The sequence below is a fragment of the Lemur catta genome, chromosome 11 (assembly GCF_020740605.2).
Source record: "Lemur catta isolate mLemCat1 chromosome 11, mLemCat1.pri, whole genome shotgun sequence".
In the NCBI taxonomy this organism is placed as follows: domain Eukaryota; kingdom Metazoa; phylum Chordata; class Mammalia; order Primates; family Lemuridae; genus Lemur; species Lemur catta.
Window position 1 is genome coordinate 85,661,838 of NC_059138.1, and position 72,089 is coordinate 85,733,926.

The 72,089-nt window shown below is 40.0% G+C and overlaps 1 non-coding gene across 1 annotated transcript; it reads left to right on the forward strand.

Moving 5' to 3' along the window:
• Positions 1-36,678: 36,678 nt before the first annotated feature.
• LOC123647863 lies at positions 36,679-36,740 on the forward strand. Its single transcript, XR_006738394.1, has one exon. It is a non-coding gene; the product is annotated as a U7 small nuclear RNA (small nuclear RNA).
• The last annotated feature ends 35,349 nt before the right edge of the window (positions 36,741-72,089 follow it).

The window sequence follows — 72,089 nt, forward strand, 5'->3', positions numbered from 1 at the left end:
AGTTAAATACAACTCACAGAGCAGTTCCTGTGTTAATGTGTTAAAGACATTGGGTGTGAAGCAAAGTCCAGGCTTTGGCTTTGGTCCCCACCAGAACACCTAAGCCCTTTTTAACAGCACACGTCACAATACCACACACTGCTGAGAACAAGAGTTCTCATTCCCACCGTCCCATTGCCGGTGTTATCAAGAAGCAAAGTTCTAACGAGATGGCAGAGGCTGGAGAGACGCTCTTACTTATCAGCTGTTAAATTCTGCACAGGTTATGTCACAGTCACAAAACTGGAGCTGACCCCCCATGGGATGCGGGATCTCTGAGCAGCATGCCATTCCCTAGATGGGGAGATCATCACTGCAGCGCAAGACTGGCCCATCTGCAGCTCAGTCAGACAGGGCTTTCAAAGGAAAATCTTGGATAAGGCTATTCTGTAGATTATTACCGTGAGTGTGCATGGGAGTGTGATTATATAAATGCATGTGCACACATGCCTTGTACATATACGGATGAACAGGAGCCTTCCTTCCTAGACAGGGGTAACTAAGAGCCTAGGAATCAGGCCTTTCTTACCTTGCCATCCACGATTGCAAGATCCTGAGGATTTCTTCACACTCATACAGAATCTTGGACGAAATAATGCCTGACATTGGGAGGATGAAGGGCAGTGCAGACGCATGTTCAGATCCCTGCCTAACACCTTTCCGGTGTGTTCTCCTGGGTAACCATCTAGCCTCTCAGGCCAGAAACTCCCTGTCTGCTTAGAATAGGATGATAACACATACACCAAGATCTAGTGACAGTGAATTTATTATTATTTATTTATTTATTTTTGAGACAGGGTCAGGCTCTATTGCCCAGGCTGGACTGCAGTGGCATTGTCACAGCTCACTGTAACCTCAAACTCCTGGGCTAAAGCGAAATTCCTGCCTCATCCTCGCAAGTAGCTGGGACTGTAAGTGCAGGCCACCATGACTGACTAATTTTTCCATTTTTTGTAGAGACAGGGTCTTGCTTTGTTGCCCAGGCTGGTCTCCAACTCTTGGCCTCAAGCAATCATCCTGCCTTGGACTCCCGAAGTGCTGGGATTACAGGCATGAGGATTAATTTAGATAAACAAGGTGTTTCTCTTTTATTAAATGTGATTTTATTTGTACTTAATAAATGTTAGTTTCCCTAATATTCTTATACCTTTTAAGATTGTATCTTTCGCTTCAAGTGTTTCCATCTTGTCTTGCGAGTGGCATTGGCTAACAGTGGTGAGGAGTAGTTTGGGGATCTCGTCCAATGAGTGCCCCTAAAGGACAGGAGCTAGGCCTCATGGTGGCATCTGGTTAAATTCACGTTGTGATCAAGGACGTAGCTGCTGCTAGAAGTCAGGGTTTGGCTTTGTGTAATCGAGGTCTGGAGCCCTCTCCCCCTGTGAATCCCTTCACAATCTCTTAAATAGATGAAAAGAGCCACAGAAAATGCTGTGATCCTTTAGAGATTAACAGGAAAAATTTGTTGCCAGATTTCTAGTGAACACTTCCCCTTCAGAACCCTTCTTCCCAGAGAGGGTCCCTAACTTTACAAAGAAGAAGTCTACATGCCTCTGAAGTCCTAACTGGGCACTTCTTCCTGAAATCCCGAGCTCCTGAGGGCTTTTGGTGGCCACAGGCCGAGGGCTTGTGGGAGCGCTAGGCTCAGCAGCTCAGCCCTGACTCGTGCCACTGAGGAATGAAGGAAGGGAGGAAGCTAGGTAAGGAGGAGGAGAGGTGGGGCCAACAGGGGACAGAAGGGGAAGAAAGAAAAGCCAAGGAGAAGAAGAGAAGGAGGGGGGGAGGAAGGAAGGAAGGAAAGAAGGAAGAAAGGAAAGGAAGAAAGGGAGGGAGGGAGGGGAAGGGAAGGAGGGGAGAGAGAGAAGGAGGGACCTGCTTAAGGTCAGGCTGATGCTGAAACGAAGCGGCAGTAGCAGGAAAATTGACTAAATGCTATAATAAAGCTCCTTGAACTTCCCATAAAAACAAAATTTGTCCCAGGGCCTGAGTTTCTCAGTTTCAGAAGAAGGGGGATGTCAGAAAAAGAAGAAGTATTACAGCTTGATATTAGGAGGAAAGAGATGCCTCTTATAAACAATTTGAACTCATCAAGGTCAAAACTAGATTTTTTCACCCAAGAAAACATGTAATTCTTATTACATTCTCCATCTCAGCAAATGATCATTCCAGTACATCCATCACCATTCTCTGATTCCGTGCTTTAGTTTGTTCATATGCCTTTAATGTCTTAGCTGGGGCCTTTACACACACTCCTTTCCCTCCACAGTTTGGGGGATGGGGGGAAGACGGCACCGCAGCAGTCGCAGCAGTGGAGGATGCTCGGGGAAGGAGGCAATGTGCACAGAGAGGGTGTTGGGCCTTCCGGGAGCCCGGCTCCCTGGGCCTGGGCAGGCACCCCAAGCGCAATCCTGGCAGTGCCCTCTGCAGGGGTCGTGGCTATGGGGCCTTTTCATCTCTCCGCATAGTGCAAATGCACAGCCGGCGGAATGATCTAGATGATCTAGGATGGCGTTGAGAGGACAGCTGCGGTGTGATCGCTCTGGGAGGCGTGCTCCCAGCCGCGTCCGCTGTTTGCACACCGGCTCTTCAAGAGGGAAGTACGAGAGTGCCGCTAAGACGGAGCCTCAGTGTCCTATCCAGTCTGAACTTTGCCTTTGCAATCTGCCGGCTTCACGGTCTCCGGCAAGTTCTTACTTTCTTGAAGCTTCACGAACTTATCCATAAAATGGGCTGCTGAAGTGCCAGCTGCCCTCCCCTCGCGGGGCCTGCCACATGGAGCCTGGGGCACGCGGGCTGCTTGCTGGTTGCCTCTTCTGTTACCGCCATCCTCGCAGAGCCTGGCAAACCTCTCCCTCCCAGAAAGCCCTCCCGGCCGACAGCCCCACTTCCTGGGCATCACAGTTTGACTCGGTGCCAATCTTCCGTGTAATGTTTCCTGACACTGCACCGCAGGGGCGCAGTCACACGGGGCCTGGCTCACACTTCACGTTGCGCCCATGGCAGCGCCACTGCGGCTCTTGGAGGCTGGAACGGCTCGTGCAGCGCGAGTGGAACCTCCCAGCCGCCCGGCCCTCCTGCCCGCCTCTGCGCCCCTGCCGTGGCATCCTCCCCCACGGACACCGCTTTGACCAAAACCGAGATGTTTCCTATAAGAATTTTGGTGACAATCTTAGCTTCCACCCCCGCACTTTTTAAAATTATTGTCAAAATTGTGCAGGATTGAGTGGGCCACCCTGCTCTCCCCATTGTATTGTTCTAACCGTGGCATCATTTGAGGGCGGACCAATTTAAGAAAATTATTCTTTTTTCTACCCAAAGCCTCTGAAACAGTAATGTAAACAAGGGGTTTTATTTATATACAAAAATAACAACCTCACAAGAACAAAGGACGGTATAGAAACGCTAGGAGCACTGCATTCAGAACAATGTGCCGACAGGAAACATGACGCAAATATTATTTTTGCTCTAGCAGAACGTTAACCCTACACCTCCCTTCTGGCGGGAATAGAGCATTAAGTTTTCTTATAAGGTTGTTTCAGCTAATTTTTGCTTTTCCTATTTGTGGTTTCTGATACTCCATCCTTCCGCGGGCCTGGGTGTCTGTGCTTCGCTCCTCTCTCCAGATGTGGCAGGACCAGGAGCACCAGGCCCAGGGGCACCAGGCCCAGGCAGAGCATTGAACTTCACAGTCTACCTCCATACCTCCAAAAATGCTAGACTAAAATTTTGTAATTTATGTTTTCATCTAGAAGTGAAAACAACAGTTTCTAATATCATGTCTTGGTGTGCCGGCTTTGTAAGGCATCATTCTTGTGGGTAAAAGTGCAGCCTTACAGCTGGAAGAACTGAGGTCAACCCCCAAATTTTCACTCTCCAGCTGTGGATCCCTAGGAAGGAGGTTTACCTCTCTGAGTTTTTGTTTTCTCATCAAAACAAGGAGTATAACAATACCTATCTTAAAGAGTTTTATGGAAACTGGATACCATAATACTATATATATAAACCATTTAGCTTAGGTCCAGGCACATAAGCAGCATAGAGTTACTATTAGCTCTTATTTTTAATCTGGCCAGTGTAATTTTATCCAGAGAGTTTCCAGTGAAGGCCTTGGTAAATAAGAACAAGAAATGGCATAACTTACCCTGGGTTGATGAGTGTCCTTTTATATGGTGAAACTCATCTGCAGATTCAGTGGATTTATTCAGTCTGTCTTCGAAGTAAGGGTGCACATTCCATGAGGGAGAAGGAGGTTCTCTTTGGCTTTATTTACACCTATGTACCCATGAAAGCATTGGGCTCTGCTAATCTAGAACGTGCCTTAATGGCTGCTTCCTGTTGGGGCATCCTGTCATAGGTCCTTGCTCTCCGTACTGGGTTGGCCCACCTCTGGGTCATTTCTTACCTGCCTGCCCCTATAGTCTATAGCCAAAGCATTGTTGATGTCACCCTCCTGCAGTTTCACAGTTATGCTCCTTTCTAGGTGATGCTACCCCATACTCCATCTGAGACCTTGGCCTGCCTGGTCAGCCATAGTAGATGGGGAAGGACACAGTCCCTGGGGTTAGGTTGGTCCCAGAGCTGAAGCCAAAGCACAGATGCTGGGAGATGTCCTGTCTAGCAGGCAGAAGAGGCAGAGGAGAACATCTAAAGGGTATGGCCAGAGTAGACAAGCATGAGCAGGGTTAACAAGCCTGTTAGAAAAATGAGGTGTCCACGCAGGTGGAGTAGACACAAAGATTGGGGATCTGAGGGCAGGTGATACTCAGAAAAATAGGCAGCTCTGGAAGCTGTATGATCAGGGAATGTGGAATGGTGAGGCAGAGGCAGAACCCAACACTTAGGAAGAGGTATGACAAGGACTGTGGTGTTTCACACTTAGGAAGGATTGGGATAGTCATGAGGACCAAAGACAGAGATGGCCTTGACTGGGAAAATAAAAAGGATATTTATTTACAGCCAGGAATGGGAAAGAATGGCATGTCTGGGTCTCAAGACCAAGGCAAAAGACCAGTTACCAATATAGAAGCCATATATCAGGAGTTAGAGAAGTTTCCCTAAGTGCATTTTGCTGAAGATAAAATTTGATCTTAAGTATGTGAATGGGGTTGGACTTTCAAGCTGAAGGTCCTGGGTAGGCAGAGAGGAAGATGGCAGGCTGGGAGAAAAACAGGAATTGATAGGTAGGAACAGAATCTTTGGGCACTTAGCCACACTCTGTTGGAGTGCAACTAGTTCAACTAACAAAATAAGATCAATATCAATATAGCTATTCAATAATAAATGATTCTGTGCATTCTGTGTCTGTGAATATAAAGATATTTGTTAGGTTAACTGTAGACTAAATTCCTTCCCTCCCAGCTGGTATTTTGCAGGGCAATTGAGCTAGGGAGCCTGTTTCCTTTGGGAATTGTGTTCTGCCTACTCTCTACCCAAAACGTTATTTTCTCATGCTATAGACCAACCACAAAGTTAAAAGCACAAATATCTGTCCACACTGTGCAACTGCTAGGAGCCACATGGTTTGGTGACTGCTGGGAATTGCACCTAAAGGGAACCCCCCACAGCAGCAGCAGAAGTGCACAGGTGGCTGGTACTTTCACACAAAGGACAGCAGGATCCTCCAGCCTCCGGACAGCCCACCAAGCCACAGCCGCCACGACACCCAGAAACCTCAAGGCTTCATACCAAGCAGAAGCTTTCTGCAAAGGGCATTCCTGCCTGGCATTGTTTCGTGGGCTGTTTTTGTTGTTGTTGTTATTGTTTATTCTTTTGGCCACATTATGGAATTTAACCCATTTTGCTTGTGGAATCTTTCACAGAGTAAGGAAAGACCATGAAGTGAACCACCAACCGTGATAATTAAGTCCTTCCCTTTGGAATTTTGTTGTCACACACATTCACATTTTGTTGACCATAAGACCCCTTTGACAAATGGGTAGAAAAAGCATTTTCTGAGCAAGTGGCTAGCTGGACCACGCCCTGTTACCCTAGCTGGTACATCTGTGTGCTCATCTTTGGGGAGGTGGTGTGATGTTCTTACTCTCTGAGGTCAGGGTGGGGGAAAGGGGTTAGGGAGTGGCCTTTGGGGGCTAACTGCTATCCCTGGCCTCTGGCTCCTTGTGGCAGCACTGAATGCTTGCTGGTGTCCTATGTTGCACTCTTTCTGAAAAAATGAATGCCGTGCAATAAAAGAAGAAGAAGGAATAAAAGTATTAATAGCAGCAGCAGAAGAAGAAGAAACCAGGGACGATAGCAAATGAGGCAACTCTTTTGTCTATGGTGAATGCATTGAATAAGACATGAGCAATTAGTAAGTTGTGATCAGTAAAAATGCTTTTGAAAAGTTCCTGCAAAACTATATGTGAAAGAAAGCAACTTAACACTACTCAGCTAAACATGCCCATGTGAACTATAATTCGGCAATAAACGGCGTCACACAACATACTATTATGCTCAGTTTATAAGACACAGTGTCCACAAAAAGTAGCACAAATTACCATGATTTCTATTCTACTAGGCCCTTGGGTGGGTAAGTTATGAGGAGAACTTAATATATAGCACTACTAAGCAAAGCATTGAGAAAGGCTGATTGAATTTTACTCAAGGCTGCTAGGTTTGGGATAATTCTTTCCTTTAAGAGAAAATGAGTGGGTATGTTCTGGTTCTTTTGCCTGGAGCTGGAAAAGAGGACATTATTTGGGGATTTACCAACCCTCCAGCCCCTGGTCCTTATGCATCTGCCTTCTGCCGTCAGTCCCAAACCACAAGCTTTTAATTTTCCCTGAAGATTAAACCAATATTTACCAGTAAGCCTGCATTTATCCTAAAAACCCTTTACTGGAAACTATTGGTTTCAAGTAAATGTTAGATCTTGTTTAAGAATAGTTGCCCCTCCTTGGTGGAGCAGGCAGCAGGAAAAGAGCACTGCATTTCTGATAGGAGAACGAAGAAGACAATTTTCTATCACTTCTGTCAAATACAGCAGACTTCTTCAGTTTGTTTATTTGTCATTTGTTCTCTAGGATTTCTCATTAGCTGTCCAATCCAGTAACTCCTACATGTTGGCAAAGAAATGTTTCCTGTGGATAACTTTAATAAAATCAGGTGTAAAGATCCGGAGAATTCAATAAAAGAGTAAAAAGAAATCTAGTCTCGTATAGATAGGCTCATAAACATGAGATTTAGTAGAAAGTATTCACAGTGTCCAAAAGCACTTGCTGTCAACCCTGTGTTTGTCTTCCTACCACTTGTCATTGGACCAGATGAATGTTCATCTCTTAAGGCCACCGCACTTCAACTTCCAGTAACAGAAATACTGCAGAGTGTTCTTACAAATTTCTAATGAGGCTGTATCTTTTATTTGGTTTGAAATTTTGGCAATCAATGGAGTCTCCCACTGCAGAACTCAAATAATTTCAATAGGAATCAGGACAAATATGACCCGCATGTATGTATCATCAATGCAGATTGCTCTAAGAATGTCCAAAGGAGCACATATGAGGTTATCTGAAAGGTCTCCAGCATGTCTTAGAAGGGATGGAGCATGGCAGGCAAACCCCAAGTGAGCAGCTTACATGTGGCCCACCTAAGTTATTCTCATAATGAGGAAGGGAAGCGTTGGTCTTGTCTCATCTGCTGTGGGCTGGTGTTGGGCCTGCGTGAATCAGGTTCCATACCTTTCCCCTAAGGAAGTTGCAAAACAGTCCTTCAGAATAAGAAAGCTGGGAGAAGGCTCTGTTCTCCTTCCTGATAGCTTGGTCTGGTCCTAAAAGCTAGTTGAAATTAAAGATCATTTACAGGGCACAGAGAATCTCAGGTTGAAGTGTTCTTTGTTGGCAGGCTGCTCTACCAGTGAAGTAGGTAAGTCCACCCCACACTTCCAAAACAGCCTGGCTTAGGGCAATGAAAGAAAAGCCCTGCAGATTCCTCCCACAGACCTCATTTTCTGGGGAAGACACAGGTGAGCCTGAAATTGCAGCCTGGGCCAGAAATGCAGGCTTCAGGCGCCACCATGGCATTCTCCCTCTCAGCCAGATTAATGCTTCTTTATGGAAGGTTAACTAAGAGACAATTGTAAGATCTCTTCCTTTGACCCTGAGGCCCATTCCCTGAGGGCATGAATGGGGGAAAAAAAAGGCCTAGAACACTGCAGTGAGGGCTGGGAGTCCAGAGCCTGAGTTATAGTCCTGCAGGGATACGGTGTATGTCTTCATCTTTGAAATTGGGGATTGAGTATTTGGTTTTTATAATAGATTTTGTGTGATTGTGTTTTGTTTTTCAGGAGTTAAATCCTTTCCAAAATAAGATTTTAGGAAGCTCCACTGATAAAAAATAGATAAAATAATTACAGCTTTGGAAGAAATTGGGAGAAGAACCCAAAGTCCCAGAAGAGACTTCACATAAACCTCCATGCAGGACCCATTGATCTTCAAAGACCCTTTATGCTGCAATACTGTTTCCATCTTTGAATTTCTATGTTATGAATCATCTATCTGGACTTATTTCCTTGTGAGCAAAATGAGGTTACTAACTCCAACAGGAATAAATGATCAGAGAACTGAATATGGAATCAGAAGAGTTGTTCCAACCCTGAGACTTCCATTTAGTCAATGTCAGGCCTGGAGAAAGTCACTCTCTGTTAGTCTGAATTTATTCTTCCTACGATATGACCTTAGCAAGGAACCAGTGAAATCTATATGAGATAACACAGTTATCCTTCACTATCAAAATTCTCACTCTCCAAACCCCAGGAACCAAATAGATTTGGAGAAATATTCGGAATATAAAGATTCCTTGTAAATTCTGAACATATAATTTTATTATTTTATCACAAAAAATTATTGCTTTATCTGAAAGGATTTCTTGATGGCTTAACGAACAAAAAGATGTGAAAGTGCTTGAGAAATTGAATTCTACCCAAATACTAATTATGTTTTAAACCAATTATTGAAGGAAGCTGATATTAAGTCACAAATATGGCCAACCTCTGTTATTAATCCACACCACTTTATGAGATGCCTGACTCCAAGTATTAGCATTTTTATAGCCTATTCCACTAGCAATCACTATCACAAAAACTGATTTTGATTTCAGAGAACAATTCGTAAAAGCCAATTGTCTGCAATCAAACATTTAATGAATTATCAAGCATTTAAAACAAAAACAAAAAAAACTTTGAGTAAACCCAAGAAAATGTGGAGAAGAATAAAAACGTGACCCTTTATAGACAAGGAACTCAAATTCCTGTTGAGAAACAGCATTAATATAGCATGAATCTATGAGGTACCACAGCAGGAGGCTAATACACACTGCTATGAGATGTGATTTTGAATGTCAGAGCGGAGAAGTTCAGAGACAAAGCTTGGAGAAGGTCATTGGAATTGTTTTATGGAAAACGTGAGAATAGAATAGGGTCTTATAGGGCAGGTGAGTGGGATGGTTGAGGCAGGATGGACAACCTGCATATAACAGAAGGACCATGGCCAGTATTGAATTATTGAAATATTCCCATCACCCCTCCCCCAACTCAATACCTTTCCAGGGATCTCCCCGTAGCCTCTCTCATCTCTCTACAGTCCCACAACTAAGGAGGTGATATTCAACATAGTAGGGGTCTCCATGATCCTGCTGCCCCCTACAACAGCATTTATTCTCTTGGATAAATGCCCAGGATATACTGTTAATTAAATATTTTGACTATCACTGCTGTTAGGAGTGCTGGGTAGAGGTGATTTTCTAGCCAGAGCGCTAGCCTAACCCAAAGCTCTGAGCTAAGTTATTGGTTTACTGGAGGCTGTTTAGAGCATTTGAGCTTCTGGAGTAAGGAAGAATCATCTCTACTTCCTTCAAGATGGAGGCCTGCGTGGCCATCTACCCAGTTGGCATAGGTTACCCTTGATCTCAGATATGTCTACATGGAGCTAAGAATTAGCCATCTAATTGGTCTGTCAGTCCCAGGTGTCCTGTGATATGCTGGGTTCAGCAGTGAGTAGGTGTAGTTCTTGCTTCTGGATTTTACAGCCTAGCAGGAAGATATACTCTTTCTTGCTGTATTAGCTTCCCAGGGCTGCTGTAACAGATCATTACTCATTGGCTTAAGACAACAGAAATTTATCCTCTCACAGTTTTGGAGGCTAGAGGTATGAAATCAAGTTGCCTTCAGGGCTGCACTCTCTCCCAGGGCTCCAGAGAAGAATCCTTTCTCACCTCTTCCAGCTTTTAGTGTTTCTTGGCTTGGAGCTGCCTAACTCTAATCTCTGCGTCTGCCTTCACATGACCTTCTTCTCTGCCTTTGTGGCTCAAATCTGCCTCTGCCTTTCTCTTATAATGACAGCTGTCATTGGACTTATGGACTCCCTAATTCCAGGGTGATCTCAAGATTTTTATCTTAAGTGGATGTGCAAAAACTCTTATTCCAGATAAGGTTATATTCTCAGCTTCTATTCTGGAGGTTAGGACACGGACATATCTTTTGTGGTGGGGCACCACTTGCCCCACCACGTTTGCCTTGAAAGCAATAGGAACAGGTGTGAGAAGTGCTGGGGTGGAGTCTGAAGCACGGACACATCTCAGGAGGTGGCTGGCTTAGAGCTGGGGGACAATTCCTTGTCCCCTCAGGCTTTCCTGAGGTCACGCTGGTCAAGACCTGAGATGCTGGGTAGAGGTAGGTGGCAGGAAGAGCACGTCAGCATTAAGGGGGATAATGGGCACAGGCTAGAGGCCAGAGCTGTGGAGGGACAAAGGACTTTAGAAGAATCCGTAATGAATGGAACAGAGATTAGAAGAATCTGTAATGAATGGAACAGAGAGAGCAGAGCAAGTTGGTTCTAAAATTTTTCCTAAGAGCAATGCAAATTCAAGAAACATGTCAGTAAGGGAAATGAAAAGATTAGACTATGTTTTTAAAGTATCATTCCAGCTGCAGTGTGGGGAGGATTGTTTGGCAGGAGGCAAGAGAAGATTTGGGGAGATGCGTTGCAGATGATTGCAGTATTTACAAGGAGAGATGGCAGCGGCCTAGATTACTGTGGAATCAATGAAAATAGAGATGCGAGGGGTTCTCTGATAGGTATATAGGAAATGGGATGAGCAGGATTTGGTCCTATTTGAATGTGGGGGTTAAAGGGAAAGAAAAACCCAAGAATGATAACCAAGTTTCCAACATAAACAATTGGGCACAAAATATTGCCATTTACCAATACAGGAAAGACTAAGGGGGAGGCCAGTTGTTTCTTTGTTTTGATCAAAGAAGAGATCATCTTGTTTTCTTATTTCACAATGAAGAAATGAGGCGCCCAGAGGCTGTATGAGTTAACCAGGTTAAGCAGACAGAAAGCTGGGCTCTAACTCCCAGTGCCCTTCACTGCTGCGCATGGGCTGTCTTCTCTCACTTTTATTTCAGTCTACTCTCTTTTGTGTTTTTATTCTGAGGCCCAAGGATTTTTCTAAGTACATACGCAATGTTTATTCTGCATAAGAGATAACCTCCATGTGGGGTGTTCAGGAGTCTCACCCTTCCCTTGGAATTTCAAGTTCCCTTTGCCTGCTGTCCTTACTTGAAGGATTTCTACGCTGATGTCCACCTGGAGAGGCGGGTCTGAGGGAGCTATGTCCCGTTATCATTTCCAAGGAGGCCTAAAATTGAGCATAACCTGGGGTCATTTCTTCTTTGTGGATACCCTTTGGTGTCACATGCCATTCCTCACACCTGCTTTGCTCAGCTGCCTCCATGCCCCACTCCAATTCCTGAACTCATTTTATGGAGTGCTACTGCCGTCATTCGTTTATGACACCTGCTTGGATATTGTGCTAATTCTCCCTGCCAAATAAACACATCCAAAATGAGAGAATCAGCATTGACCCAGGAAGATGACAATAACAAAATAGGCTTGATTCACAAAAGATGTGGGGCTCTGGGTCAAGAAAGCCTCATGTTTGGGTTGATTCTTAATGAAAATGGATCCATCTATTTGTAATCATTCCTCTTCTAACAGTTGTAATCATTATCTCATCCTCAAGCAACAAAAGCTCTGAAAAGTGCTGTCATTCTGTATGCTTTTCCCAAGGGTCTTCAGTAGTTCTTACACTCCATGATTTTTAATAGCAGAATGTGTTCATTCTCTAAGACTGAATTATAAATAATATTCTGTTTGCAAGCCCTACTGTGATTAGGAAAAAGGTAGAGCCAGGGGTTAGGAAGGGTTTCAAGGCTAAATTTAAGGAAGCATTACTTTTTATCTTTGGAAAGACGTTTGCGTACCTAGCTAATCATTGTCATCGTGCTTTAAAATAATCTATCTTTGTGATTTGGTTGTTGGTGCTGTTATGCTGCATTTTAAAAGGGCTCCGCTAAGAATCTGGGAGGTAGTAATTCTGTCCAGAACACCAAGACTTATAATTTTGTAAATTCCTGAAGCCACTGCTATATAAAAATACATGTCTTATATTTACATTCATATCTGTATGGCATTTATAATATTCGTAATGTAGTTTCTTGGTTTCCATTATATAAGGCCAGCGGGGGTAAAATGACTTTAGGACAGCTTTGAAACCAAATTGTTTGGATTGCCAGATCATTACCAAAAACACAGGAAGATCTGAAAATTGCATAGGGCCTTGCAAAGCTGCGGAGCAAGAGCTCTGCCCTGGCTTGTTCCGCAGTCAGAGAGCATTACGAATACATACACCAGACTGCGGACTGCTCCGGGCTGTACATTTCCTTGGTTCCAGGCAGCCAGAACAGTGGGATGAAGGAAAGAGAATTACTGTTCAATTCGCATGTTTTGAAATAAGCCCACTTATGCTAACATTATTTCCTCCTACACAAAATAAAACAAACAAGCAAAAGGTCTTGAGGAGAGAATGAAGTCGAATCTTCTGTTTGGGTTTATTGTAGAAAAAGACAATTCCGGTTAACTACATATGGCAAAGGAATAAATATGTTCCTTAGAGTAGCAGGACAGAGTAACATCAAAGATTATAATGAGTATTTTCTTACCTAACACCAATTGTATCTGTGTCCTCACAACTTACCTACTCACTGAGCCAGAGTTAAAAGGTCCCAGCTACTCGGGAGGCTGAGGTGAGAGGATCACTTGAGCCCAGGAGTTCAAGGTTACTGTGAGCCGTGGTGGTGCCACTGCACTCCAGCCTGGGCAACAGAACGAGACCCTATCCCTTAAAAAAGACAAAAACCGGGTACTCTGGTGCTCTGGATGCTTCAAGTATGCTCCAAGAAATAAGCAGCTCTCCTCAACTGCACCAATTGCCTCTTGGCCCTGCAATTTCTTTGATTCTCTGAAATGACATGACATTTTCTCAAGTTTCCTTTCGTAATTTTATTTGGATTTATTTCTCTTCTGTCATATTGATGTAGTGTCTACTGAGTGCAGGACATCCTGTAGCTGCAAGGAAAACAAAGACCATTAAGACACCTTCCTGGGCCATGAGAAACTTGTCACCTCATAGAGAAGCTATAGTGGGAACATGAGCGAACTACACCAGAGACGGGGGGGAATATAACTGTCAGGGGAGGGCAAAGAAGGAAGAGGGCTCCCATGTTGGGGTCACTGGGAAAATCTTTATGGATGAAGTAGGACTTAAAGTGGCTCTGAAAAGGTTGAGGGGATGACTGTAAGTGGATACTGTGAGGGGGAAGTGGGAATTTTGTGCTCAAGGAGCGTGGTGAGCAAGGATGTGGGTGCAAGGAGATTTGGGGCTAAAGAAGGCATATTTGGTGGTCAGGTGTGGGTGTAGGATACTACAAAGCTAGGGGAGTTGGGGCCTTAAATTCTGGAAAGGCTGCCCTGAGATCATACATCATGGGGAATTTTTGAGCAGAGCAAGGCTGTGATCAGAGGGGTGGTTTGGTAGCCAGGTCAAAGGGTCAAGCGAGGACTGGAGGTCAGAACTAGAATGTTACGTAGACATAAAAGTGGGAGAAGAGAGCTAGGATCCATAACGCTTAACAACTATTGAGAACAAAGGGAAAGTAGCCACGCTATTTTGCATTTACGGCCTCAGAGCCAGGAAGAAGAAAAGTTCCTTTGGGTGGGGGTCTGAGATTTTGAGCTTCTGTAATTGGTGACTCTTGTTTCCATTACAGAAAGAGGAGCATCGGAGGCAGAGGCTGGTTTGGCCCTCGGCGACGATGTGTATTGCTTCAGACGTTCATGCTGAAGTGCTGGTGATATACCCAGGTGGGGATGTTGAAGAGGCACTTAGAAATACAGGAAAGGAGAGCTGGAAAGAGATCAAGAATAGAGACATAAATTGGGGATAAATGTTTATGTAGATCATGGCTGAAGCCAAGAGAGGGGAGGATGAGAAGGAGGCCATGGAAAGAATCTCCGTGAACACCTACATTAATGGTGAGTCAGAGAAGAGAAGTCAGTGGCGGGAGCCAAGGCAGAGAGGAGAGATGCAGGAGAGGCAGACGCTCCCACAGCACAGAGGCCAAGAGCCAGAGGGAGGAGCGCAGGGTCACAAGGATGAAGTGCTGCAGAGGAGGACGGCGGCTCCCTCCTCAGCAAGCCCTGCCAGCCCCAGGAATGGGAAGTCTACAGAAGGTTTCTGCTTTCTCCAACTCCCCTCTCTCCATCCCCGGCCCACACCGGCAACCACTCCCTAATTAATTTTCTACAACACTGTTTTCATCTTGTCATCTCCTGGCTGAAAAATCTACAGTAGCTCCCTCTTGCCTGTGGAAATTCAAATGTTGAGCCTGGTATCCGGGCCCCATTAATTAACACCATCTTATCTGCCCGGCTTTCTCTTTCATTCATCTCCAATACGTGGCGTTCGCGCCAGGCCAGGACTCTCACTGTCACAACACAAGCCACGCACGTTTTGACTACCATGCATACATTTTTTCTAGTTTCTCTGCTTTCAATCCCTCATCCCTCCTCCCTGCCAAGGCAGATACTACGCCAACATGGAAATGGAAATAAGGCCTCCGCCTCCCTGTCGTCCCTTATAGCTTGGAACCTATTCTAGCCTTAGTGTCTATTCTTTTAGTATATATTTTTAATCGTATTAGACTTTTTTTTAATTGCAAGATTCCTAGGGGTAACGAACAAGTGCTTTATTTCTCTGTATACTAAAAGTGCCCAGCAAAGCATGGGTCGCACAGCAGACATACATGGAAACTGGGGATATTTTGTCTTATCCAATGTGGTCTAATGTGTTGGTAATTGCCTAAGATATGATCTGAGGTGTCCCCATTGCAAAACACCAACCCCACCATCTGCCATATTTGCAGATTCACTTGTTCAAGTCATGAAGGCTTTTCTGCTGTGCTAAGACAGTGGCCTAATGCGGTAGCCACGACCGAACATTTCCACTTTCATAGAGTGTTCTATTGGACAGTGTTGTTTTTCTGTGTTCAAAAGTTCCCTTTAGGATACAAAAGCCCTTGTAAGAAGTTGAGCCTCGTTAACTACCCCTCAAACACAAGCAGCAACATATAAAAAAGAGACCCAAACCAAAGGGGGAAACTGACAGACCGTGAGCCAGAGCAGCCAAAAAGAATGGCCAAGGATACCTGAAGACCAAGTTTACCTGCTTTGAATCATGCCTGCCACTGTCCCGGAGAACTTTGGCTACAGGGGAAAGTAACCATTTTGCAAAATCCAAATATTCATGCTTGTCTTTCATTCTCTACTATCACGAACACTCTTGGGAAGCAGCATTGCCCCGAATTTTCTTTGCAAGAATGGCTTCCACACCTAAACTGGCACCTTCAGATAAGGCCTGGGTCCATCCCTAGGGAAATCAGCACCAAGCCGTGACGAGAAGGAAGCAGTGCCTGCCGTACACTCTAGACCTCAGCTGCCATCAGCACCTGCCTCCCCACATGGTCCAGGTAGACAGCAGTGAAAGTTCTGTGTGGGACATTTGTCAAAAGGCATAGTTTCCCTTACAGGTTCCCTAATGTCTAGAATTCAATGTAGTTAAAATACGGAACTAACTAGCCAGTAAGCCGTGACCTTGACTAGCAAGGGTCCTTTGCAGCGGCCAGTCTCAGGTATGTGCAATACAGAAAGCGTATGATGGAGATTTAACCTTCAAACCTCTTTCAGTGGCTTTGTTCTCCTCTCTAATTCCTTCCTGCTATGACAGTCCGCATGGAGGTCAAGGAAGAGAGACAAAGTTGAAAAGATTTTTGTCAGTGTTTGGGGGAAGCTGAGACCCCCTATTTACCTCCAAGATACATAAGACAGGGGAGCCAGATTGCAACATTCTCTTCCTCGCCGTAGCTGGGGATCTCACAAGTCGGTGCAGATCTCAGTTCAAAATGTGCAAAAAATTCTGACACCCCAGAAAAGGAAAAGAAATCATGGGGATCTTGTGAAAACAATCAGACCCATGCCGGCTTTGGGGAGTAAATTCCAATCGGGGAAGGGCACAACTCAGAGCAAATTGTCCAGGTGGGTGTTGGAGGAGCCTCAGGACCATCACTCACTCCCTGGCGATCACACCGGGGACTCCTCTTTCTCAGAGAGCCTATTTGCACTTTAATGAGAAACAAAGCTCTTTGAATCTCAGAATTCAGAGGCAGGAAAGGAAATATTAGCTTCAGGAAGGGAATTTACGGAGAGCTGCTTCCCCACAGCCTGCCTGGTGTGGGTGTAAGAGTGCCAACTCAGGCAACTCCTTAGGCCAGTTTTTCCCCAAGAATCGACCCACAACCATCAGTATCAGCATCCCCTGGACTCGTTAGAAATGCAGATTCTTGGGCCCCACCCCAGACCTGCTAAAGGAGCAACTCAGGGTGGGGTCAGCAGCCTACGCTATAACTCAACTTCAGGACCTCTAACCTAGACAGTGAAATTGGGGCCCCTGCCTTTGACCTTCTCTCGCCCTTTCTACCTTCATCTTTCCCCCACCACCTCCTCAATCCCAGTGACTAAAGCTTCTACAGCTCGAATGGGGAGCAGCCTTGGCAGAAGAAAAAGCGTTCTTAGAATCTTTCAGAATCTTTCAGAAAGTTCAGAATTATGAATTAATGACTGAAAAAGGAGAAATCAACTGACAAAACATTCTTCCCAATCAATCAGTGGGTGAAAGTTGTCTGCACTGTGTTCACACTGTGTTTAGAGGCAACAAGCACTGGCTCTGGGGCCAGAAGCCCTGGATTCAAATCTCAGTTCTGACGTGTGACATTGAGCAAAGCATTTTACCTCTTCTGTGAAAAAAGGAGAAAAACACACCCCTTCATGGGGTTGTCGTAAGGATTAAATGTATAAATAGATGTGAAGTTTTTAGAAAGGTGCCTGACACATACTAAGCACACATTGTTAGTATTAAAATTTAAAATCTTCATTATTTAAAGTTAGGCAACATTGTTAGCTTTACCTGACTTTGTCCACTCACTAAATGTTTGTTTAGAAATGCGAGATCATGGCATAGCTGGGTTATAGTGGTAAAATGCAAAGGAGCTGAGTATTGCTAGGTACTCAAAACCCTTCTTGAAAATGAAGGCCACTCCTTTGTCCTGTCTCCCCCGAGATATCTTCAGAGAGCGGGGATACAGGCTTTCCAGAAAGCACGCAGGTGGAAATGGAAATTGCATGACAACCTACTACCGGGGGAGGTGCGGGAAGGGAGCTGCGTGGCACCAGGACGGCCGCAGCGGGGCCTGACTGGCTTGAACGTTTTTGACTCCAGAAGCCCCCATGGGAGGGCTGAAGAAACAGGAGGCGGCTGGGGACCAGGGTAGAGGAGGGAGGGTGGCTGTGCTCAGGTAGCAGCCACTGCTCCTTTGTGTGGACAATGCTGACTGCAGGGCTGTAATCCGAGTGGGCACCAGGCAGGGAACCGCACAGCACAATCAAAGGGCAAGGCCGGTTCCCTGCAGCTCAGTTTACTGCCTGACTCCCTTGGGCCCCAGCAGGGAATCAGATGAACGCTAAAGGGGGAATGGAGACAGTTTTTTTGGAGACTTTGGTTTCTAATCAATTGTCCTAGCTGACTGTGACTCTGAATATGCTCCTGCCATCCTAAATTTTCTTGAAAATGCCAGGCCGTATTCTCAGTGGAGCTTCCTCCTTCGGCCTCCACTGTTCTTTCTGGTTGCGTTGTCCATTCTGCGGAGGATTTTGGCTTCGGGACACTGTTCCATTCCAGACAAACTGATCGGCAAACACTCTTGGTTTCTTCTCGGTAAAGACATATGCTGCAGAAATATTTTACTTTACTCTTTCTTGGACTTCATACCTCATAGAACAGAGCTGCTTCCAAACCACTTTGAGAGACACCCTAATTACATAACAGCCAATAATGGAACTTGGAATAAAGAGCTTTGTGAACAGGTGAGAGGGGTGAATTCTAGCTTTAACATCAGAGTTTGGGGCAAACCACGTGTGCACCCTCTGGTTGGCAAACGCTTCCTTACGTTTCATTCGGGATTCTCCTGGATGGGATTTTCTTTGTGTATATACCGATCTACATCTGTAAGCAAAACCAGGTTGATAAATAGAAAGGAAGTCAGCTCCCCCCTTCCAGTCCCACACTAAATACACATTTTTATAGCCTGTCCAATCCCATTCATTTTGGTATGGTTCTGGCAGAGATATTAGTGTCTGGAAAAATAAATTATTTAAAGCCCAGTCTGAGACAAAGTCAATGTAACAACAAAATCACCCATAAATATGTCACTCTATTGCAGGTTTAAACCTGCTTCAAATTTTGCAAGTCAGACAACTTAACTCCCCCCCACCCCCACCCCCTGCTTTTACATATGCATGGATGGAAAGTAGATCAATCAAACTCGTATCACCTCAGTTTTGAAAATTAGTGTGGTGAGAACTCTTGAGCCCAGCAGACGGCTCTGGGACACCACTGATGTAGCACAACAGCTCCCCGCTAAAGATGGAAGCATCTCGGGAGGGTGTGGGGCTACCATCCACGCCATCCGCAAGCCAAAACGCCCTCTCATTGTTGCATCTTCCACTTTCCTTATCCTCCCAATGCCATTGAATCCACAAAGCAGATGGATTTTACTCCCTACATTTTTCCATAATCCATCCACTGATTTCTAGTCTTACCAAGCAGACCACCACCTTCTCTCCCTGGGAGGACTGTTCTCCCTATATCTAGTCGTGGGTCTCCCATAGCCCACATGTTAGCCCATGACCCTGGTGAAAGGGAAATTTGACCATGTTCTTCCCTCCTTCCAACTCTCCATGAGCCCTGGCGATAAAGTCCAAGTGTCTAACCCTTGTTATGCGGTGTTTCTCTTTCTCGCCTCTGTTTGCCCTCCTATTCTCATCTCTTGCCACGTCCTGTCTCCTATTCTAAAAATCGGTCAAACTTCCTCCAGGCTTTCAGCTGGACTGTACGGCCTCTACTCTGAATATTCTTGCGTGTTCTCTTTTCTCTCTCTCTCCATCCCCACCATGTTCCCCTTCAGTTAAAACTTTCAACAACTTTCAGCTTGCACACCATGACTCCAAGAGGCCATCCTTCAATTCTGCAAGAGGTTCCAGCCCCCAGCCGTAGCCAGCACCCTGACTTACGCCAGCTACCACTTTCTGTACTCCAGTGTGTATTTTCCTAGCTGACTCATCTACATCTCCAGCCGGACCATTGCTCTGAAAGTGAGATCATATTGGTCTTATTTACTGTTTTATCCCTACCTCTGATCCTCTGTGATGGCCTTTTAGAACTTTTTGCACGTCAGGAGAATTAGTCAAGTGCACAACATTTCATTGATGGCATTGTTTGGGATCTTTCAACCCAGGTTTTTTATATTACTGTGATTTTTCAACTCAGATTTTTTATAGATAGAAGTGTCTCCTTTTAGCTACAGCACAGTCTGACTTAAGCTTACCTTCAGTGTGCACAAGCAGAAAGGACTCCTGGCAAGAGAGAGCAGATATCTCTGCCATGACAATTCCAGTTTGTATTCACTAAAATTGTTACTAGCGCCCTCTTGAATTCTCAACAAGTTCCCAGATTGGACAATAAATTTTAAGGTCTCTATACCATAGCTCAGGTCCACTCCTTGAATACTCAGGCAAGTTGCAACCTTCCCACAAAGCAGTGATATGGGGGAAAATTAGTTAAAGAATTAGTATCTTTGGGGTTAATTCATTTTCTAGGCCACCAGAGCAGCCTCTGGGGAGGAGGGGGAGTTGACACTTGTCTTTTGGTAGAATGTACATATCTTACCCTCAGTATCAATGCATAGTTTAAGCTGTGTTTTTCAAATATTTTGGATCTTTCTAAAACTGTAGAATAAAATAAAGAAACAGGTACAGAGTCAGAATACACTGAGAAAATCTGTATATGGGAGAGACTCCAAAAATTTCTCAACACTCAAGACCTCTTATTTACCATTAACGCAGAGCCCAGGAGACATTTGCTTTTTTGTCTTTTGTGTGTGGGTTCTGTTGTTGTTATTATTTTGAAGGTTTCTTTGTTTTGGCTCCCCAGAGACCACCCCCTTTGTACTACACTGCCCAGCCCAACCTCCACTCTACCCCATAGGCTGCAATTGAGGAAAAATCTTTTAAAACAATTATCAAGATTGGCTGCCTACTGTGATCAAATTCATTAGATAATAGCTAAACTCTACATTTCACTTGGTGCACAATGTTTTACTTTTTTCTCTCTCCCTTTCTCTCTCCACTATTCACATGGAAATAATGCCATAGTTGTCTAGGGGTAAATTGGAGGTGCTCTCCGAGGACCTGGCATATTTCAATAAGCACAGGCAGAGGGTGGATAGGTATCTCTGGCAGCAAGAGGGATGGGGAAACAGAGGACAGTAACTTCTTTAAAACAAATGTTTTTTAAGAAAAACAATTATCACTATTAGTGATTACCCCTAAGGAATGTTCATTAAAAAAAATGGAAATAGCACAAAAAGTATAAAAGAGAATATTCTCTTTTTTTTATAAAGACACACACAATATTATACTCTATATACTCTAAAATTGTGATCATAACAAGTAAATATATTTGTATTTTAAATTTTACATTATACTGAGAATAATTTCCAATGGTGTTGAACATTATTTTAGAACAGTGTTTTGCATCAGATCCCACTGGAGATTTATGCACAACCTGACTTCAGAGTCCTGCACCAGAACCGGAAAATCAGACAGAGGTAGGAAGGCTAGGAGTGGCAAGCTGGGAAGGGGGAGATTGATTCCAAGATCTTCTTGGATGACTTTGATATATAACCAATTTTCTCCTTTTAAGAACAACCGTTAGAAACTGTGCCTAGTAATGACATAGTATTCCATGCACAGATATGGAGACTTTAACCACTTCCCTGTCACAAAACATTTGTCGTGTTGGATTTACGAGGCCCCCAGATTTAGCGTTTGTAAAGCTTCTGATTTCCTGTACTCCAACGTGAAAAAGCTCCTCTCATTAATTTCTTAATACTTTAATATTTTCACATTTTATGTGAAAAAACTTCATCAGTCTGATTGCTGAATAATGGTATTTCATTTACATCACTTTGTTTTCTAGTCGGCTGTATGATTTCACTGTGTTTTTTGACCATTCTTCACCCTTTCATTCTATTGAGTTCATCATTCTTCTTATTAATTTGTAAGATCTCTGTATTTTTTTAGGATATGATATTTTTTTCTCATATTATTGTGACATGTGTTACTTACCCTCTTTCTTTTAATTACATTAAAAGGCTTTAATTTCATTTGCTTATTTTGATAACGAAGAAGCATAGATTATATGTTATCAAATGTAACATGACTGTTCTTTATATTTCTTCCTTGTGAATATCATCCTCTTGTTGCAATCTGTTAACTAATCTTTCTTCTTTTCAGTTCTTCTATAGATTAATTGTATAATCCATCTGGAATCTATTTTCATGTATGATTTGAAGAGATCTGGTTTATTTCTTTCCAAATAGTTTGTAAACTTTTCCAGTAACACTTTAATAAATAATTCATTTTTTAACCCCTCTAATTTAAAATGTCAAAATTACCATAACAGGATGTTTACATATAAGAGAGTCTTTTTCATTGTTTCCTCTTCTGCTCCGCCAATTTTTTTTTCTAGCACTAATTTCACACTTTTTAATAATTGTAGCTTCATAGTACATTTTAGCAGGAAAATTCCAACTCTGCCCTCATTGGTCTTGCTTCTCAAAACTTTCTCACTTAGAATCACTTTATCAAGTTTTGATAGATAGTTTGATTTTATATATAGTTTAGTTTGATTTGTATATAGTTTGATTTTAATTTCAATTGGAATTATATTAAATTTACAAGAAATTTAAAGGCAAATTATATTTTTTTCAATAACCGGTTTTCCTAAGAAGGAAAATATATTTTTTCATTTAATCAAATTTTGATTTATGCCATTAAGTAGAGATTTAGTTTTCCTCACATAGATACTAAATAATTTTATTAATCTTATTGCCATATGGTTTATATTTTGGTTGATATCAGAGTTTATTTTATTCAATATAATTTTGAACTGAGGAATAGAAAAAACAATTGATATTTGTATGTTTATTTTGTAACTCACCACCTTTCTAAATTATTCCTAACTCTAACACATTTCAGTTGATTCACTTAAGTTTTATAGGTTGTAAACTATATCATCTATAAAAAAATAATTTATCTCTTCCTTCCCAAACTTTATACTTCTTATGGCTTTTTATTAGTTTTTCAGTGATTAGGCCTTTTATAAAAATCATGTCTAATAGTGGTAATGGGAAGCATACTTTTCTGAAGTTTAATAAGAATGTTTTTGGTATTTTACCACAAGCATGAGATTGGCCTTTCGTTTGTTTTATCTGTAGTATTTAAAAAATCAGATTAAGGAAATCTTCATTATCATGCTGAGAAAATCCTAGCACTGTGTTCATTTTATTTTATGACTTTATTGTGAACTATTTTAGAATTATAGAAAAGTTGAGAAATAGTACAGTTTCCATATATCCCTCTTCTAGCCTTCTCCGATTACACAGCACATTTGTCAGAACCAGGAAATTAACATTGGTACAATACCATTAACTAAACTAAAGATTTATTTGAATCTCACCATATTTTTTCTTTTAACTAATGTCTTTTTTGTTGCTGTCCTTGTTCTAAGATCCTATTCAGTACCCCACATCCCGTTAGTCTCTGGGCCTCTATAATAGTTTCTCAATCTTTCTTTGTCTTTTTAAACCATGATACCATTAAAGAGAACTGATAAATTAATTTGCCAGATGTTGCTTCGCTTGAGTTTGTCTGATATTTTCGCATGATTGAAACCCTGCAATTTTGGTAAGACTATCACAGAAATTATGCTGTGTCCTTCATGAAGCTTATCCCTTCATGTCACAGGGGTCATGGTGGTTAAGGTGGTTTCTACCAAGGGTTTCTCCACTGTCAACCAACTTTACAACCATAGCTAACAAATAACTTGGGGGAAATAGTATGAGACTGCAAATCCGGTTTTTCCTTGAACTTTCACCCAGTGATTTAGCATCCGTCTGTGGATCCTAAGAAATTTTTTTATGAGAAATAGATTTTGAATTTTATCAAATACCATTTGGAGATTCATCAAGATAATCATATACTTTGTCAAGTTTTAAATATGATGCTATTGAAATTTTTATTAGAATTGTGATACATTTATTTAAAAATTCTATTAATTTTTGGTTTTGAGTAACTGATTTCTACACTGTAAATCATTCTTTGAATAAGATCTACTGGTAATTTTTTCTTTAATATACTGCTGGATCTAACTTGCTAGCATTCAATCCAGGACTTCTGCTACTGGAATTATTGGTGAGATTGATCTGTGGGATTCTGGGTCATGTACATTATCATTATTATTATTTTAACTACTTAATGCTTCATTCTCAGTGAGCCAAAAACTGGGAAAGAAAGGATACTGCTACAGGGGGTGTGTAAAATTTTTCCAAGGATTGCCCAGGCTTGGATACTGCTCAGTGGAATCAATTGCTACATTTTAACATCTCTATGACGTCTTCCCTAAAATTGATCTGCCTGAGAATGGCCTTTCTCCTATCCCTTCCACAATTGCTGCTTTTCTACTTTGCATAAGAAAGGCAGTCTCACCCAGCTGGGACCTTGTTAGCTGCATTGCCTCAGGGAATAGGAATCTCTAGGGACATTCAAATCTCTAATTTCTAAGTAAAATTCAAAACATTACTGTAGGTGTTGAGAAAGTGAATGATCCTGAGGACTGGATAAAAAATTCCTGTGTTTGTCAGATGGTTTCTAAGTCTTTGCTTTCAATAAAATTGAAGGAGGATCTAATGTAACTATCAGGTGTTAGATCATTAAAAATATAACTTGGAAGGAGTTCAAAGAATTAAGTGACATTTCCACAATAAAACCTGTGCCATTCCCAATTACTACTTACATGAACCAAGTTTCTCAGAGATTACAAATATAATGAAAGAAAATTAGGGACAGAAATTTCAGTGAACACTTGTCACATTCTAATGACAAGTATTACTCATGACACATGAGTTTATAGGTACATTCATTTTAAGAGATACAGTTTCAATCAGATTTTGGTTTCATATTTGAACATTATCAAGATGTATAATATTTATCTTTGTCATCATTTGTTTACTATTAATGACAATATAAATATGGGATTTTTTACTAAGATCTTTTTAATTTAAAATAATGAACTTTTCTGCAGAGATATATGATAGGTGTTGAATAAAAACTTTCAAACATAAAAAATGTCTTATAGTCAAATCTATGGGGTAAGTGAAACAGAAATACACATTTAAAGAGAAGAACAAAGGATGCAGAATTTTGAAATTTAAAATAAAGGCTATTTTCATTTATTCTTACATGGTTGATAATGGTTATCAAATTGTTATAATATTTTCTAAGATAATTTTGAACAATAATTTCATTTTAAAATTTCAATATTTACAATATTCCAGAAATTACATTCTTTTCAATTATTTAAAACTTGATGAAAGTTACCTAATTTGAAATTAGATGTCAACTTTGAAATGTATAAGGGTATATAATTTTTCAAAATTCTTTTATGGGTACACAGCAAAAATTTGATAATCATTGCTTTACTTCACTGAGAAGATTCTACTGCATTCAAATGTGAAAGACTACATCAAGAAATACTAATCAAATGTGTTGTTTGCAAAGATTAACTGTCTATTTGAATGAACTTAATCCATCTATTCAAGGAAAATTGTTTATCCATAACCCACACACCAGCCTAATTCTAATTTATCTGAACTATCACAGTGGCTGCGTATAAACTATGACTCAAACAGTGTAAGCTATATTTAATGCATATTATTATGTAGGCTACCAACTCTGATTTCTATTAAAATATATATATAGTTGTTTTTCCTAAGTTACAGGGTATTGGGTAACCTCGGGTAGTTAGCGTGAACCTGAGATAGTTAACACATTCTAGTGAAAGACAGTTTTTATGCCTTAAAATGTTGATTTGTGTTATGAATTTTAAAGTACTAATAAAGTCTTAGATCTATTTTTGACCCATAGAGAGGAAGATATTGGCACTTATAAAAATATTCTTGGAAAAACAAAATAAGAATATTTAAAACATACAGTGGACTTACAATTTTCTGTCAGGAAGTGATGGAAGTCATCACTTCCATCCTCACAACAACAACAAAAATCTGAACAAATAGAAAATCATCCACTCTTCTTAGACTTAGTACTGCTCCCAACATTGGCGGGACAGACAAGTGAGTATAGAGAGTCACAGCCTACCTGAGCAGAAGCCCAGGGTCAGGAGAGTTAGCATGAGAGTGGGAAAACTTAACCTGCAATTGACAGCTTGCTGGAGGCTTAGTGTGAACAAGCCTGAGAGTTCCAAAACTTCTGGGAGGGAGTTTTCCCTCCAAGAGCCATACCAGGTTCCAGCAGCAAAAATTAGAGAAAAATCCCCTCGTGTTTCTGGAAGAGAAGGGAAGGGGAAGATAGCCACTTTGAAATATGCCCAGAGTGTTCTGTTCTTTTTCAATAAGACCTGCCCTCAAGGGAAACTATTTTACCAGAGCCTAACCCACAGGGATTTTACCAGATAGGAATTTTTTCAGAAAAAACTCAAAAACAACAGAGAAGACAAAATAAAGACAACAAGAAAAATTTTAGTTTCTGCTCCCTACACCTACAAGAAACAATAAACACGACCTAACTTATAAACAGACAAGCAGGGAACCTCACACCAAAGGCTCACTTGCCTCAGTTCCCTTTGCCCGGTACCTCATGTCTGCCTTTCAACCAAAACTAATTCCCAAAATATCACCTGCAGGGAGCAGGGGCTTCTCAAGGATTCCGGAACTCCCTGGAAATTTGAGGAGTTGAAATGAGGCATTGGGCTTGCAGGCAAAGGAGTAGGACACATGGACAGGGAAGGAAGTGACGCTGTGAATCTGCTTGGTGACAGCAGGCCAAGGAACTCCTGGGGGTGGCAGTGAGGTGTTCACCTGAAGTGTGCCATCTTCATCACTGCTCCTAACCCAGAGTTTTGTTCTGTTTATTTTCCAGTAGTGTCTGCCCAAGACCCATAATTGTACTCCCTGAGCCAAGGTTTGTCCCTCATGCCATCACTGAGAACTACTCTCTGCTCTGAGAGAAATTGTGTTAACATTTTTTTTTCACCTGAACTTTGGTTTTTGCACATTTCAGAAGTTTAGTTTTTATGAAAGGTAGAACAATTAAGTGGAGTTAAAAAATAATAATACGGTGTCAACATGGTATGAAGGTTAAATTAAGCATGGGCATTAGAGTCAGACTCGGCTTCCAACCCAGCTCCCCTGATCACTCTGGGAACAGTACTGTGCTGCTCTGTGCTGAGCTTTTCTGTCTGTCTCCTTCCCGTCCATTCTCCACCCTTCTCTGCCCTGAGGCGGGCCATGGAGGACTGACCTCCACAGAGCACACCACCACCTCAACTCTCTTGCCCTCTGGGTTTCCGGCTGGGTTGATGAAAGAGAAGCATCAGCAGGAGATTGGGTGGTGGGAAGAGAGAGAGGTAGGAGTGTTTCTTCCTCCCACTCCCTAACTGACTGGCCAAGGTTGTGCAGTGCCTGAGTTCTTGGACAGCTTTCGTTCCCACCTCCCATCGGTGGCCCCTGACTGCTCCTTCAGGCCTGGGAGGAAAGGAAGTGGCTCCTTGAGGTAGCTACTCCTTAGGGATTGCCCGTCCCTTGGTGATTTCCTTGTTTCCACCCACTTGTAGGTGAGAAAAGTGAGCTTCAGAGAAGTTCAGCAGTCTGCTCAAGAGCACACAGCCTAGACTCAAATTCACTCCTGTTTGATCCCGAAGCCCTTGCTTAAACTCTTTTGCTATATTATTAACTTCCCAATTTCTTGGAGACTATTCACTTGTAGTAAAAATCTGGAATACTTTGAGATTATTCATACTGCTAGTTCTCTAGCTACGAGCAAAAGTGAGAAAATAAAAATTCTATAGCCAAATCACTATAATTTATAGTTACCTTTTCACAGTAAATCTTTTTGGTTGTTCCCCTCATCATAGCCAGAATCTTTGTATCCTCTGGGATTTTATTTTTGTACTATCTATCAATACTTAAGATATGATGTTTAGAATGTTATGGAATGTCATAACTCCATAGTATATGTCAGGAAAGTAGCTATCTGACAGAAGGTTGACCAAGATCAGGAGGATTGAGTGACCAGATAAATTAAGCAAATCCTGAGCAATAAGTTTGGTGCAATTTTCTGCTTTAGTTTTCATGGGCCAGTCAACATTATTAACTAGGCATTAAAAAATAAATTCATTGAAATTTTACCAATGCCATGTCAAATATCACAGCTTTTAGCTTTGGAGAATATGCATATTTATTGAAGATTTGGATTTGATTGAGAGAAAAAGTTTTTGCTCTTCAGCTTAACTTCAGCCAGCTCACAAGAAGGTAGGGTTTTGCCTGCTGAAGGGAGTTGAATCTCCTGGTAGTTCACCGGTTGCTCCTGGGCTTCCTCATTAGTATATGCCTGGTTTCCCTCTGAGAAATAGACATGAAGCATGTTAGACTCTCCTTAGAGTTGGAGAAAATCACCCCTTATGACCCAAGTTCCACTGATCATATTATAGACCAATCAAATGATTGAAATGAAATAAAATAAAATATAATAAAATGGATGCCCATGAAGTTTGGCTTGAGAAATGTGTCTCTTGACCATACAGAAATATTTGGGGCTTGGCAAACTCAAGAACCAAACTAATTTCTGTTTGATTTTTGATACATGAGTAGTTTGATAGAAATAAAATAATTATAATCTATGTGCATTTGATTAATTTAAAAATAATTCATCCAAGAGCTATTTTGCAAGACAGAATTTAGGTCCAAGAAGCCTATTTGGTCTTTTGGTCTGTTAAACTTTTTAAAATATCTCTTTTTTTATTATTATTGTTATTTCACTTGTTGGACCAAAAAGTTGGCCAAGGCTAAAAGGCTAAACGTAACTCTAACTTCAAAGGATTGGAATTATGCTTAAAACCCAGACACTTAGAAACATTTTCTCTCTTGTCTGAGTTATAGTGTCCATCCTACTTTTTCTTTTAAAATTAGACCCTGGGCAGGGTGGTGGCCGGAGAGTCTTTGATCAGCTCTTGCAGTGGGATTGGACACTGGGCAGCAGCTCCACCATTGAATTTTGTTCATGGTGTGACTTCTGCATGAAGAGGTAAGTCTAAGAATGTGATCAAGAATCCCAGGGCTGGAACAATTGTTTTTCTTCCTAAACACTGATGATGTAAATTGGTTTTTCTTTTGCATCCTAAGACTCAATTGCCAATGGTTGACTTTCATTAAAAAATGCATAATTATTTCATCAGAGAAGCGATTGGCCAGGTTCAGGTTGACATTTGTGTAGGAACCTTCTTTTAGCATTAGGGTCCTACAGCACTGAAGAGGTGAGGCTCCCTCGAGCTGATGCATTGGCTTCCCCTCCTCCCAATCTGTAGCCTAGAAAAATTGCCTTAGCGTTTACATGTCAGTTTGAATGGGGCTGTGAATCAGATTTAAAGCCTCCTTCCTCCTAGCTACACTCAGTATCTACCTACTCATAGTAATGTTTTCTCAGTGATGTTTTTAATTTGCCTCTCTCCCCTATAGGGAAGGTCTTTCAGGTGGGAATTTGCTTTTCCCTTTTATTTCCCTAGGGCTTTCAACATGTTTGGCATAGATATGTGAGCAATATTTTGGATAGGGTGATAAATGGAAAAATGAAATGAAGATTGACACTGTTATACAACTAATTGTTCTGGCCACAGAAGATCTCAGGTACGACCACTAAAATATCCTAACACATTTCTTAAACAATACCAAGGAACCAATCACTTATCCACTGAGCACAATTTATTGAGCGCATCCTCTGTGCCCAAGCCCGCGCCAGGTCTCGATGGTGCTGTGCTCCAGAAAGCAGGTGTGACCCTGACCTCAGGGACAGCAGTGTTGACCAGATCTTCCTGGAAAACTGCAACGTTTGGAACTCCTAAGATAAAAATGTCTCCTGTAACTTTCTTTCTTCCGAGTCTATGACAGTTCAATTATAATTTTTATTGTTATTCTTGTTATGACATTAGAACTTTCTAGATTTTCCTGGCACCTGTGTAGCATTGATGTTTTCATGGCAAGAATGAGCAGAGGAAGTCTCAGCTGGCCATCAACTAGAGAACTTCTGCCAGTGTTTTTTCACTTTGCTGGCTCAGAATTGCTTCTTCCCTCCCTGAAGCCATGGATTATCCTCTTCCAGTGCTGCTCTGAGCCATTTGGAGAAGAAAAGAAGAAAGAATCTGTGAATGTGAGTACCGACTCTTCAAATGTTGGTTGGTCCTCTTTCAATCAACTAATAAGGCCAGTAGCTCACAAAATGGTGGTGTAGAGGTAGCCAAGCGGGAGATGTCTAGTGTTTGGACATCACAACAGGTTATGCAATGGAACATTTCCTCTTGTCTGGGAATTTTAACTAAAGCCTCAAGCTTAGCCTAATGGCTTTTTAAGTACTATTGCATTCCTAAGGGAGGCACTAGATTAGATACTCCCTATTCCCCAGGGCTTGCTAAGCAGTATCTAAACCATCCTAAATCACCCTTGATAGTCTATAAAAAGTGAACAGTAGGGTTTTGGTACAGAGGAAGAGAAGTCCTTTCTTTGAAGAGAGTCCAGAAGAATGCAGAGCATGGTGACATGTTCCTTCTCCCCCTGGCACGCCCTGTGCTTTAATCTAAGCAGTGGGCTCCTGGAGGTGCAGTCTCACACAGTGGGGTGGTCTGGGAGGGGGAAGATTTGTATCTCCTGTCAGCTGGATGTTGGAGGAGCATAGACGTCCACAGGTCTCCAGTCACAGCAGAGTGAGAGGGACAAGTGATGCTCCCAGGGATTAGAGGTATATGTGTAGATAAAGACCAGATTCTCCCTCTCCTCTACGGAAGGCTGAGAGTCAGAGGTGGGATAAGCAGCTCCCAGAAGTGGTGGAGAGCAGCAGGGACAGTCTGCACTTCAGAGTTTGGTGGAGTGAGGATGTGTGAGACTTCCCCTACAGGGAGTGAGTGCAGGCAGGCTCGATCATAGTGAAAAATGCTCAAAAGGGTTTTTTGTTGTGACAAGGGGTGTAAAAATAGGGATGTCCTGAAGAAGACATGACTTTAGAAGTCACTGGCAGCTGAGTCTGTGTGGGGCAGGGGAAAGCGCAGCTCAGAGGGAGTTACCAATAATCCCATCTAAAAGATGGCACCAATACAATGGGTATTCAAGGGCCAAGGGGGAACCCAAATAGCATCAGCTAAAAACAAAGCCTTTGCCTCTTTTCTTCTCACCACCCACCAGGATCTCAGAAGAGCCAGAAGGGAAGTGGCAGGGAGTAAGTAAAGTTAGGAAAACACAAAGACAGATTGTGTCTCCCCTCCCTACCGTAGGTGAGGAGAATCTCCAGTCAGGCCTTAGTTATGGAGAGGGATGAAGTTTTCAATTGAATGTAAGATGAATTTACAAAAACTTAGTTTGTACTAGATTTTATAAAATCTGAAAAGAATTGAAAATTGAAAAATAGTATCTTCTAACTGTGCTGCCAAATCGGTATAAATGGACATTGACAAGAGGAACCTGAAGGCAGTGATGGGGAAAAATAAAGGAGTTTCCATATTTTGCTCTACTATGTTCAATCCTCTCCATAAACTGGTGATAGCCGTGGAAATGGCTCAAGGCTCAACCCTGAGCTTTGCCGTGGGTCACTCCTCAGACAGTGGAGGACTGAGAGGAGCATGTGTCGTGACTGGGCTGTTGGGGTAGAACGTGTGGCACAGCAGATGCTGTGGCTGACCTGCCCATGTTCTCTTGGCACTAACCTCTACCCAACCAAGGTCACTCCCCTGCATCTCCAAAAGGTGTTTATTTTTTGGCAGAACATCCATCCCATTGACACCAGTAGAAGTTCCATAAAAACAGAATTAAATTTAAAAGAATCATGGTAAAAAAAAGTACAGGGAGGCACCTCTGGTTAAGCCCTCAGATTTCATTATAGTCAGGTTTCTTAGAACTTCTCTGTAGATTACTTAGTATTGTGAATCTGCAAGAAAAGGATAAGTATGTGGAGCTTTCCAAAGTTATTTAGCCCCAGAGAGCATCCAAAGTGAAAAGGATACCGTGGAGCATACTTGGGGAAATTCTGCATTACAGAATGTCTTTGTCTATTCAAGCTTCTCAAAAATGTATTTCTTATAGTTCCGGAGGCTGGGAAGTTCAAGATCAAGATGCTAGCTGCGTCTAGCACTTCCTCATGAGTGGTGCCTTCTAGTTGTGTTCTCATGTGATGAAAGGGGCAAGGTGGTAATCTGGGGCCTCTTTTATAAGGGCATTAATACCATTCAGGAATGGTCCACCTTATGACCTAATCATCTCCCAAAGTCCCCACCTTCTAATTCATCACCTTGGTGATTAAGATTTAATATATGAATTTTGGGGGGACACAAACATTCAGATCATAGCAAGAAATGTGGGTGGGGGAGAAAAATTCTTAGCCAGAAGTGCACTGAGTACTCCCTCCCTCTTTTCTGGGGGCTGTCCTCACTCAGGAAAACTATTTTCCAACTGGTAATGCTATAGTCATTTTAAAGAAAAATACACCAGAAGATATTAGATGAAGTCACTGAAATCACATAGCTGGTTACTTGGAGAACCAAGAGTAGAACTCCATGCCTGGATTCTTTTCCCTCCTTCTTGCTTCCTGGTTAATTTATCAAGAGTTTTCAAATACCCATTCCAGACCTGAGATTCTGCAAGTGAGTTGAACAAAAGTAAAATTCATAGCTGGGTGAGAGTGTGTGGCGTGGCATAAGGATGAAAATCAAGGCCCAATATTATGAGCTGTCTTAACATCTGGTGGATACAGGAGGGCCTCATCTGGCTTAACTGCAAGTTCCCCCCAACTCTGTGTGGATAAGGGCCTGTAGCCAAACATTTCTTATCAAAGAGGCCAGGCACAGGTCCTAGTTTACCAGAGTAGTGGGGTTCGATTCCCTACCAGCCCATCATTCAAGCAAGCCCATCACATCCTTCCACAGCAGCCAGGGGGCACCTCACCCTCCTGATACTACAAGGCCCGCCTCCCCTACCCCTTAGTTGTTCACTCTGTTCCCAAGTGTAACCTCTGAGTGGCCCTATGTGGCATGCAGTGTCCTCCTCCTCTGGGCTGTATTTATGACTAACAAACCACTGCTTATCTCATTTATCCAGCCCCAGGTATCATTGTTGGGCCATCCTCATAACTCTAGGGCGGGAATCCCTCCATCACCAACAGGGGGAATAGGAAGTGATTAATACAGTGGGTTGTATTAATACAATGCACAGGCAATATTTGAAATAGTAACTAAGAAGGCATTTCAGTTATATATAGAATTTATAAAAATAAACTTAAACTTATTTTGAGAACTTAAAATAAATCAAAGTTTGTCTCTCTTTGTAGACTGACATTAGTACCGCACTCTGAAGAATACTAGGCATCTCTCTCTCAACTAGAAAGATGTTAGCAACTAAAGTGTTTTAAAATACCTATGTTGGGCTCAGACTGAATGGGATTGAAATTTTAGCTCTGTCACTTAATAGGTGTATGGACTTTGACAAGTTATTTAAACTCTCTCAGTTTCATTTTACCAACTGTACAGTGAATAAAATGATAACCTGCTATGTTTGGGTCCCTCTAAAATTTACATATTAAAGCTTAATCCCCAATGTGATGGTATTAGAAGGTGGGGGCTTTGAGAGGTGATTAGGTCATCAGGGTGGAGCTCTCATGAATGGGGTTAGTGCCCTTACTAAAAAGACATGAGAGGGCCTGTCTCCTGCTTCCCTCCACTGTGTGAGCACACGAGAAGATGGCCTTTTGTAAACTAGGAAGGGGGCTCTCACGAAACACGAGATGTGCCAGTGCCTTCGTCTTGGACTTCTCAGCTTCCAGAACTATGAGAAATAAATATTTGTTGCTTAAGCCACCCAATTTATGGTATTTTTGTTAGAGCAGCCCAAAGTGACTAAGACAACATCCATACCACAGAGTTACTTTGAAGAATAAATAATGCCAGGTAAAGTACCTAGTTAGTAACCTACACATGGTAAAGGCTCAATAAATGTTAACTGGCTGCTGTTTAGATTTTTTAATTAAAAAATAAATGTTTCATGTAGAAAAGTAAATATCTCTGTAAGAAGTAACTGCAAAGGCCGGGTGCGGTGGCTCACGCCTGTAATCCTAGCCCTCTGGGAGGCCGAGGCGGGTGGATCGCTGGAGGTCAGGAGTTCGAGACCAGCCTTAGTGAGACCCCGTCTCTACTAAAAATAGAAATAAAAATTATCTGGACAACTAAAAATATATATAGAAAAATTAGCCGGGCATGGTGGTGCATGCCTGTAGTCCCAGCTACTCGGGAGGCTGAGGCAGTAGGATCGCTTAAGCCCAGGAGTTTGAGGTTGCTGTGAGCTAGGCTGACACCATGGCACTCACTCTAGCCCGAGCAACAAAATGAGACTCTGTCTCAAAAAAAAAAAAAAAAAAAGAAGTAACCGCAAAACCATGATTTGTTTTAAACCAGCATGTGAATTTATTCATCAAAGCCTGTCCTTATGGTAAGAACACTCAATAAACATGAATTTTTTCAACTGGGGAATGGAGGAATAGGTAAGGAGGAACAGTGTGTCTATACATGAAAACAGAGGCTGCTTGGAGAGTGCACATGGTATATTCTGAGCAGAGTAAGTTGTTCCAGGTAGGCCCTTGATGACTCGTGTTATTAAAGTTGAAGGGCAACAATTTCACTGGAGTCTTCAGGGCAAAGAAGACAGAAGAGTGGGTATTAGTTCATTGTGTGAAAGACAGCAGGGATGAGGAAAGAGGATGGAAAAATGTTCTCAGGTGCTAGTAGCAAAATCTTGAGAAATCATGTTTATTAAGAATGGGTGGAGAACTAATTGGAGAGACATCCATGGTAGATACTTCAGAATGGAAGCCCCTGAGATACTCCAGCAGGTGCAGAGTTGAGGCAAAGACTTCAAAGCAGTGAAACATTAAAGACAAGGCTGAGAAAGAATAAAAACATGAAAAGTAGCCAAAGTAGAGAAGTAGAGTTTCTTTTTTTTATTGAAAATCACGATTTGATGAAAATGAACAGAATCTTTCTTTTAAAGAAAGTAAACAACATTATAACTTCTGAGAGAGAGAGAGAGAGAGAGAGAGAGAGAGAGAGAGAAGGTGAAATTGGAACGACATGAGGAAGTACTACTAACTAAAACTACTGTGATTTAATGAGAAAGAATTAATGAAATTATTTCCAGCGTCCAAATATCCTTTCTATCTGACAGAGCTCAGAGTTGCTCATCTCAAAGTTTTCTTCTCTATCTAATGGACAGGACACCTGGGACAGTCATGCTGCTCTCCATTAAACGGTTAATGATATTATTAATACTAGATGAATAGCACTGAAGTTAAGATGGTCGGTCGCAAGAAATTTCTGTCTTGCTGTAATACAAAAACCATGTGAAAATGTCATTCAAATCACAAATAGTCACCTGTGGGGAAGACCAAATCCTTTATTTCTGAACTATTGATCTGCTCTGTTCTGTTCGATATTAACAGCCTTCTAGGCAAAGGCAGGGATATTTCATTTAGAGCCCACCAACCAGTTGTGTTTCTTATAATATATTCAGAATAAAACAATGCACACTAACATGTTTTTAGATCACTAGTAAACTATTAATGATAAATGTTAGAGTTTTATTAATATAATCAATTCCATTTCATTATTATATCAGCTTTTAGATCTTCATGACACTCAGAAATTATCTCTCATAGCAAGTGAAAATATATTTAAAGAAGTGAAGCAAGTAGTTCTATAACATTTGTCTTAGCATTTTGTAATTTTTTTAAAGATTAAATTTGTACAGCTTTTACCTTGCTATTAAGTACACGCATTTCAACAATAAAACAGAGCCCAAACACATTATGAATTTTAAAGGGTTTTGGGATCCCAACAGACTCAAAATTTGGTATATTAAATACAATTTGTTCATTGAATTTAGACTAGTTCTTGGAAATTATATGCTGTGAATTTAAAATCATGTCATGGGGCTTTCAACTCAAGACCTGAGTAATGATGTATTTTGTAAATAATTCACAAAATGGTGACTCAAAGTCTTGGAAGAATTGATTTATTTCTCAGAATACAAAATAGAATCTGGACAGTAACTTGGCTATGATTGTTCCCTAATCTGAAAAATTGTTGTATTTGCTGAACACCAAATTCCCTTTCACCTCCTTTATCATCTCAAGGACCAAGAAGAGTTAAGAGGTTACCCATTAGCTGATTTCTTCACTCCACAGATATTTATCAGACACCTACTGAGTGCCAGGCAATGGGTTAGGCATTAGTGACATCCCCTCACCTCTAAGGAATACACTCACTGACTCAAGGTAAGCACCATTAGTTGGGAATGAAAATACAATGTTAGGAACCCAGAAGGAATGATTAACTTTATGTGCAAGAGCCCAGGAAGGCTACACTGAGGGGCCAGAATTTAAATTGGATGAAGGAGAACTTCACCAGTCAGAGAACAAGGGAAAAGGCACTCATTCCAAGCAGAGAAATCTGCATGTGCAAGGCCCCAAAGTATGAAGAGCCAAGCATGTCAGAGTGGATGGGGTACAGGGTGCTTGTGAGTGAGAGGGAAGCGGGAGCCCTGGACAGGAAGGTGGTGGATAGACTGCAAATTATTTGCAATGGATTTCCACCCAAGGATTTTAGGTAGGGAAGTGACAAGATTAGATTTGTCTTTTGGAAAGATAATATTTGAAGGCAGTGCAAACTAACTTAATAGTAAGTAGAAGCTGTTGCAATATTGTAGATACAAAAAAGTATTGTTGAACTAAGGTATAGTGGGAGGGCGGATGGAGAGGAAGGAATGTATTTCATAGTTTCAAGAAAGGTAGACTTAGAGGTCTTAATGAGCTATTGGATGTGGGAAGTGGTGGAGGGATTATAATTTTTGCACCTGTGAAGATATGAATGCCTTTAACTGCAAAAATACTATAAAAACAGGAGATTTGGGGAAAGCCCAGAAAATCAAAGTGGGGAGACTTTTATTGGACTTGTTGAGCTTCAGATGATAAACACTCATGTTAGTGTTACAGCTCTCTTAGAATTTGTCTCGCAGGTTTTCGGGTCCTCACTGGAAGACCCCCCGGTGTTAAAAAAAAACAAAAAAGAGAACACCCATGTTCAGCAGATATGTGCAACAAACAGGATCCAGGGATAGAGGGGAGTTATAGATACAGTAATAGAATTAGGGATCAATGGTGTATACTGCTATGGTTTGTATTCCCCCAAACTTCATGTGTTGAAATCCTAACCCCCAAGGTGATGGTATTAGGAGGTGAGGCCTTTGGGAGGTGAATGAGATTAGTTCCATTCATTAAGGGGTCTCTTTTATAAAGGCACTAATCCGATTCATGCTCCACCCTCAATTTTGTTAATAAAATTGATATCATTGTTACTAGTAAAATCTGTGTAATAAAAAGTTTATTAAAGATCATTTAATTTAAATATCTTCCTTTTATAACAGTCATAATCTTAATATCTGTCAAATTTGCAAATTATTTGTTAATGTCAGAAATAGTAAAATCTAGTAAAATGATCACTGATAAATAGGGATATAGATATGGATGTAGAGTTCACTCAAAAACATAGTTGTACACGCAGGTACAGATGCAATTCAGTATTTGTCTCCATCAGGAGCTGTCTTTTCTTAATGACTTAGTTTCCACTTTTCAATCTTTGTGTTTTTAATTCTAAGAGGATCCGTTTAGCACCATCAGGTAACTTCCAGTTTATATTTGCCTCAGTGTTTCTAGCTTTGTTTATCCACTGAGAGTGACTCATGCTCTTGACAAGATCTTTTAATTGCAAATTTGTGTAGGCACTGCAGCAATGTCATTCTGACATGGTGTGCAGATAGTGACCTGAAGCAGGATTCCCAAGTGTATCTGAGACTGGAACATGGAAGAGCTTTTCAGCACCATCATTTGGTTAGACTTACACAAAATTAGAGTTAATTCAGATCTCCTCAGTCAGTTGCCCAGAAATTTCCATTAACTGTGCTATTTTGTATGATTTTATTGCTATGACCCTGAACTGAAAATGGAACAGATTTTTATTTTACTCCTCTTCTCTCTTTGCCCTACAGAGCAGTATGAGTTCATGCAATTACATCCCCAAGCATACGGCCTAGGCAGATGTATATATGAGCCGTCACATAAAATCCCTACACATTTACACAGTGTATTTGGATAACATACACACATAATAAAGCTTTCCATAGATACTTTTTCATCCTATGTTCTCACTTCTAAGTGAAATGAAAATCAATGCAAGAGATCACTAGAATGTTTCACCCAGATGACATTATTGTCATATGTGCCATACCATAATTCACACATTAATATGTAAAAATGACATTTTTTAATAAAACGTGTCACTTTAATTTAGAGCTGAAGGAGAAGACATAGGAAAATATTTTCCAATTCATTAGGCCACAGGCCCAAAGAAATAAATCCTTCTGATGAATCCTGTCATCACATTGTAATTCCAACACTTCAATATTCTGAAATTAACCAGACCCATGCCACCCTCTACTTCACTATTTCAGCCTAAAATGCTTCCAGAAAGTTCCCCAAGCGCTAGCTGTGAAATTACATCGTGTACTAATGGGAGTCACTAGGCAGGGGGTAAAAGAGGATTTTTTGCAGTGTGTAACTGATTTCAGATAAGCGGTGAGCTCATGTATCAGGAAAATGACTTGTTTCCTTTTCACATTTTACATCGTGTAGCAGCCAAGGTAATATTACAAGCAAGGATTTTGCTGTTGCAGTTACAATTGTGATTGTGCATAAACAAAAGTCCACTGCTGCAGCCCCGAAGCCTTGGATGGTGGCACTTATTTGTCATCTTTGGAGGGATCTTCTCCCTTATGGTACCATCTGGCATAGGGTTTTCTGGAAGCTGCTAATCCAGTCACCATTGCAAGAAAACAAATGAATTGGTTACTTGGCTGCCATTGCTCTAACACTTTGAGTCCTCAGAACTGCAGATTATACTCGTCTCTGGCCAGCAAAATGCCCTTGGGATTTTTCTTATAGCCATTGGTCTTTCAGGACTTGCGTGCTATCTTCAAAAGCCAGAGTAAGCCCTTGAAAATCAAAGGGCCCCCAAGCCTACACTGTGTCAGAGAACATTCATTATTGACCATAAATATGTTCCTTCAGACATCTTACAAGCATGGAGCTTGGGGGGAGAAATTTAATTCATTTATAGAGCTTTAGTTTCTAGAGAAAAACAAAGTCAGCACACATATACTTCCATTTTCTAAGCACTCTCTCAAAATAGCCCTCTTGAATACACCCGATAATGCTTATGGAGCACCTACTGCAGGATAGTGTTGGGGATATATCTGTGAACAAAATGAATATCCCTGCCCTCAAAAGTTTCTATGATGACACGGTTGGAGAAACCCTGTGTTAAAACCCTTGGAAATATGTCTTCCATGTGGAGACTTACCAGAGCTGATAACATGCTAAAAAGTATTGTGAAATACTTAGTAAGAGGGGCAGAAAAATCTGTAGCTTTCCCCACATTTACTTTATCACAGAGTATTTTTTTTTTTTATGAAGAACATCCATCAAGACTAGTGTTTTGGAACATACTGCTCCATGGTAATAACACTTTTCACTCCTATACATTCCTAGCTCTTAACCATGTTCATTTATTGACTATTCTAAATTTGAGTCCATCAATTCAGAGGCTGGGTTATTGTCCAATATTATGCTTTTTAAGAGATCTAATTTACTGTGGGCACTCCCTGAATTTTAAATGTCATAATATTGACTAAAGTTACCATTTACGTTTTCAATGCTTTAATAATATAAAACTAATAAATAATATGATATTGAGGACCATCGTGATACACGTGTTAGACACTGTGCTGAGTAATTTTTGTGGATGGCTACATTCAAATCTTAAGACAACCAAGTGTCTTAAGCAGCAACTGTTATTATCCCCATTTTTTATATGCAGAAAGTGAGACACAAATAAGTAACTTGCCCAAGGCCACACAGCTGTGCCGAAGTGGAGCTGAGATTTTCCCACAGACGGGCTGCCTCCAGACCCAGGGCTCTGGCTCTCACAGTGTGGAAAAGTCACCTTTGGAGTCATTGTATTTGCTGTTTATGTGATAGGATTGCAAAGGACCCTCCACCTTCTCCTTGTCCCTCCAGTCAACAAACTAGTTCTCATTAGCTCAGGAAACAATAATTGTCTTTTAGTAAGAGCACTTTTTACATTTGGCTTGCTGATAGGGATTTGTTGAATATCCAAAGTGAATTCTTGTGATTTTTCTAACCACTGACTTATACACTTTCGTGTTTATCAAATATGTATCTCACATAGATTGTGCAGTCCTGGGCTTTCTGAACTTCCTCTGAGTTATGTTACCCGAGGGAGTAAAAGATGGTGATGTCTATATCAGAAAAAGGAGAGAGCAGAGCTGGTGGGTAAATTGTGTTCTTGTTAAGATAAAAGAAAGATAATGAGTGGAAATGAAATGAGTCCATGAATTAATGACTGGGATAAGGTGGAGGAAGGAGGTTCCATGGGGAGACAGGAAAGTTAGAAATGGAAATTCTTCCCTGATGTATCCCAAAGTTTATAGGGAAAAAATGTGCTGCACTGCTTTATTTGGAAGAGGAAAGGGAACATTCATGTGAAAAAATAATCAGTGGTACTAAATATTTAAAATATGAAACGAGTGATAGAATGGATATGAACATTTAAAATTGCCAATAATTTCACATAGACTGCTATAGGGACAATTAAAAATTCACATGGAAGAGTAACTACTTCAAAATATTAAGTTAAACAAATTTTAATAGGTCCTTAAATCATATTGATTTTCATTCAGCATCATTTAAACACAAAAGGATGTTGAAGGATTCTATATTTCAGGATAGCAGTCCCCCCAGCATTTAATAATCCCAGGCCTGTTTTCTCTTGAAGCAAATTATTGGAAATTTACTCTTTGTTTACTCAAAATATATTTATTATGGCCTCACTCCATGCCAAGCATACTGCTAACTGCTGTGAGGTCTACAAAGATGAATACATTAAGGAGAGCTACTTAAGTGGTATGCAGTGTGCCCACTAGGAAACAGTAAGGAGTGAGGTTTGCTCTGTAGGGTAGAGCAGAAACAGTCACTGGGTTAGCATGTAGATTGAACGTGGAAGAAAACAGGGAGTACTGAAGATTTTTGAACACTGGTGTAACCTTATGAATGCAGTTGCTGAATGAAGGTTATTCTGGCAATGGTGAGCAGGAAAGATTGGAACTGAACTTTGGAAGGTTTCTGGAGTCATCTGTAACTAAGATGATGAGGGCTTGGTCCAGGGTGATGAAAGAAAGAGTAGAAAAATGGAACAAATTCAGGACATGATCCATTTAAAAACAACCAAATAAACCAAGAAAGAAACATGACTCCGAGAATGACTTGCTAAAAAGGAAAATGGAGGAATTAAAGAGCGGCCTAAGTTTTAAGACTGGATGAGTAGGATTCAGTGTCTCCAACTACCTAGACAGACAGGTAGGAGAGAGACATTTTGCAGAATAAGTTACTGAGTTCTGTTCTAATCATGTCAGTTTCAGGTAACAATCTGAAGTCAGAGCCAACAAGCCCATAGAGCGATTGCCTACCTGGATGCAGAGTCCGGGTGAGGGGGCAGCATGGAAAGTCTTAAACTTTACAGCATCAGACAGACAAGGTTGGGCTGCAAAAGCAATGAAGCAAAACTGAAGTGTGTTTTACCTTATTCAATAGGAAAATCATGTCCTTAAACCAAAGCTCCTAGACATCTTCTCATCCCCTTTATCTTTGGCTTATATGGACAAGTTATTCTCTATTTATTTTGCTTTAAGTTTCTGCTACATAATCCCTCTATCCACCTCCTTACTTTTCCTTTGGCCACCACCCTAGCTAACCTCAGCCAGTGACTGGGTACTTCTGGGTATTTACTCTGGCACTCACACAACACCAGAAAATTAGAGCCGAGAGATACTAAGCATTGCGTTGCATGGACATAGTGCTCACAAATAGTACGTGTGCAGTCCTGTCCTTCCCAGCCTTCCTTGTAGTTAAGTTAGGCCTGTGGGACCAGTTGTGGTGGGTGCACTGTGAGGAGAGGTAAGGAGTGTTGCCTTTCAGTGCCAGGCAGAATCTGTCTCCTTTTGTGATGACCTTGGTGGTGATCTGGACATTGTCACTACAAGACAGAGGCAAGCCCCCATGACCCACCCACATTGGACTTCGGGTAAGCAAGAAATAACCCTCCACTGGGCCAAGCCACTGAAATGTAGGAAGTGGTCTGTTGTGGCCACTAGTATTATTGAGAGTAACTTGCAGAACAGCCGAAACGACCCTGATGTTAAGAACGAATGAGCTGCTTCTGAGAGAGTTGAAAAGGAGGACAAAGGCTTCTTTAGGGAGGGGAATCTGGACTTCCAGTACCCCAAATTTACTCCCTTAAAAATCTGTGTCTTGTTTTCCCTCCCACCCCCAAGCCATGAAAATTTGAGATATTTAAATAAATAAGAAGTGTTCTTAAGTAATGTTATCTACTGGAACATAATGTGGGGTGATCAACATAGGAAGTGAAGACCACCTCTGCTCACACAGTTGTTCCTTGACTTGCAGTAAGAATCCACCAGATATTTGTTATTGCATGTCCTGCTGTGCTTAAATGCTGTGCACACAACATGTAAAATTTTACCTGTGCATATGATATGGAGAACCTCATGCTGAACTAAAATGTATATTGACACTATAACTTAACAATAATTGTTTATTAATTATTTTAATTTTTGTCTGTTTTAATTTTGAATATAATAAATCGCAATAGACACAACCCATAGAAACAAACAAAACAATAATCGTGCTTTCCCACTCTATTATAGAATACTTCTCATATAAAATTCAATTACATAATGATGTTGTGGACTTCTTTTATTTTAAACATAACTTTTATTTTTTGGTGGAAGGTTACTGATGGAGACTTTTTTATGCATATGTGTGTTCTCCATAGAAACAGTTCTCCTTCAAGGGGAGTAAATATTGAGTATGCAGGAATCATTGGGAAGTTTAAAGCCAGAACTGTCTGCTTGGAGTTAATCATATTTTCCTTCCCAACCCCCATAAATAGCTGAGGTTGCATAAGTGATGTACTGTGTGATTAGAGTTTACTGAGTACAAGGCATAGATACATACAAAGTTTTGGCATGAAACACACTCTGTGCTAGCACTCTATACTTTTTCCCACACGAATCTGGGGAAAAGGGCATCTGCTTGTTTTGTTTGTGCATGAGCTCTTCACTAGTCTGAGGAATTCCTATTCTGTTTCAAGCCAAAGTTTGAAGCTACCATACACAAGAAGTTCAATTCTTTCCGTATTTAAGATCAATCATAAGACCATGTCCACACAATCATACCGTTAAGGTGGTTGGGTTGGTTTTTCAATTCTCAGAATGATCTAGTAAAATCAGCCTTGTGGTTTAGGTAGCTGAGGACCCATCCTTTGAGATGACAGCTGAAAATAAGGGTCACCCAAGAGACAGTTGATATAGTCTCCCAAGGTAAATATGCAAGAAGCTCATGATTTTGGAAACTAGTGAGTTTTGCAAAATATAATAATTGAATTGGGAGGCAGGAGAGGGAAGATGGGCTGACGGAAACACCATAGTCTTCCAGCAGCAAGCAAGTGTTCTGAAACACAAATTGTATTTTAAAGTGAAATACTTTGTTGTAAAAAGAATAAGAATTATCAAAGTGGGGCAAAGTTCAGATCTAACACTTAGTGACAGTATGGTTTTTATTTAGTTAGCAAAAAATGAGTTAAAACTTCTTTAAATGTTGACACAGGGAAGAGTAAAAGGGATTTTTACTTCCTAGTTTCTAATAGTAAATTATTGATCTCAAAAAAACACATACCCCTTGCCTCCAGTTCACTCTTTAGTAGAGCAGCAATCTGGCCCACTTTGTTTCACCATCTTTCAGCCATCCTATGCAGCGCTCCAAAGCCATATGTAGACTGAGGTCCTCCTTTAGCTCCTGGACTAATATTTACAGGGAGAGAAGGGACTTGGACTAAGTCATTCAGCTCAAGATAAATCCACACAGATAGTGGGTTGGGCTGATGGAGGGAGGGATGGAAAGAGAAAAACTAATGTCATTGCAACTCAGTATGTGATAAAATATTAAGTACTATATAAACTGTAGCGCCTTACTCCCCAAGATAGCCCCTTAATAAGCCATTGTTATGATTTCCCCTATTTTGTTGATGACAATCTGAGAGTTTTGGTGTTAAGTTCCTCCTTAAATAGAAGTGACAGGATATGAGCCAGACGCAGCAGGCCCCAAAGGCTCTTCTGCCCCAACCATTCTGCTTCCTTAGGCACACATCTAACCACGAATTTTGAGCACTTGCACGTCCATTTCCCACACCATCCCTCCAACCGCCCCCCCACACTAACACAGCACACACACTTTCACACACACCCCTACACGTGATTTCTGAAAGACACGCAGAACGTAGGCGAAGGCAAATCTCTGGTGCCTGAATACCACCTGTAGGGCTGGCTGTTGCCCTGAGTATTTCCTGTAGAACTATGTGTTTCCATGATTTCTTTCTCACTTGAGATGTGGCTTAACTCCAATATTCTCCAATTCTGGGAAAATGCCAGAAACTCTAAGCAACAACTGAGGCCCTGACACCTAGCTATGGGTCCTAGCCCTCTGCCTCACCAGCACCACATCCTGACACCTCCACCTCAACCACTAGCAAGAGCTACACCTGGGGGGAAGATTTTACAACGTCTGCTACCCTCACCTGCCCTTAGAATTGTACCCTGGCCTGAGATTTCCCCTCTCCTATGTCGTATCTGTCAAACTGGACTCCTAAATATTGAAAATGGCTAGAGTCACTTATGAGGATTAAAAGTGAACCCATGTGATTTCAAGGTTCCCCTCAGCAGGAACCATTTCTGCAGCCAGAATAATCCTCCTCAAGTCCACCCACAGCCTAAGCAACAGGTCCTCATTCAGCCCTAGCTCCCTTCTACTTCCTGATTTTCTCAGCATGCCTCACTATGGAGCTCACCCCCACATCTCACCAACCCAAGTGCACCAACAAGTGCACCCAGGAGCAAGTCTGGAAGTGTTCATTTGTCTTCAGTGATGAAAATGTACAAGGACATTCATCGTACCCTGGGAAAATTTAGCATTTCTTCTCTTTAGGCCATTGGAAAGTATATGGGAATGGGGTAACTTTCATTTATTTAAGTGATACATAAAGTTTTTTAGATTGGCTCCAAAGACAGCCACCAAAAATTTCTCTCATGCCTCTCCTCTCAGTAAGAGGGGAGTCTACTTCCCCACCATTTGAATTTGGACTGGCCTTTTCATGTGCTTTGACCAATAGACACCATGCCAATTTGGGGGCTTGACATATTTCTCTTTGCTCTTATGGAGCTGTGAGCCACAGTTCAAGAGACATAACAACCCTGTTGGAGAGAGATGGAGAGAGAGATTGAAAGAAAGAGAGAGAGAGAGAGAGAGAGAGAGAGAGAGAGAGAAACCCATCCCACTGCCAGCAGTTTCATTCACCCCAGATGAGGTGCCAGACATGTGAATGAAACTATCTCGGACCTTCTGACCTCAGCTGATCCCCTAACTGAATTCAACATAACTGCCAGCTGACACCACTGAGAGCAGAAGGACCACCCAGCTAAACCCTGCCGACCCATGGAACGATAAGAAGTGTTCAGCCATTGTTGTATTAAGCACTTGTCTAAGTGTTAGAGTAGTTTATCTACAGAAATATATAAGGGAGACAAGTGCATACCGTGTGCATCCTGCTAGCACTCAATATATATTTATTTCAATAAATACTAACAAAAACCTTGACCCCCATTGCTGATTATAAGGGTACAAGAGTAAATGCCCCTGGGGGAAGATCTTCTGAATTCTTTAGCTAACACTCCCCACACCCCCCAGCCTTGGCACAGTTTCAGGCCAGTGGCTGAGAGATTGCAAACTGCTCAGGGCCAGCCACTTGCTTCTTCTTTGGAAGTGCCTCTGGGGATGCAGAGAAGTAATTTTCAATCCAGTGCCTAACAGAAAATTGCCCTCTCAAGACTGGGTTCAAGATTGAAGTTGCCTCTATGTTTGTTACCAAATAAACTAACACTACATTCTGTCTCATGTGAAATCAGGTACAAGCCAGGTACTTGCCATAGCCAGTTATTTGCCTTCAAATATTTATGGAAATTCCACACTAGCCTGGCAGGACTTGGGTTTGGCAGTGACTTTAGCTGGTGGTTAACATTCTTTATTCTAAACACCATAGATTAGACTATAGATTTCAAGAAAAAGGAGAAATACTTCCCTGAGAGGTTGTTATAAAAAGAAACCTCCAAATAAGATAATTGTATTTATTTTCAGAGAGAGCAACCAACAGTCATGTCTTATAGTATCTTTTCATTTGTGGAAGGTCTTCATTGAAGAGTATATTTACTCTATTTTGAACCAGCAAAAGCCCCTCCGTGGAAGCATCAAGAAAGCCTTTGGATAGCTCTCTCAGGCCACCAGCAAGCTTTGGGATAAATTGCTAAATCACTACTCAGTGTATGATGGTTTGATGGCCCAGAGATCATTTGAGTCCCTACAGGTAGACAGCTGTTAACTATCCCCGAGCTCCTCTGGCTCCTGGAAATAAACCGAAGATGAAGCTGTTTGCAGCTGCAGTTGACAGAGCTGCCATCTGCTTGGCTCCCTGGAAGCTCTCAGCCAAGGACTTTGTATCCAACTGCTTCACGGCAGAGCGGGCAGTTTTCTGTAGGGAGCTGGCTTGAAGGTCACCTCTTTCCATCTCCAGAAGGCATTTCCAGAAAGAAGCACGCTGCAGCCTTGACCCTTTGTAATCTGTCTCAGCCACCATTCTGAAACTGCTCTAAGGACAAGGGTGGAGGGGTAGGGATAGGAGAATGGAGAATTCAGGAGACTTTCCCCCACTGCTATTCTCTTCGGTATTTTGGCACTGTGGCCACTTACCCCTGCATGCAACCCTCTCTCCCTTGAAGTCTGCCTGTTGGATATCTTTCCATTTGGGCACCCACCTCTCTCAGCAACACTTCCTTCTCTGACCCTCAAACACAGGAGCACCACAGGACTAAGTCTTCTCTGAATTATCGTTGTTTGGTGTATCCCTTCACTCCTCTGCACTCCACCCACACCCCAGGCAAACACACCCATATTTTAGTTCCATATTTCCAACTTCTAACTGATGTCTCCTACCAGACTTCCTACCTTTTCCAAATCAGTATTTCTAAAGCAAAATCCATCTTATTTCTACCCAAATGGTGGCTGACTCTGAACTGCAATAGACAGCCTATAAGCTTACTGACCTACTCACTTCCCATGCCCAGTATTACAACTAGAAACTAAGAACTTCATCACCTAAGATCTGGACACCTGCAATGATATTCTAGTTCCTCTCTCTGCTTCTGTTATTGTGACCTTCTAAGCCACCTTATCCATTTCTCCTAAAAGAATCTTTCCAACACAATTCTTCCCACTTTACTTTTCGGCTCAAAAACCTCTAAGTGTTCCTCAAGTTCAACATAAATGCCCTTATTACTGGCATTGAAGGCCTTTTACTACCTATCTATCTGTCCTTATCTCCAGCTCTTCCATGTCTAGAAATTATATAGATGTATAGACTGAACCACCATGCTGAGCAATTGCAGAGGAAACTGTCTATGTGAGCCACCATTTGGATATTACTTCATGGTGACAAGCAATGCAGAGGACCTAGTCAGAACATGCCACATACAGGTCTACCTCTCAGCCTTTGCCTCTTTCAGGTTCTTTTCCTTTTCTGTGCCTGTGCATCCTTTTACTTCTTCCTGTTTTCATTTTCCCCTTGTCTTCTCAAACTCCAACCCAGTAGCCTTTCCTCTAGGAAGACTTCCCCCATCTGCCCCAGTCTTTAGCCCAGCGTCCTGGAACAATTTAGTGCTTAAATCATTCTTTTGGCACTTGCCCTCCATCAGGCACTTGTTTCAATTTGATCATGCCTCATGTGTGTGATCTATTTCTGGGACTAGAATAAGACTTCCTAGACAGCGGGAACTGCCTCTGAAATTATGTGTAGCTTCAATGTTCATCAATAATGATGCTTATGATGACAGTTTCAAATGTTTTTCTCACACACAGATCATAGCTCTAACTAAGAAATAATTTTTTTTTTCTTTCTTGCAATGTCTGGGCAGAAAGATCTGAAGAACGAGATTGGATAGCTGAATTTCCCATAACCATATATGCCACTTTTTCTTTACTCTTAATATCTAATTTTATATTCCCACAAATTGATTCACATCAATCATGATGCAAATGCTACTCTCAGCCAGCTGGTTTTGGGCTGGTACCTACCTTGTGCAGAGTATTGCTTATGGCATATGCCACTCTGGCCAGCTCCTTCCTTGGCACTGCCACTCCACCCTCCTGATTTTCTTGCCATCCCTCCCTCTTCTTCTCCTTGTTTGGATAATTTTGCTTCTTTCACATCTTACCCTTAAACCTTTCCTTTTTGGCCCTCTTCCTTTCTCACTCTACTTGCTCAAGGAGGATGATTCCCAGGCCTGTTTCCAGTAGTGATTCCTTTCCTAAGTGCCAGACATACGTTTTCTACTGCCAGCTGGAAACCTCCCATTGGATGTTCTTCAGGCACTTCAAACTCAACACCAACTACTTTCCCCACCTTCCTCCTCATCTATCTTGGTCAATGGCATTGCCATCCTTTCAGGCTAAAAGCTCAGGGCCATCATTCTCTTCTCCCTATTTCTCACTATCAACGCCAGTCTTGGTCTCCTGTAGTGTTCATCTCTTAAATATTTTTTTGTCCTTCCAAATCCTGCTGTTATGTCTGGGTTCAGGTCCTTTGTACACATCAGGATCATTAACACTAGCTGCTATCGTTGTCAAACTTGGAACTCCCAGTGGCTGAAAATAACAAAGGCTTGTTGTTATGGACGCACCCAAATTGGATGCAGACTGGGTGATCTCCAGAGTGGCTCTCCTCCACGTGGTGCCAAAGGATCCACTCTACCTCCATTTTGTGACTCTGCTGTGTCAACATATGCCTCTGTGATCTCTGGGGAAAGAGAAGATGAGAAGAGGGAACAGATCAGCACTTTGCTGACTCAAGCAGAAAGTGACACAAATTAGAAGTGGCAGTAGAAGTGACAGATCTTTGGCTAGAACTAGTCACTTGATCTAACCTAACTGCAAGAAAGTCTGGAAAATATAGAGACACATGGAATATGTGGTGAGCGCTAAGTACCTGATAGATTTTTTTCCTCTCTCACTTAGACTAAATCTACTCCTCCTAACTAGTTTCCCTAATTTCAGCTTTCTAGTCTACCCTACCCATATCCTTGCACCAGAGAGGTTTTATTAATTATTATTATTTCTTTTTTATAAAACGTAAAACTAATCATGTCACTCCCCATTCACAATCCATCAATGGATCTCCACTATTTATGGAATAAAATTTATAGTCTTGCAAAATCTGGCTTCAATCTACTTTTCCAACTATACCTTCATATCTACAAACCCTTAGCTAGAACCACACCAGATGAAATATTCTGAACATTCTGTTCATTCTCTCACTTTCATGTCTTAGTGCATATGGCACCCTCTTCCTGGAATATGTGGAAAATGTAATTTAAATGTGTTTTGACTCCACTCTGAATTGTTATGTTAATGTAAACATTGAATGTGGATCCATAAAGAAAAAAAATAGGAGTAAACAAACCCAATTCTTATAGTTCCCCTTATCTTAGGAAAACAGACCTAGGGCTTGGTTTACTTCTTTCCTTCTTGAATTAACAATGTAACCACACTTGGCTGTAATTCCTAGTCTGTGTGTACACTAATCCCTCAAAAAGCCAGTGGTGAATGATGCTGCTTTTTTGAAGACAGGTTCCAGATCCCTAATGAGACTATTAGAGGAAAATTTGGAGATACTTAACAGCTGATGAATTTCATATAAGAATTGAAGTATTTCCCTTCTGGTCCAATCCATGACCACACCAGCCAGCTTTCTCTGCCAGGAATTACCCCTGGGACCACGTTTATATCTGGATGTAAGGGAAGACAAGATCTTTGCTGCTGACAGCCTAAGCCACGAGGAGCTAAGATTATTCAAACACAGAATAAGGAAAGTTCCCTTGGGAAGCCAGGCTGCTTTAGCAATAGACCAAAGAATGAGTGGGAAGGCACTGTAGCCTAGTGGGAACAGCCAGGGTTCTGAAGACGGACAAATCCAAGGTCAAGTCATCTAAGAAGTCTTGTGACCTCCTGTGGTTGTTTAACCCCTCTAAACCATAGATTTCTCATCTACATTCTTTCTGAGAATGAAGTGATGAAACAAAGAATGTGTGGCAGATTAATTTTTGAGATGTTAATTTCTGCTTCCTCTCTGCATCTCCTCCGCCACCCCCCACACTCACACACAGTCCACCCTTTGGATTTGCTTAAGTCAAGGACTTTTCACTGCATGAAGGAGAACTTTGTCTCAATAGAAACAGGCCTTCTGCCCCCTTTTCCATTGCCAAGATTCACAGAAACGATATCACTACAAGAGAGGAAAGGGCAGAGAGGCCGGAAGCCGGAAGGTGAAAGAGAAATCAGTGGACTTTTGTGTGGCAGTGCCCAGGAGAAGTGGCAAGACCTCGGAGGGTACCTGAAGGTCAAAAGATGGAAGGGCTCACAGCCAAACATTTGTGGGCCCCAGGCACATTTTGGAAAGCCTAGATCTGCAGGAATTGGAGGTGTCTACGGCAACCAGTGTGACCTGAAGACAGGGGACTGAAGGTGACTTTTGCTGCAGAGGATAAGCACAGTAATGACTGAGAATGAATTTCCCTACCACAAAGGTAGGATGAAAGGGTGGAAATCTAATTTCAATTTAAAAAAAGCCAAAACCTGAAACAAGATGCCTCTTTCCCCTTATACTTTATGTTATACGCTTCATATGCTATCACCATGTTATGGACTGAATGTGCCCCTTCCCAAATTCATATGTTGAATCCCTCAGCCCCCAATGATGGTATTAGGAGGTGGGTCCTCCTTATGAGAAAAGGAAGAGACACCAGAGATTCCTCTGTCCTTCATTTGAGGACACAGGGAGAAGGCGGCTGTCTGCAAGCCAGGAAGCCCTCATCGAAAACTAAATTTGCTGGTGCCTTGACCTTGGACTTCCTAGCCTTCAGTTCTGTGAGAAATAAACATCTGTTGTTTAAGCCTCCCAGTCTATAGCATTTCATTATAGCACTTGAGTTGACCAAGACACAGTGTAAAGCCCCTTACATCTGGGAAGCCTTCAGCAGATGTCAGTGCCTTTCCTCCTCCCCATCCCCCTATCCTGTCTGTGCACGTGCTGGAGTGCTCAAGCGGCTATGCCCGGACTATCCTATCAGCCCCAGCCTATTCTCTGGGAATGAAAGTTCTTTACTACAGGCAAAAGTCTTCCTATCACAACCACAGTAAAAGTATATGGTGCAAAATTCTAAAACAGCACAACTCGAAAATCTCAGAAAGATAAAATAACAAAAATGCATAGTCATTCTCAGCTTCACCATTTCAGAGGACTTGACATGCTTCTTTGGAGTTGGGAGACTTAAACCTCAATTTACTAAACCTTGGTATTTTGCCCAGGGTTTATCTTCAAGGCAGCCTTCCTGAAGGCGAGACTTGGGGGACGTGGGTAGGACGACCCCCAGGCTGTCATTGCCGGCACTCTTCCTTTTAGTTCTAGATCAGGGCTCAGCAAACCCCAGCCTAGGAGCCAAATCCAGCCAGGTGACATGTTTTGTAAATGAAGCTTGTTGGAACACAGCTATACTTATTTGTTTACCTATTGTCTACACCAGCTTTCCTGCTTCAACAGCAGACTTAAATAGCTGCTACGGAGACAGTATGGCCTACTAAATCAAAAATATTTACTACCTGGCTCTTTCCTGAAAAATTTGTTAACCCCTGTTCTAGATTACAAATGTGGTAGGACTGGTATACAGACAGAGCTAGGTGGCCTTGACAACTGTGTAGCAATATCACTGTTTACTCTTTTCGAAGTAGGACATGTTTCAGTATGAGAGGACCCTAGAAACAGCCCTCTCTGTCCCTCTCTACTACACCTAAGCTCATTCCTGTGGAATCATTGTAGTCCCCTCCTCACTTTAACCAACATCCTCTGAGCACACACTATGTGCTAGGTCCTATTTGATATAGTTGGCACTTAGGAAAATAAGCATCAGACTGACCCTGGCCCCAGGAAGCTTACAATGCACTGTCAGGAGGTAAACATCAAAGAGATAATGACATTCGTGATGCTTAAGGGTATTGGACCCCGTGACTGCGTGGTCTTATCAGCCTGGAAGGTCTGTATTTCTATGCTTCTAAAGTTAGAAGGGAGAACACAACCTTAAAGTAGAAAGCTCCTCAGCATGAGTTCCCAATTCCCTGCTAATATAGATGATTCCAAGAGAACAAAACAGTTCTCCTGCTTCTGTTCAGCGTTCTCTCTCATCTATTTCTTGTGACATGAATAAATCTAAAGAAGTTTCCTTCACACTTGGAGTGTGTGGAGGAGATGTCAGGATTTACAAGAATGGCCAGAGACCTTCTACCGAGGACAGGCCAGTTCTACACTACCCCTGTCACCCAACATAACCATGTTTCATAGTGCCCTCCTGCACTGCTCAGAGAGTTCTGGCTTGAACGTGAAATCTCATGGCACCTTTACCTACAACCCAAACCCTCAGCCTAGCCACCTTTAAGACATGAGTGATATGAAGTTTTCTCCTTATCAGTTCAAAATATCATTTAGATTCTTCTTCACCACCCACACCAGATGAGATACCTGGCAATTCTTTCTTTCCCAAAGAAAGTGCTACTCTACTTGCTTCCTTAATTGTACAGTTTAATGGTGAAATAAGCTCCAAAAGGCTTAGAATGTTCCCTGGCATATAGTAGAGAACAGTTCAATATGAAGTATATGAGACACTTTATTGTTGTTAATTGACAAAATAAAGACCTAAAAAAAAAGATGGTCTCCCCGTTAAGAGGTACAGATACTACACTGAAGGAGCAACCTCCTTGAGAAAGCCTGGCCCGACCTATCAGTACCACTCGGCCCCCGGCACCCTGGCACACAAGTCATTTAGGGAATGCCACATTTTACTAACTTGTTTCTTTTCTGTCTCCACCAGGACACCTTGAAATTCTAGTTATCTGTAATGACCGCAGGATTCAGTGCAATGTCTCACTCATGGTAGGCTCAATAGGAATTTCTGCATAAAATATTTAGTGTCTGTTGACAAATTCCTGAGATATAAATAATAATAATAATGTTCCAAAACTGACAGAAAACAAATCTCTATCTCTGATATCATAATCATTGCTTTAACTTTTTTCTTTAATGGGTGTTCTTTGCCCGTAACATCGGCTCCCTAATGAAACCCTGCTCCAGAGCCTCACTGTTTGAAGGGAACAGCTAAACTATGATCCGAATCAGCCAGGAACCATACACTTTACAACCAGGAAAAGAAGCAGACCTAATTTCCTCTTAGAAAGGAAAATAATACCAATCGTCTAATTCCTGGCTATTAACTAGACAGGATGGGGCAGAGAGCTAAATATTGAAACTTGAATTACAGCTATTCCCCGGCCCCTATCCCCTGCAATTCTACCCGCCCCCCCAAGCCTGGGTCCTATTACTACATATTTTCTGAATAAGAGTCATTTAGGAGAGAGGTCCTTGTCTGGGCATTAATCAAGGTCCTTCAGTAGCAGTGCACATGAGACATTTGGCTGTCTCCTAGGAAGAGGCATCACGGAATAAACTGGGAGCCGACAGACTTTCCTTTCCTGAAGAAGAAACACTGTCGGAACAGATGATTTGTCAGAGGAATCCCATACAGAGTTGGCACACGTCCTATTGAAAGGCGTGTAGCACAGGGAAAGGATTCACTTCCAGCAAGAAGCTTCTTAACCCCAAACAGCTGTCAATGGAAGAAAAATGGTCCATCCATCGCTCATTGAAGGTTATGTGGTCAAAGACAGAGGGGAGTTTGCTAGAAACTCAGAACAGGTGAAGGGAGAATGCAAATTGTTGTACAGATCACCCTTTAAATATGAGTTTAAAGGAAGTGCAAAATCAGAAAAGACCCGATAGTGGACATTTTCCTCTATACTGGCTGGGTTAGCAAAAATAAGGGGGGCTGGAGGAGCACATAAAGTGAATGATTCCTCCCAGGCACATGATATGTTATAAAATGGTTTAAAATGTTTGCTATACATGTGACTATCACCCCCAGCTACAAAGCCCAGAGACATTTGCTGAATTAATGAACAAAAAGAAGATAACATGACTGCTTTTTAAAGGCCATGCATTTCAAACTTAATGTATTCCTTAGGGCCACGTTCAATCACAATTAGAAAAAAAAAATATGGCTTAAGCAAGTTAGAAATTTGAGTCGTTTGGCCACATAGAAGAAGCAAAGACCTAAGGCTGGTCCAAGGCGGGTCCAGGGCTGGCCTGGCAATGCTGTTCCAAAAAGTCTTCAGGGATCCAGGATCCTTCCAGCCCAACTTTCTGCCGTCTTTAGTACATGCTTCTCATCCTCATCATCTAAGATGGCAACTAGAGCCACATTCCTAGCAGTGAGATTAGGAAAAGAAGAAAAATAAACATTTGTCATGAGGAGTCCAGCTCCAGGCCACAATCCTATGTGTGATTTTTCAGTCCCAACCGTCAGCAATTGAAAGGCTTTACCTGGCAGGCCTTGGAGCGGAAAGCCGCCCTCCTCACATGGCACTTGGTGTACAGCCAGTGCATTTCGGTTCTCTGGAAGGTGCTGCAATCAGAGACTCAGCTGCTCCCACAAGCCCTGCTCATGTGCTCATGAGCATATCTGCATTCAGAGGCCTTTTTATTGGGGACCTCAGTTGAGGCACTTCCCAGATGTCTGTGCCAAGACCTCCTTTTGGGTTGCCTCAGCTTACGCACTTTTCCCCAGAATGACTCAGTCTTTTCAGCTCCTAGTCCTTCCCCCTTTCCTTCCCCTTGGTCTCCTGTGTCCATAAAAAGGCAGGAGCCTTTTATTAGTGACTCCTCCTCAGGGAGACAATTCTTCCCACATGCGCTGCGTGTCATCTGGTCCTCACCTGCTGCCGTTCCAGGGAGAAAAACAGGGCACCGGGGAACTGCTGCCTTTCCTTTTGCTCTTGCCCATGCTGTCATGAAAAGCAAATAAAGCCTTGACTGTCACTTTCAATATGGCCTGTTGTCCAGTTGAACATCTCGACAGCTGCCAGCTTAACAGTTATCTGCCTGACGTCTTTTCAGAAACTTTCCCCAAACTGCCGCACAACTATTTTTCTTAATTCCATCGACCGGAACATAGTTAAATGGCCATAGCCAGCTACCAGGGAGACTGAAAAATTCATTCCATGACTATTACTGAGGAAGAAGAGGATAAAATACATTGGGAGGAACCTAGCAGTCTTTGCCACTTTCTTGTGTGTTATTGACTTACATGAGTAGCTGGAGCAATGGGAGTAGCTCACAGGGAGACCAGAGTTTAAGTCTCTGGCACCAACTGATTAAATCCTGTGATTTTGGGTAACTTTCTGCATCAATCCCATAGCCGAATGGAAGTCCAAAGTATTATACTTTTGTATATTATCTTTATTCATTCTGTTTTAAAGATAAGACCAAAGATTTAAAGATTTGTCATTCACATCTAATTTATGGGGTGAGGACCAGGAGTGGGATTCACAATGGGGGAAGACCTCCATTAGAGATTCTTTTTTCCCCCTATTTTTGAGCTTCTGTCAAGGTTATTAAGCCATTATCTGCCTGGTTTGTCACCTTAGAGGAGTGGCAGTCACTTGCAAACTGTAATTGAATGCCTTCCAGTTAAAGAGGAAGCAAAACAGATTGTCAATCCTGAGTCCATCTGAGACAACACAATACCGAACTCCAAGATGACTGTAGTAGATGTGGAATTTGGACTTCAAAGGACACAGATGCTAAACTAAATAGGGAAAATGTAACCTTTAAAAAGGTTAATTCAATAAGGAGGCAAAGATGGGAAGGTGACGTGAAAACATTGTTATCCACAGAATACTATGAAATCATTTCTGGGAGGAGTTCTCAAATTTTAAAACTTATTTGTGAACTTTAACTAGACAAGATGTTAATTCAAATGACATGAAAGGCTATTGCACCATTAAGACATGTGCCTTGAATTATCCTCAGCTATTCTCCCATCCTTCAACTGAAGTTTTCGTAGGGCTCACTGCAGATGTCCATCTGTAATTTTCTGTTCTTTTATAGATGAAAAGGAAGACTGTGATTCTCAAGGTCACATTTCAAGTGAAATGTCATGAAATACATTTGCAAAGCAAACTTCAGTTACATCCCAGTGATCTTTGGTAATTTTAAATTTACCTCTTTTAAAAACCCAATTTAAAATCTATAATTTATTAATTTTTCATTCTGCTAGTTTTGTAGTATGTTTTATTTTAAGCTCTTTTCATATTGAAGTTATAAAACATTCACTATTCCTTAAGTACCAATAATCTTGTGATGTGGAGGAAGTCATTTAACTGTGCCTCTGTTTCTTTGTCTGTAGCACAAGGAATTTGTACCAAATCAGTGAGTCTCAGTGAGAACATATATCAGCATATGTGGGGCAACAGGTACACTTTAAAGCTCTCTTTCCTAGATTCTGATAAGCATTCTTCACCCCAGCCCACCTCTCAGCTCAAGTTAAGAATCATAACACGATATGAACAAGATCCCTTGCAATCTGCTATGACCTGCTATGTAAACAATTCCACATTAGGTGAAGGTGCTTCATTAGAAGTCTATCACAACCTTTATCCTATAGTATTTATTTAATTATTATTGACTGAGAACTTATTATATGACACGTTCTCTGGTGAACACTGTGGCTTACAATGTAGCTTGTGAAAAACAATTTGTTTACAATGGCGAATAATAGAGATACAGTCTTTGCTTATTTCAGAGACAATTTTTGCCTACTTGAGGTCTGTCCATCATCCCTTCTTCCTTACAAACAGAACTCTAGTTCTGTTAGGAACTGGTGGAAAAGCCTGTTTTCCAGCTTCCTAATAGCTGGAAGAGTTGGTCTTATAACTTATTCAGGACAGTGAGACATAAGTAGAAGTCTACTGTTTTTGACTGCTATTTTAACAAATGATTATTATGTTTTCTTCCTTATTCTGTTCTAGTCCTCCTCCCTGGAATGCAGCTATAATGGCTAGAGCTGGAACACCCATCATGTACTCAAAAGGAAAAGTCCAAGAGGATTACAGGATCCTCAGACCTGGTATTTCTGAGCAGTTGAACCAATGCCAGTATGCATATACCTCTGGACTTCTCATTACTTAAGAAAAAATAAACTTCTCTTTGGTTTTAGCCACTGTTGTTTAAGTTGTCTGTTATGTGCAGCCAAACTCAATCCCTAACTAATATACTGTTTCAAGAGGCTTTAGTGTCTAATGGGGGATATGTATACATAAATAGGCAATTATTGCATGATAAATGAATGATATAGGCAGGAAGATCAGAGTAGTAAGAGAATATATAAGAAAGCACCTAAGCCAGAGTTGGAGATTTGGAAAAATATTTCCATGTAAGAGTAGATGTCAGTCACGTAAAGAAAAGGAAATCACCCCCCAAGCTGAAGGAGCAGCATGAGCAAAGTGTGGAGGTGAAAGAGCATATGGCTTGTTCAGGGGATGAAAGGCAGCTATGACTGGCATGTAGAGTTTAGGATAAGAATGAGGATGGAGAGGGAATTTAAAGGCTCTGGAAATGGTCTTAAGGGCAAATAACAACTGAAGAACCATCTCTTCAAGAAAGTCTATGAAAGTTTGGTAAGAAAGCCAAGAATCTATGGTATTTGTACTAAGACTGGTCTCTCCCCCAAACCCCCTACCCAAACTCAGTGAGCTGTAGACTTCACTACAGAGTGCAGTATTCAAAAACACAGGGCTCTCTCTACCCCCAGGTCCCAGTTAGAGGACTTTCCTGCTGGAAGAAGCAGGTCTTCAGTATTTGACATCCTGCTCCCAATCACCTGTTGCTGAGCCAAGTCCTGAATGAGTGCAGCTGAGACGCAGTGGTTCCTTTCTTCAGCTCGATCTCCATTCATGGAATAGACTCATATAGGCTCTAGCTTGGGTGTGGCATGCTAAGAGTACTGGGGACCCAATCACCCTTACCCCTGCTCGTAAGGTAGTGGTCCTGAGAGATAAGCTGAGAGGACCTCAGGCTGCTGCCACCTCCCACCAAGTGCTTAGATCCTAAAGCAAGCATGTCTTTCAAAGAGAAGCTTGTCATTGTTTCCCACTCAGCTCCAGTGCCCTAGCTCAGAGATTTCTCTGAGGACAAAACAGACATGAAACAGATAGCTTTTAATCCTTTCCAAAAGAACGGATTTCATTGGCAAAAGTGTATGGAAATGTTCAAACCTAAGGTAGCTCTCAAGAACAGTGGAGTTTGTGGTGAAAAGCAATTGGGAGGGGATTTGTACATTTGATGAAGAGACAGCACAGACAGTAGGCTGGCTCGTTTGCAGGAGAAAACTGGGAAATGAGACAAGTGGGAGGATCCCAGGGCTCAGATCAAAGGAAAAAACATAGACCTCAGAAACTATGTTTTCAAAGAACCTAAGAATTTGATTAGTTTGTAGAGTAATTTATGCCCCAGCAATGCAGCAATCAGAGGGCAATGAGTTGAATTTAAGATCTGGGTGTAATTGATAAAAGAGAGAACAGAGTCCTATCAAAACTTTGAGCATACCCAAAGCTGAGCCTCCCTCGGGAAAAACATCAGGTGCCGAACACTGGGTGGGGGAAATAGACTTCACTAAAATAATCCAGCCAGTCACTAAAATGTACACAATAAAACAATAATAACAAGTCTCAGAGGGCTGTGGGGACAAATACAAAGTGTTGTTATGATACATTATTTAAAAATTCAGTGTCTAATAAAAAATTACAAGTTATGCAAAGAAACAGAAAAATATGACCAACACACCAGGAAAAAAAGCAGTCATTGAAAACTGCCTGTGAGATGAAAAAGATGTCAGAATTAACAGAAAAATACTTCAAGATAGTCATTACAAATATGTTCACAGAATAAAAAGAAAGCATGATTACGGTAGTGAAGGAAAGTATGATAACAAAAAGAATATCAATAAAGATATAGAAATTATAAAAAAGAACCAAGTGGAAATTAGTTGAAAAGTACTGAAGTAAGAACAAATTCCCTACAGGGACTTAACATAGATTTGAACTGGTAGAAGTAAGAATTATGGAACTCGAAAATAAATTGTTAAAAAGTATGAAAGCCAAAGAATGAAGAAAAGTGAATAGAATGTCAGATAAATGTGGAATATTATCAAACATACCAACATATACTGGCATATCACAAAGAAAAGAGAAAAAGAAAAAGGGGAAGAAAAAATATTCAAAGAAATAATAACAGAAAACTTCCCAAATTAAAAATAATAAAATCTTTACGTGGAGGAAGCTTAAAGAACACTAAATAGCATTAACATTAACAGATCCAAAACCAGACAAACAATAGTAAAAATGCTGAAAGTCAAACACAAGGAGGAAACCTTGAATCAAGAGAGAAACTAGGCATTTGCAAAGGAACCTCAATAAGCTGATGTATCAGTGGATATAACAAAGGCTGGAAGGCAATGGGATAACATATTTAAAAGACTCAAAGACCAAAACCATCAACTTAGAATCCTATACCCAGCATAACTATCTTTGTTTTCAAAAATAAAGGCAAAATGAAGACTTTTCTCAACTAAAAAAAGAAAAAGAAACTGACAGAATTTTTTTGCTAGCAGACTTGCCTTAGACAACATACTAAAGGAAATTCTTCTGGTTGAGAATTTGTTGACCCCATATGGTAACTAGTATCCACATTTAAAAATAAACCAACAAAACCTTATAACAGTAATTATTTAATTATTAATATAAAAGACAGTACTAATGCACATTGTTTCTCTTTTTTTGTCATAACTAATTTAAAAACAATCATATAAATAATATGTATATAATGTAATGTTGAGATATAACATACAGAAATGTAATATGTGTGTAATGTATTTGCCAAAAACAGCACAAAGAAGGGAGGTGAGAGCAAATCTCCACGGGCTAAGGAAATAGCTACAGATGATAAAATAATAGTTATAATAATGTATTGTTAAGTTTGTAACATTAATAGATACAACAATAGCACCACAAAATCAAGGAAAAGGGAATAGAGCTATATAGGAATAACATTTCCATATATTACTGGAATTAAGATAGTATAAACCTGAAGCTGATACTGAAAAATTAAGATGTATAGAATAAACCTTAGAGCAGTACTAATGAATAACTCAAAAATACAGTATATAGTAAAAAAAAATTAAAGAAAATAAAATGCTATATTAGAAATGCTACACTAAAGAAATTCAAATGCTACATTCAATGATTTACTTATTGCAAAATAAAGCAGCAAAAGAGGAATATAGGAACAAAAAGATATGTGACATATAGAAAGCAAAAAGTAAAATAGCAGATATAGTTAATTCTAGTATAATTTTACTATATCAATAGTAACATTAAATGTGAATGGATTAAATAATCCAAGCAAAAGGCAGAGAGAGTTACACATAATAAATAAACATAATCCAACTCTATGCTGTCTAAAGGAGACACTGTAGGTTCAAAGATACAAATATTATAGATTGAAAGAAAGAGGATAGAAAAAGATATATCACATGAGTAGTCACAAGGAAGCTAGTGACTACTCTAACGTTAGACAAAACAGATTTTAAAACAAAAAATTGTTACTAGAGATAAAGAGGAATATTTCATAATGATAAAAGGGTCAATCCATCAGGAAGGTATAACAATTATAAACATTTGCACCTCATAACAGAATACCAAAATACACGAGTAAAAACTGACAGAAATGTAGAGAGAAATAGACAATTCAATAATAACAGTTGGGGCATTTAATATGCCATTTCCTATAAGAAATAGAGCAAATAGACATAAGATCAACAAGGACATAGAAAACTTTAACAACACTATAAACTGTCTACACCCAATAGACATCTATGGAACATTCTGCCTCAAAACTACAGAATATACATTTTTCTCAAGTGCACATAGAACATTTTCCAGGATAGACCATATGCTAGGCCATACAACACCCTGGATAAATTTGAAAGGATAGAAATAATAAAAAATATGTTCTCCAGTGACAGTAGAATGAAATTAAAAATCAATAGCATTAAAAACTTCGAGAAAACTCTCAAATATGTGGAAATAAAACAACACACTCAAAAATATCCAACAGATCAAAGAAGAAAACAAAAAGAAAATCATAAAATACTTCAAGATGAATGAAAATGAAGATATAATATACTAAACTTGTAGGATACAGCTAAAGTATTTAAAGGGAAACTTATAGCTGCAAAAGTTATATTAAGAAAAACAAAAGATCTTAAATCAATATCCTAATCTTCTACCTTAACACACTGGCAAAAAGAAGAGAAAACTAAACTTAAAGCAAACATAAGGAAAAAAAAATTATAAATTAATGAAATAGAAATAGAAAAACAGTAGAGAAAATAAATGAAACCCAGAGCCAGTGCTTTGAAAAGATCAATGAAATTGACAAGCCTTTAGTTAGTTGACAAAGAAAAACAAGACATTAAAATTACTAGAATCAAAAATGAAAGAGGGGACATTACTTCCAACCTTCCAAAAGAGCTAAAAAAAAAAAAAAAAAGGAGGGGGGAGGTTATAAATGAGTACTATGAACAATTGTACATTAAAAAATTAGATCATTTGGAGTAAGTGAACAAATTCCTAGAAAAACACAACTACTGAAACTGATTGAAGAAGAAACAATCTGAACATAACTAGTGTAGAGATTGATTTAATAATCTATAACTAGTGTAGAGATTGATTTAATAATCAAAAAACTGTGCACAAAGTAAAGCACAAGCCCAAATGGCTTCTCTGCTGAATTCAACCAAACATTTAAAAAAGATTCCAATTCTTCACAAATTCTTCCAGAAAATAAAAGAGGAAGAAACACTCCCCAACTCATTTTATGAGGATGGTATTATTACCCTGATACCAAAACCAGATGAAGACATCACAAGAAAAGAAAACTAAAGATCAGCATATTTCATGAATATGGATTCAAAAATCCTCAGAAAATTCTACCAAACTGAATCTAACATCATATAAAAAGAATTATACACCATGTTCAAGTGGGATTTATCCTAGGAGTGAAAGGTTCATTCAACATCTAAACATCAATTAATATAATACATCATATCCATAGAATAAAAAATTAAAATCACATGATCATCTCAATAGACAAAGAAAAAGCATGTGACAAAATCCAACCCATTTCTTGATTAAAACACCAACAAACTAGAAAATAGAATGGAACTTTCTCAATCTAATAAAGGACATCTATGGAAAAACCACAGCTAACATCATACTTAATGGTAAAAGACTGGATGTTTTTCCCTAAGACCAGGAATAAAAGAAAATATCTGTTCTTGACAATTTTATTCAACAATATACTGGAAACTCTAGCAGCAATAATTGGCAAAGAAAGAAAGAAAGAAAGAAAGAAAGAAAGAAAGAAAGAAAGAAAGAAAGAAAGAAAGGAAGGGCATTCAGATTAGAATAAAAGAAGTAAAACTATCTCTATTCACAGATGATAGAATCTTACAATAGAATTCAAAGAAATCACCAAAAAACTACTTGAACTAATAAACAAGTTCATCAAGGTTGAAGTATACAAGATCAATATATAGAAATCAATTGCATTTTTATGCACTTCCAATGAATAATTTGAAAATGAAATTAAGAAAACAAGTCCATTCACAACAGCATCAGGAAGCCTAAAGCACTTAACAACAAACTTCACAAAAGAAGTCCAAAACTCATACTCTGTTGAAAGAAAATGAAGAAGATCTACGTAAGTGGAAAATTCATCCCATGTTCATGAATTGAAATACTTAATGTTGTTAAGATGTCAGTTCTTCCTATACTATCTATAGATTCAACACAATCCCTGTCAGAATCCCAGCTGACCTATTTGTAGAAACTGACAAGCTGATTCTAAAATCCGTATGGAATGGCAAGAGACTCAGAATAGCCAAAGCAATCCTGAAAAGGAAGAAAGTAGGAAGACTCACACTTTTTTATTTCAAAAGTAGTACAAAGCAATGGTAATCAAGGCAACATCATACTGGCACAAGGACACACATATTAGATTTGTGGAATAGAATTGAGTCTCCAGAAATAAACTCACAAATCAATATTCAATAAGCACGCTGAGACCATTCAATGGAGAAAGAAATGTTTTTCAACAAATTATGTTGGAACAAGTGCATAGCCATATGCAGAAGAATGAATTCGGACCCTTACATCACTCACACCATATATAAAAATTAACTTAGATCAAAGACCTAAATGTAAGAGTTAAAACTATAAAACTCTTAGAAAAAAACATAGGGGTAAATCTTTATAACCTTGGAATTGGCAAAAGATTCTCAGATATAATACAAAAAAGCATGAGCAACAAAAGGAACACTAGATGCATTGGACAAGTTCTGATCTCACGAGTAGAGAAATGTTAACTCAGATTGGGCAAGATTTTTCATCAAGGCCACACAACAATCCAGGAAAAATCTCACTGCATGTTTGCTGTGTCAGCTCCATAAAAACAATTGTGCAATGGAATCCCCCAACCCCTGACTATGAGGTTTCAAAGGAGGAACAGAAGAGTCCCAAGGCTGTGGTTTTCTCCCACGCATCAAACCTGAATGAAGGGCTTCTTCTGATCCTCCAAGAGCTCAGGCTCTGGTGGGAGAATTTCTACCATTTGGAGCATTGTGTACCATTAAAAAGGGTGATATTTGGTAACCTGGAAGCAAATATGTGAGATAAATTTCTCCATCAACATCTTCATATCCTCTGAAATGTGCTTAGGAAAGTTTAAACTGTCAGAGGATATCTGAGAAAATATAGAACTACTAATTTAAATGTTGCTAAAGTTCTCCAGAGTTTTGAGGTGTCTATTGTAAAATGATTGGAAAATAATGATTACCCACTCGTGATTCATATGTCCAAGTGGTCCTAGAACTGCAGAAGTAGAGTGAAGTTTAATACAGACCTATTGTATTTATTGATATCTGTTGAGTACCTACTGTGTGCAACCCATTGAGAAGGATCCAGAACAGTGGTTCTTTAGTGATTCCTGTGCTCTGGGAAAACTACATTGAATGCTGAACTAAGGAGCAGAACACAGGAAAGCCTCAGAGACGTTCTGCTGTTGCAAGTTCAATGCCTGCTCCAGAGCACATGGGCAGGTGTGCCAGGGCTGCTGTCACTGAGATGGGGTGAAGTTGTTCCCTCCCTCCTTCTTTGCTAAGTTCCAGCATAAAAACTTCCTGTGGAAGCTTCCAAAGCCACAGGAAGAAACATGCATGCTCCACAGTTACCCCACAGAAGTGCCTGCAAAGTCCTTCAACCTCCGGAATGTGGGAGGGCCGTGGTTAACTGGTTAAATTTTATCTCTGGCTCCAAAACACAGAGGTACACAAAACGATTTACACTGTTCATAAGTATTATAGTATTAAATATCTTGTTAGATATATTAGAATAAGCTGTTATATTTTATTGAAGTTATATTAAATTTATAGGTAATTTTGAAAAGTTTAATATCTTTATATTCAAAACCATTCAGAAACGTGGACTACATTTCCATTTATTTAAATTGTTCTGTATGACCTTATAAGTTTATATACCATAAGGTTAAACATTTTTATACTTACTAACAGTCAGTATTTTATAGTTTTCGCTGTTTTTTATGAGGTTTATTTTTATTATGCTTTCCTTTTGGTTTTTGCTGTTAGTGAATATCTTTTACAGATGACTAAGTAAGTTAATAACCAAAACAAAGTTATTCTAAAGAAGATCCCAGGATATTCATATATTCCTATCTGTTTCAAGGTGTTAGTGTAGAAAAAGGAGGTTAATGATACAGTTTTTCAGTGAAAAGATACTGTTGCTGCAAAAAAAGGGAAGAAGTTTTAAGTAATGTAATTTTTAAAATTTTTATGACCTATAAGACTTTATTATTCTAAGTCAGCATTTCACATTTTCTTTCTTTTTTTTTTTTTAAGGGAATTACTAAATCGTTATCTAAAGTCTATGAACATGATCTCTAGGTATTTTGGTAAGCCACTCTGCCACCAGGTCAAACATAGATGCTTTAGTGAGTGTTTGTTTTTTTTTTTTTTCCTCATTTGCTTCATAGTATTTCTGTAAATATACTTTACCTATATTTATATATTAATAAAATGCATCAATTATATGTTTTACAAAAATTTCTCTGTCCCATGTCATTTCATTCTTGTTAGGTCTTTTGCAGTAAAATTTATCAATCTTTACCTTTGATAGTTTAAAAGTTAGTTTTTTCTTTAAGAAATTTTTGTCTATAGTTAGTTTTTAAGAAATTCTACTATGGCATTTCCCAAAAGTTTTAAAATTTTGACTTTTACATATACCTTGTTAATGAATCTGGAATTTGCTTTTGTTGTACAGTGTCGGACAAATATCCATGTTATTTCACCTACCGTGGCATTTATTTCTTCACAATGAGACACAATCAGTCTTGATGAAGTCTCAGCTCCATTCATTGATTATCTCATTCTTCCCTTATCATATATACATATGAATCTGTTTTTCAGCTTCTATTTTTTTATTAGTCCATTTGTACATCTTTGCACCAATTCTACCCTTTTATTTACTATATGTAGAAAATAGCTTTTGCTATTTCAGAAGGCAAGTCTCCACAGCCTATTCTCTCTAGAAATGTCATCGTTGTTCTTGGCCCTTTGCTTTTACATGTAAATATTAGAACCAGACTGGCAAGATAAAAAAAAAAATACAGATCCTGTAAGTAATTTTAAGTTGCCATTGCATTGCGTCCATAAGCAGTATAGGGAGAGAACGAACCTCTTCATGACACTGAGTCTACCTTTATGAACATGGTGTATCTCTCCATTTATTGGGTTCCTCTTTCAGGTATGCCTTACATTTAATTTTTTGTGTTATATGAATGATGAGGTTATATGAGAACTTTATTCTGAGGCACCTGACATTATTATTGCTATTTTAAAATGTTAACTTTTGAAATTGCATTTTCTTTCTGATCATTACTGGTATACACACAGCTAGTTTTTTTTTGTCAATTCTTCTAACTTTTATGCTTATCTTTTTGGGCTGGCTAGAATTTTCCCCATTACGATATTTAATAGAAGACATGATATTAAGCATTTGTGATCTTTAAAAATTTTTAATTAAAAACTTAACTTTTAAAAATTTTCCATTAATTATGATGTTTATTATAGGTATTTTTGTACATGCCTATGATCTTAAGGATGTGCACGTCTATTCTCCAGTTAGCCAATATATTTTCTCATGAATACATGCTTAAATTATCCAATATTTGTTGTCTAATGGAACAATTATATGACTTTCCTTCTTTAATTTGTTAATGTGATAAATTATATTAATAATTTTTAATGTTGAGCCAACATTGCATTCCTAAAATCAATACAACTTAATTATAATGCATGTTATACATATCCATACATCATTAGATTCATTTTGTTTAGATCTATATTTATAAGTGATAGCGATCTTTGAATTTCCTTTCTCATGTGACCTTATCAGCTTTGGTATAAATTTTATAGTAAATGAACAAAATTACTTGGGAGATATTCTTTTTATTATCATTGAAAGAATTTGAATAGGATTGGAATTATTTTTTGCCTGGTTATTTGAGAGAATTTACCTATCCCTCTGGGCCTGTTGTTTCTTTGCAGAATTATTTAAAACTACTGGTTCAGTTATTTTAGATATTTTTCCAAAAAAAATTTTAATCAGTTGAAGTTGTATATATTTTTCTTAAAAAGTGTCTATTTCATTAAAAAGTGCATTGGTGTAAAGATATCTAGAATATTTTCTTCTTATGTTTAAATCTCTGCAACATCTTTAATTATGCTCCTTTTCCCCATTATTTGTGTTGGGTTTTTTGTTCTTGCTTTCTTTAGCTCTTGATCAGTTTGTTTCATTTTTTTCATTAAAGAATTAATTTTGCCTTACCTTATTTCCAGTATTATTTTTTAAATTAACATACCATAAAATTGACCTTTTCTAGTGCACAGTTCTATGAACTTTTAACACATGAATAGATTCATGTGACCACCACTACAGACAAGATGCAGAACAGTTTGGTAATCCCTCAAATCTCTCTTGCTATCCATTTGTAGTCACATACTCCCACTACTCCTATCCCAAAGCAACCACCGTTCTGTTTTCTATCACTATAGTTTTATTTTTTAAGAAAGTCAGACAAATAGTATCATACAGTATGTAATCCTTTTTTTTTTTTTTCTTTTTGAGACAGAGTCTCACTCTGTCACCCGGGAAAGAGTATAGTGGCAGCATCATAGCTCACTGAAACCTCAAACTCCTGGCCTCAAGTAATCCTCCTGCCTCAGCCTTCTGAGCAGCTGGGAGTACAGGCGCACATCACCATGCCCGACTAATTTTTCTATTTTCATAGAGATGGGTCTGGCTCTTGCTCAGGCTGGTCTTGAACTCCTGACCTCAAGCAATCCTCCCACCTTGGCCATCTAGAGTGCTAGGATTACAGGCTTGAGCCACTGCGCCTGCCCAGCCAGTATGTAATCTTTTGAGGCTGTCTTCTTCTACTCAGCATAATGCATTTGAGATTTGTCCATATTACTGTGTGCATCAATAATTCTCTTTATTGATGACTAGTATCTCATGGTGTGGATATGCTATAATTTGTTTAACCATGCATCAAAGAACTTTTAGGTTGTTTTCAGTTTTTGGTATTTGTAAACAGAGTTCTATAAACATTCATGTGTTGGTTTTTATGTGAACATAAGCATTTATTCCACTTCTGGGTGTTTAACCTAGGAAAATTCTGATATGAACCTTGGAAAATTCTTGGTCAGTATCACTTCAGAAATGGCAACATTCTTCTACTCTGCTTCTGGGACTTCAAATCCACCTACAAGAGACATTCTTCCATGTCCCACATACCTCTCCTGATAGTTTTGAGGTTTCTTTTGTCTGATTGTTTTTGTTTAGATTACTTTTCCTATCCATTTGTTTCTCTGTTCTTTAGTCTGTATATTTTCTACTGTCCTATTTTCCAGTTCACTAATCCTCTATTTAGCTAAAACTGTTCTGTTCCTAATTTGTCTACTGAGTTCTTACTTGTAATAATTATATTTATCTATTCTAGAATTTCCATTTTAATCATTCATTAGAATTAATTGTTTACTAATTTTTTTCCATCAATTTCTTGAACATATAATAATTGTTACGTTAAAGTCTACATCTATTAATTCCAACTTGTCAGTTGATCTTAGATTTTATTCTAATGTCTACTTATTCTCTTAGTTTTTGGTCAATTGTTTTGTTTCATGACATGCATGGTAACTTTCTTTTATGACAAGTCAAACATTATGATAAATAATTAAAGATATATATTGAAGCTCTTGAAAATATATTTTCCCTCCAGAGAGGATATGTTTTTAATTATTACAGGTGTCAGGGTAAAAGCAGGTCACCTCATGTGGTCTGATATTAAGCTAATTTTAAATGTGTTGTGTTCATTGGGAAGACTAACCTTATTCCATCTAGACATTAGTCCTAAAGTATAGCCATTTACATTTCTTAATTCAAAGTCTGGAATGTTTTCTGGGGTTACCATCCTTTCGATAAGCTTCCTAAAATGATTAAAAGCTTTGTTCAGCTTCTTGGCCTCATAGCCACTGTTTTCTCCACCACCTTTTGGGGTTTCCTAGCTTCCATAGAAGTTTGAATTCTAGTTCCTATCCAATGAGTATATGTTCATAATTAGGAGTTTTCAGGAGAGACTTTTGTTTTTTTCCCTGTTCCATCCAGAGCCAAGACTAAACAGCAAATATCCCTACTATCAACTTTTTATTGTCAATCATTGGAAGCATCGCCCTTCAGGTGTTTGACTTTCGTGCGGAAGTCTATAGTTATCTAGCTTCCTCTAGCTTCCGTCTTGCTCCAGCCTAAAGCTTTGTTTCCTGTCCCCAACATATATAAACCAATAATACTTAGAGTTTAGGCCACCAGGCTTTGGCAGATATCCCCAGGGTCAATACCAACCATTGCCAGAGTTTGCTTACCTTTCCAGATTAATGAATGCTATCCTTAAGGGAATCCATTTATCTCAATCATTTATTTGAATTCTTTTTAACATTTAATCCAGAATTGTAGTTATCTTGTACCAAGAAATGTATTTCTGAACATCTGGTCTGCCATAGTGCCTTATGCCATGAAGTCTAATCATGCTATTTCTCAGTCACATTAAAAACTCATCCCACATTTTCTCACTTCCAGGCACTGATTCTAATAATTCTTCTCAATTTAAGAAGCATCACCATATGATAATTAAGAGCTTGGCCTTTGAAATTAGACACTCAGAATTCAAGTGTTTGGTCTATCACTCTTGTAGTATGCGACCTTGGGTCACTTATACTTACCTTTCAAGGCCTCCGTGTCTGCATCTATAAAATGGGGCTACTAATAGTACACCTCTTACAGAGTTAAATGAGTTCATGCTAGAAAAGTGCTGATATGGTGTCTAACACATTGTATAAGCACTCTGGGGCCAAATAAAATATAAAATAAATTAATATTATTTACTATTATAGTTGCCTAGAATGTTCTTTCCTTGGATATTTATTTATTGAACTCCTGTCCTCCATTTAACAATAAACACATTTTCTACCTCCTTCAAAAATCCAATCAGCATTAAACTGTTGAATTTCCCCACATTGATTTATTCCCTATACTCTGGAACAGTTCTTCAGTGAGGTAGATGACATATTTGTAAGTTTGAGAATGAAGGAAGACAAAAGAAAATGTTTTAAAATGAGGTAGAGTTTTGTATAAAAAGCTAATTCACATATATTAATTTTAATAATCCTTACAACAAATCCTGGATGAGGCTTTTAAGGAGTTTATCACAGAGGCCATTTTCTTTATAGGAAGATATATGCCAATCAGTTTTTTCAAAATGTGCTAACATGCAAATTTCCTGATAACATTACACAAAGTGTGGTTATAAAGTGAGAGGAGAGGTTGAAGTGTCTTTGATACAAGCAGTTTTGAGGGAGCATGCTAGATCTTACCCCAGAGGAAGGTATAAGGCTAGAAATGGAAGGGAGAAAGTGGAGTGGGTAGGACAAGAGATTGAGAAAATTCATGGCTATGTTAGTTAGTGTTCTCCAGAGAAATGGAACAAGTAGGATACAGATACAGATATATAGATGTAGATAAAATAGAGAGAGAGAGAAACTGATTCATTTTAAGGAGTTTCCTCATGAAATTGCAGGGGCTGGCAAGTCCAAAATCTGCAGGGCAGGCCTGCACACCGAGGGCCCAGGGAAGGCTGAGCTGGAAGTCAGGGCCCAGAGGAGGTCTGGAGGCAGAATTCCTTCTTGCTCAGGGGAGCCTTCAAGGCCTTTAACTAATTGGAGGAGGCACATTCACATTATAAAGTATAATGTGTTTTACTCAAAGTCTACTAATTTAAGTGTTAGTCATATCTAAAAAATACTCTCACAGCAATATCTACACTAATATTTAACCAAAACCTGGGATCCATGGCCTAACCAAGTTGACACAACTAGACAACAAATCTTGACACAGTTCCCTGAAACTTGTTCTTTTCTATTCTTTTCTAGAAGAACTTTTCACATTGTATCAACCAGGAGCTTCATATAACAGAGTTTGTTATTACCAAGATATAGACATACAGGTTGAATATCCCTTATCTGAAATACTTGGGACCTGAAGCGTTTTGGATTTCACATTTTTTTTGGATTTTGGAATATTTGCATATACACAATGAGATATCTTGGGGATGAGACCCACATATAAACACAAAATTCATTTAAGTAATTGAATACAACATTTTAAATAATTTTGTGCATGAAACAAAGTTTGGGTACACTGAACCATCAGAAAGCGAATGTGTCAGGTGTGGACATCAGCACTTAAAAAGTTTTATATTTTGGAGCATTTTGGATCTTAGAGTTTTAGATTAGAGATGTTCAACCTATACTACCCAACAAATTAATCTTGCTCCTGTAAAAACTGAATTAAAACAAGTCTCATATAATTGTTTCTCAACATAGTCCTCAGGCATAGCATTAGAAACTGTAAGTTAAATTGACCTACATTTTTTCCACTGTTTGAATATAGTTAACAATTCTCTACTATGTGGTGGTTTAATTTGTGTTTGGACATGCCCACTGATGGGGAACTCACTCTTCAAACAGCCCATCTGAGTTTTAGACAACTATGACTGTAACTTCTCCTTTATATTGAATTGGATTCTATCTTCCTGGGGCTTCTACTCACTAATCCCACTTCTGATCTTTAGACCCAATTACAATAAACTTTACACCTTTGACTCATAAGTTCTTAAAATGTTTGAAGATATCTATCATTCCCCTCCTCACTCTTAATTTGGAGTTATTTCTTCTTCAGAATAAACATCCCCAATATCTTTAACCATGGTTTATCACTTAGTGTCATACATGTTTGCTTTACTGATTCCTTTCTTATAACAGATCCAAAACTGGTCAATTGCCTTATAGGAGCTGACCAGCAGACAATGGTAGAAAAAAACTTTTTTGAAATCTTTAGCACTTCTATTATTCCATTATCATATCTCTTTAACTTTTTGGTTTATTAAAACTCAACAGTCGTTTTATCACATGCTGCTACGCTACATCACTTCCAACTGCATTTGGGCAGTTGAGTTTTTGGACCCAAGTGTAAGATCTTATGTTAATCCCTGTTAACTTCTATCTTTTTAGAGATTCATCCCATTGCTACAGACTGACAAGATTTTTTTTGTTGTTTCAATTCTGGTTCTGACATACAATGTGTTCATTCTCTTGCCAGGCTTCATGCCATCTACATATTTGATAAGCATGCCTTCTGTAGCTTCATACAATTCAATCTATAGGATTATACAGTCATAATTACATCTTTTGAGAACTTTCCAACCTTCTAAAGTTATATTTCCTTTCAAAACTTCATGTTATGGAGTAATGCAAACTTTTCACTAAACTTTTAGAAGTTCTGCTTTCTAAATTTTTGAGTATATTCTTCCCTTCTTTGGATACCACACATTCTCAGATG